At 49.0% G+C, this 72,089-nt stretch overlaps 2 protein-coding genes across 3 annotated transcripts; one reads left to right on the top strand and one right to left on the bottom strand.

Annotated features, from left to right (window-relative positions):
- The first annotated feature begins 26,651 nt into the window (after positions 1–26,651).
- LOC123125178 (uncharacterized) lies at positions 26,652–32,107 on the top strand. Of its 2 annotated transcripts, XM_044545707.1 has the most exons (5): positions 26,652–26,940; positions 27,355–27,458; positions 30,272–31,105; positions 31,206–31,349; positions 31,462–32,107. In XM_044545707.1, exons 2-5 carry the CDS (start codon positions 27,432–27,434, stop codon positions 31,843–31,845), a joined length of 1,389 nt encoding a protein of 462 aa, XP_044401642.1. In that variant the 5' UTR covers positions 26,652–26,940; positions 27,355–27,431; the 3' UTR covers positions 31,846–32,107. The 2 variants fall into 2 exon arrangements, with proteins under 2 accessions (XP_044401642.1, XP_044401643.1); XM_044545708.1 differs by lacking the exons at positions 26,652–26,940; positions 27,355–27,458 and having other exon boundaries at positions 30,423–30,618; positions 30,765–31,105.
- Positions 32,108–38,349: 6,242 nt separating this feature from the next.
- On the bottom strand, positions 38,350–40,559 carry LOC123122202 (2-alkenal reductase (NADP(+)-dependent)). Its single transcript, XM_044542346.1, has 5 exons — positions 40,263–40,559; positions 39,649–39,826; positions 39,296–39,462; positions 39,088–39,170; positions 38,350–38,976 (listed from the first exon to the last, which is right to left on the bottom strand). The coding sequence occupies exons 1-5, from the start codon at positions 40,485–40,487 to the stop codon at positions 38,598–38,600; spliced, it is 1,032 nt and encodes a 343-aa protein (XP_044398281.1). The 5' UTR covers positions 40,488–40,559; the 3' UTR covers positions 38,350–38,597.
- Positions 40,560–72,089: the final 31,530 nt, after the last annotated feature.

Consider the following 72,089-nt stretch of genomic DNA (forward strand, 5'->3'; position numbering starts at 1 on the left):
TAAGTCATGAAGAAAGCAATAACAACATACTAAACGATCGAGTGCTAAGCTAACGGAATGGGTCAAGTCAATCACATCATTCTCCTAATGATGTGATCCCGTTAATCAAATGACAACTCATGTCTATGGCTAGGAAACATAACCATCTTTGATCAACGAGCTAGTCAAGTAGAGGCATACTAGTGACACTCTGTTTGTCTATGTATTCACACATGTATCATGTTTCCGGTTAATACAATTCTAGCATGAATAATAAATATTTATCATGATATAAAGAAATAAATAATAACTTTATTATTGCCTCTAGGGCATATTTCCTTCAGTCTCCCACTTGCACTAGAGTCAATAATCTAGTTCACATTGCCATGTGATTTAACATCAATAGTTCACATCACCATGTGATTAACACCCATAGTTCACATCGTCATGTGACCAACACCCAAAGGGTTTACTAGAGTCAGTAATCTAGTTCACACCGCTATGTGATTAACACCCAAAGAGTACTAAGGTGTGATCATGTTTTTCTTGTGAGATAATTTTAGTCAACGGGTCTGTCACATTCAGATTCGTAAGTATTTTGCAAATTTCTATGTCTACAATGCTCTGCACGGAGCTACTCTAGCTAATTGCTCCCACTTTCAATATGTATCTAGACCGAGACTTAGAGTCATCTAGATTAGTGTCAAAACTTGCATCGACGTAACCCTTTACGACGAGCCTTTTGTCACTTCCATAATCGAGAAACATATCCTTATTCCAGTAAGGATAATTTTGACCGCTGTCCAGTGATCTACTCCTAGATCACTATTGTACTCCCTTGCCAAAATCAGTGTAGGGTATACAATAGATCTGGTACACAGCATGGCATACTTTATAGAACCTATGGCCGAGGCATAGGGAATGACTTTCATTGTTTTTCTATCTTCTGCCGTGGTCGGGTTTTGAGTCTTACTCAATTTCACACCTTGTAACACAGGCAAGAAACTCTTTCTTTGACTGTTCCATTTTGAACCACTTCAAAATCTTGTTAAGGTATGTACTCATTGAAAAAACTTATCAAGCATCTTGATCTATCTCTATAGATCTTGATGCTCAATATGTAAGCAGCTTCACCAAGGTCTTTGTTTGAAAAACTCCTTTCAAACACTCCTTTATGCTTTGCAGAATAATTCTACATTATTTCCGATCAACAATATGTCATTCACATATACTTATCAGAAATGCTGTAGTGCTCCCACTCACTTTCTTGTAAATACAGGCTTCACCGCAAGTCTGTATAAAACTATATCCTTTGATCAACTTATCAAAGCATATATTCCTACTCCGAGATGCTTGCACCAGTCCATAGATAGATCGCTGGAGCTTGCATATTTTGTTAGCACCTTTAGGATTGACAAAACCTTCTGGTTGCATCATATACAACTCTTCTTTAATAAATCCATTAAGGAATGCAGTTTTGTTTATCCATTTGCCAGATTTCATAAAATGCGGCAATTGCTAACATGATTCGGACAGACTTAAGCATAGATACGAGTGAGAAACTCTCATCGTAATCAACACCTTAAACTTGTCGAAAACCTTTTGCGACAATTCTAGCTTTGTAGATAGTAACACTACTATCAGTGTCCGTCTTCCTCTTGAAGATCCATTTAATCTCAATGGCTCGCCGATCATTGGTCAGTCAATCAAAGTCCATACTTTGTTCTCATACATGGATCTCATCTCAGATTTCATGGCCTCAAGCCATTTTGCGGAATCTGGGCTCACCATCGCTTCTTCATAGTTCGTAGGTTCGTCATGGTCTAGTAACATAACCTCCAGAACAGGATTACCGTACCACTCTGTGCGGATCTTACTCTGGTTGACCTACGAGGTTCAGTAATAACTTGATCTGAAGTTCCATGATCATCATCATTAACTTTCTCACTAATTGGTATAGGCATCACAAAAACTGGTTTCTGCGATGAACTACTTTCCAATAAGGGAGCAGGTACAATTACCTCATCAAGTTCTACTTTCCTCCCACTCACTTCTTTCGAGAGAAACTCCTCCTCTAGAAAGGATCCATACTTAGCAACGAATGTCTTGCCTTCGGATCTGTGATAGAAGGTGTACCCAACTGTCTCCTTTGGGTATCCTATGAAGACACATTTCTCCGATTTGGGTTTGAGCTTATCAGGATGAAACTTTTTCACATAAGCATCGCAACCCCAAACTTTAAGAAACGACAACTTTGGTTTCTTGCCAAACCACAGTTCATAAGATGTCGTCTCAACGGATTTAGATGGTACCCTATTTAACGTGAATGTAGCTGTCTCTAATGCATAACCCCAAAACTATAGTGGTAAATCGGTAAGAAACATCATAGATTGCACTATATCCAATAAAGTACGGTTATGATGTTCGGACACACCATTATGCTGTGGTGTTCCACGCGGCATGAGTTTGTGAAACTATTCCACATTGTTTTAACTGAAGACCAAACTCGTAACTCAAATATTTGTCTCCGCGATCAGATCGTAGAAACTTTATTTTCTTGTCACGATGATTTTCCACTTCACTCTGAAATTCTTTGAACTTTTCAAATGTTTCAGACTTATGTTTCATCAAGTAGATATACCCATATCTGCTCAAATCATCTGTGAAGGTCAGAAAAATAACGGTACCCGCCGCGAGCCTCAACACTCATCGAATCGCATACATCAGTATGTATTATTTCCAATAAGTCAGTTGCTCACTCCATTGTTCCGGAGAACGGAGTCTTAGTCATCTTGCCCATAAGGCATGGTTCGCAAGCATCAAGTGATTCATAATAAAGTGATTCCAAAATCCCATCAGCATGGAGTTTCTTCATGCGCTTTACACCAATATGACCTAAACGCCAGTGCCACAAATAAGTTGCACTATCATTATTAACTTTGCATCTTTTGGCTTCAATATTATGAATATGTGTATCTCTATGATCGAGATCCAACGAACCATTTTCATTGGGTGTGTAACCGTATAAGGTTTTATTCATGTAAACAAAACAACAATTATTCTCTAACTTAAATGAATAACCGTATTGCAATAAACATGATCAAATCATATTCATGCTCAACGCAAACACCAAATAACACTTATTTAGGTTCAACACTAATCCCGAAAGTATAGGGAGTGTGTGATGATGATCATATCAATCTTGGAACCACTTCCAATACACATCGTCACTTCATCCTTAACTAGTTTCTGTTCATTATGCAACTCCCGTTTTGAGTTACTACTCTTTAGCAACTGAACCAGTATCAAATACCGAGGGGTTGCTATGAACACTAGTAAAATACACATCAACAATCTGTATATCAAATATACCTTTGTTCACTTTGCCATCCTTCTTATCCACCAAATACTTGGGGCAGTTCTGCTTCCAGTGACCAGTCCCTTTGCAGTAGAAGCACTTAGTCTCAGGCTTAGGTCCAGACTTGGGCTTCTTCACTTGAGCAGCAACTTGCTTGCCGTTCTTCTTGAAGTTCCCCTTCTATCCCTTTGCCCTTTTCTTGAAACTAGTGGTCTTGTTAACCATCAACACTTGATGCTCTTCTTTGATTTCTACCTTCGTCGATTTCAGCATCGCGAAGAGCTCGGGAATTACTTTCGTCATCCCTTGCATACTATAGTTCATCACGAAGTTCTACTAACTTGGCGATGGTGACTAGAGAATTCTGTCAATCACTATTTTATCTGGAAGATTAACTCCCACTTGATTCAAGCGATTGTAGTACCCAGACAATCTGAGCACATGCTCACTGCTTGAGCTATTCTCCTCCATCTTTTAGCTATAGAACTTGTTGGAGACTTCATATCTCTCAACTCGGGTATTTGCTTGAAATATTAACTTCAACTCCTAGAACATCTCATATGGTCCATGACGTTCAAAACGTCTTTGAAGTCCCGATTATAAGCCGTTAAGCATGGTGCACTAAACTATCAAGTAGTCATCATATTGAGTTAGCCAAACGTTCATAACGTCTGCATCTGCTCCTGCAATAGGTCTGTCACCTAGCGGTGCATCAAGGACATAATTCTTCTGTGCAGCAATGAGGATAATCCTCAGATCACGGATCCAATCCGCATCTTTGCTACTAACATCTTTCAACATAATTTTCTCTAGGAACATATCAAAAAATAAACACAGGGAAGCAACAACGCGAGCTATTGATCTACAACATAATTTGCAAAAATACTATCAGGACTAAGTTCATGATAAATTCAAGTTCAATTAATCATATTACTTAAGAACTCCCACTTAGATAGACATCCCTCTGATCCTCTAAGTGATCACGTGATCCATATCAACTAAACCATGTCCGATCATCACGTGAGATGGAGTAGTTTCAATGGTGAACATCACTATGTTGATCATATCTACTATATGATTCACGCCCGACCTTTCGGTCTCCGTGTTCCGAGGCCATATATGTTATATGCTAGGCTCGTCAAGTTTAACCTGAGTATTCCGCATGTGCAACTGTTTTGCACCCGTTGTATTTGAACGTAGAGCCTATCACACCCGATCATCACGTGGTGTCTCAGCACGAAGAACTTTCACAACGGTGCATACTCAGGGAGAACACTTATACTTTGATAATTTAGTGAGGGATCATCTTATAATGCTACCGTCAATCAAAGCAAGATAAGATGCATAAAAGATAAACATCACATGCAATCAATATAAGTGATATGATATGGCCATCATCATCTTGTGCTTGTGATCTCCATCTCCGAAGCACCGTCATGATCACCATTGTCACCGGCGCGACACCTTGATCTCCATCGTAGCATCGTTGTCGTCTCGCCAATCTTATGCTTCTACGACTATCGCTACCGCTTAGTGATAAAGTAAAGCATTACAGGGCGATTGCATTGCATACAATAAAGCGACAACCATATGGCTCCTGCCAGTTGCCGATAACTCGGTTACAAAACATGATCATCTCATACAATAAATTTAGCATCATGCTTTGACCATATCACATCACAACATGCCCTGCAAAAACAAGTTAGACGTCCTCTACTTTGTTGTTGCAAGTTCTACGTGGCTGCTACGGGCTGAGCAAGAACCGTTCTTACCTACGCATCAAAACCACAATGATAGTTTGTCAAGTTGGTGTTGTTTTAACCTTTGCAAGGACCGGGCGTAGCCACACTCGATTCAACTAAAGTGAGAGAGACAGACACCCGCCAGTCACCTTTAAGCAACGAGTGCTCGCAACGGTGAAACCGGTCTCGCGTAAGCGTACGCGTAATGTTGGTCCGGGCCGCTTCATCTCACAATACCGCTGAACCAAAGTATGACATGCTGGTAAGCAGTATGACTTATATCGCCCACAACTCACTTGTGTTCTACTCGTGCATAACATCAACGCATAAAACCAGGCTCGGATGCCACTGTTGGGGAACGTAGTAATTTCAAAAAATTTCCTACGCACACGCAAGATCATGGTGATGCATAGCAACGAGAGGGGAAGTGTTGTCCACGTACCCTCGTAGACCGAAAGCGGAAGCGTTAACACAACGCGGTTGATGTAGTCGTACGTCTTCACGATCCGACCGATCAAGTACCGAACGTAAGGCACCTCCGAGTTCAGCACACGTTCAGCTCGATGACGTCCCTCGAACTCCGATCCAGCCAAGTGTTGAGGGAGAGTTTCGTCAGCACGATGGCGTGGTGACGATGATGATGTTCTACCGACGCAGGGCTTCGCCTAAGCACCGCTACGATATTATCGAGGTGTAATATGCTGGAGGGGGGCACCGCACACGGCTAAGAGATCAATAGATCAATTGTTGTGTCTATGGGGTGCCCCCTGCCCCCGTATATAAAGGAGCAAGGGGGGAGGCGGCCGGCCTAGGAGGAGGGCGCGCCAAGGGGGGAGTCCTACTCCCACCGGGAGTAGGACTCCTCCTTTCCTTGTTGAAGTAGGAGAAGGGAAGGGAGAAGGAGAAGGAAGGAAGGGGGCGCCCCCCTCCCTAGTCCAATTCGGACTAGTCCATGGGGAGGGGTGCGGCCACGCTTTTGGGTCTTTCTCTCCTTTCCCGTATGGCCCATTAAGGCCCAATACGAATTCCCGTAACTCTCCGGTACTCCGAAAAATACCCGAATCACTCGGAACCTTTCCGATGTCCGAATATAGTCGTCCAATATATCGATCTTTACGTCTCGACCATTTCGAGACTCCTCGTCATGTCCCCGATCTCATCCGGGACTCTGAACTCCTTCGGTACATCAAAACTCATAAACTCATAATAAAACTGTCATCGTAACGTTAAGCGTGCGGACCCTACGGGTTCAATAACTATGTAGACATGACCGAGACACGTCTCCGGTCAATAACAAATAGCGGGACCTGGATGCCCATATTGGCTCCCACATATTCTACGAAGATCTTTATCGGTCAAACCGCATAACAACATACGTTGTTCCCTTTGTCATCGGTATGTTACTTGCCCGAGATTCGATCGTCGGTATCTTAATACCTAGTTCAATCTCGTTACCGGCAAGTCTCTTTACTCGTTCCGTAATACATCATCTCGCAACAAACTCTTTAGTTGCAATGCTTGCAAGGCTTAAGTGATGTGCATTACCGAGAGGGCCCAGAGATACCTCTCCGACAATCGGAGTGACAAATCCTAATCTCGAAATACGCCAACCCAACAAGTACCTTCAGATACACCTGTAGAGCACCTTTATAATCACCTAGTTACGTTGTGACGTTTGGTAGCACACAAAGTGTTCCGCCGGTAAACAGGAGTTGCATAATCTCATAGTCATAGGAACATGTATAAGTCATGAAGAAAGCAATAGCAACATACTAAACGATCGAGTGCTAAGCTAACGGAATGGGTCAAGTCAATCACATCATTCTCCTAATGATGTGACCCCGTTAATCAAATGACAACTCATGTCTATGGCTACGAAACATAACCATCTTTGATCAACGAGCTAGTCAAGTAGAGGCATACTAGTGACACTCTGTTTGTCTATGTATTCACACATGTATCATGTTTCTGTTAATACAATTCTAGGATGAATAATAAATATTTATCATGATATAAGGAAATAAATAATAACTTTATTATTGCCTCTAGGGCATATTTCCTTCAGCGACGCGTATGGTGACGACGATGATGGAGTGTGGAGCTGGGTCGCTGCTTGTCCTTCTGATGTCGGCGGCCCGGTTCGCAAACGAGTGTGTGTATGCTCGTTTCTCATTGTGACAGAGAAGTTGGAGCTGCATGCGGCGGGTGCTAGGCTTGATCGGTGTGAGGCGTGCAACTTCTGCAATGAAGCACATCAGAAAAATCGGAACTGTCGGCGTGTGTCGTTCGCTCGAAGGGGTCTTGACGGGTCGTCTGCGACGAAGTTGGAGTCGCTTGCTCGGGGAGAGGTGATGACGATGACAATGCATGCAGCCTCGACAGTGCCCTCTTCTTGATGGTGTGTGTGATCTTGTCGGTGTCAGGGTACCTTTCTTGTGGGCGTGTTGTAACGATTTTCGCCCGGGTTTCCGTTAATTAACCGGACAACTCTATTCTACTCCCTCCGTCCCATAATATAAGACATTTTTTACTCTAGTGTAGTGTCAAAAAAGTCTTATATTATGGCAGAGAGGGAGTACCTTTGTAATGAATCAGGTCCTAAAGGACCGCGTTTAAAAAAGGGAAACGTTGGCGATCAGCGCGCCGGCCGAAGATTACGCCGGACTCATGCTGACTGTTCGATTAAACAAAATCGAACAGACCATGCGCGACGCAACCCGTGCAAGGCTTCTCCACGCGTCCTTGCTGGCCCACGTACCATGGGCCCCACGCACACACGCGCGACGGTGGGGAACAGATAAGATTTCACTGTGGCTGCCTTCTCTCGTTCATCTTATCTTCTTTATCTCTCCAACTACTCTCTATCTTGCTCGTTTCCAGTGGTCGCCGCCGATGTGGCGAGCTCGTCGCCATGGCCGCTGGCGACTCGATGCGCCTCGTGTGGATCGACGGCGCGGGATGCACCCCCTCTCCATGGCCGCTCGCAGCCACGGGCGCACTCGTCGCCTTGTCCGCCTCCGCCAGCAGCTGGATGTGTGCCCACTCCATGGCCGCCGCAGCCAGGGTGCGCCAGTCGCCATGGCCAAGCTGCAACTGGCCACGGCGGCGGCGAGTTCGTGCTGGAACCGAGGGAGTTTGCTGGAACCAGGTATCTTTTTGCTGGATCCACCTTTTTATTTTGCTACAACCCCTTTCATTTTTTGCTACCATCCCCATTCGATTTTTATGAACATCTTTGTTTTTTGCTGGAACCGGTGCCCTGATTTGCTACAACCAGCTGTTGTATGTGCTACAAGGTTGATGCCTTGCCAGAGGAAGCTACATCCAGCGGTGAAGAGTGCTGCATGTTGGGGAACGTAGCAGAAATTCAAAATTTTCTACGCATCACCAAGATCAATCTATGGAGTACTCTAGCAACGAGGGGAAGGGGAGTGGATCTACATACCCTTGTAGATCGCGATGCGGAAGCGTTGCAAGAACGCGGATGAAGGAGTCGTACTCGTAGCGATTCAGATCGCGGTTGATTCCGATCTAAGCACCGAAGAACGGTGCCTCCGCGTTCAACACACGTGCAGCCCGGTGACGTCTCCCACACCTTGATCCAGCAAGGATAGAGGGAGAGGTTGGGGAAGACTCCATCCAGCAGCAGCACGACGGCGTGGTGGTGGTGGAGGAGCGTGGCAATCCCGCAGGGCTTCGCCAAGCACCGCGGGAGAGGAGGAGGAGGGAGAGGGGTAGGGCTGCGCCGAAAGAGAGACGTTCTCATGTGTCTTGGGCAGCCCAAACCTCAACTATATATAGGGGGAGGGGGCTGCGCCCCCCTCTAGGGTTCCCACCCCAAGAGGAGGCGGCCAGCCCTAGATCCCATCCAAGGGGGGCGGCCAAGGGGAGGAGAGGGGGGGGGGCGCCACTAGGGTGGGCCTCAAGGCCCATCTGGACCTAGGGTTTGCCCCCTCCCACTCTCCCATGTGCTTGGTGTTGGAAATATGCCCTAGAGGCAATAATAAATGGTTATTATTATATTTCTTTGTTCATGGTAATTGTCTATTATTCATGCTATAATTGTATTGTCCGGAAATCGTAATACATGTGTGAATACATAGACCACAACCTGTCCCTAGTAAGCCTCTAGTTGACTAGCTCGTTGATCAACAGATAGTCATGGTTTCCTGACTATGGACATTGGATGTCATTGATAATGGGATCACATCATTAGGAGAATGATGTGATGGACAAGACCCAACTTAAGCATAGCATAAAAGATCGTGTAGTTTCGTTTGCTAGAGCTTTTCCAATGTCAAGTATCTTTTCCTTAGACCATGAGATCGTGCAACTCCCGGATACCGTAGGAGTGCTTTGGGTGTGCCAAACGTCACAACGTAACTGGGTGACTATAAAGGTGCATTACGGGTATCTCCGAAAGTGTCTGTTGGGTTGGCACGGATCGAGACTGGGATTTGTCACTCCGTGTGACGGAGAGGTATCTTTGGGCCCACTCGGTAATGCATCATCATAATGAGCTCAATGTGACTAAGGCGTTAGTCACGGGATCATGCATTGCGGTACGAGTAAAGATACTTGCCGGTAACGAGATTGAACAAGGTATTGGGATACCGACGATCGAATCTCGGGCAAGTAACATACCGATTGACAAAGGGAATTGCATACGGATTGATTGAATCCTCGACACCGTGGTTCATCCGATGAGATCATCGTGGAACATGTGGGAGCCAACATGGGTATCCAGATCCCGCTGTTGGTTATTGACCGGAGAGGCGTCTCGGTCATGTCTGCATGTCTCCCGAACCCGTAGGGTCTACACACTTAAGGTCCGGTGACGCTAGGGTTGTAGAGATATATGTATGCGGAAACCCGAAAGTTGTTCGGAGTCCCGGATGAGATCCCGGACGTCACGAGGAGTTCCGGAATGGTCCGGAGGTAAAGATTTATATATGGGAAGTCTTATTTTGGTCGCCGGAAAAGTTTCGCACTTTATCGGTATTGTACCGGGAGTGCCGAAAGGGGTCCGGGGGTCCACCAAGGGGGTCCACCAGCCCCGGGGGGCCACATGGGCTGTAAGGGGTGCGCCTTGGCCTATATGGGCCATGGGCACCAGCCCCAAGAGGCCCATGCGCAAGAGATAAGAAAAAAGGGAGAGTCCTAAAGGGGGAAGGCACCTCCGAGGTGCCTTGGGGGGGAAGGACTCCCCCCTGGCCGCACCCTTCCTTGGAGGAAGGGGCAAGGCTGCGCCCCTCCCCCTCTCCCTTGGCCCTATATATAGTGGGGGGAAGGGAGGGCAGCAAGATCTAAGCCCTGGCGCCTCCCTCTCCCTCCCGTGACACATCTCCCTCCTCCCGCAGCGCTTGGCGAAGCCCTGTTGGAATCCCGCTACATCCACCACCACGCCGTCGTGCTGTTGGATCTCCATCAACCTCTCCTTCCCCCTTGCTGGATCAAGAAGGAGGAGACGTCGCTGCACCGTACGTGTGTTGAACGCGGAGGTGCCGTACGTTCGGCACTCGATCATCGGTGATTTGGATCACGGCGAGTACGACTCCGTCATCCACGTTCATTGGAACGCTTCCGCTCGCGATCTACAAGGGTATGTAGATGCACTCCCTTCCCCTCGTTGCTAGTAGACTCCATAGATGCATCTTGGTGAGCGTAGGAAAATTTTAAATTATGCTACGATTCCCAACAGTGGCATCATGAGCCAGGTCTATGCGTAGTTACTATGCACGAGTAGAACACAAAGTAGTTGTGGGCGTTGAGTTTGCCAATTCTTCTTGCAGCTACTAGTCTTTTCTTGTTTCGGCGGCATTGTAGGATGAAGCGGCCCGGACCGACCTTACACGTACTCTTACGTGAGACAGGTTCCACCGACTGACATGCACTAGTTGCATAAGGTGGCTAGCGGGTGTCTGTCTCTCCTACTTTAGTCGGAACAGATTCGATGAAAAGGGTCCTTATGAAGGGTAAATAGAAATAGGCAAATCACGTTGTGGTCATATGTAGGTAAGAAACGTTCTTGCTAGAAACCTAGAAACCACGTAAAAACTTGCAACAACAATTAGAGGACGTCTAACTTGTTTTTGCAGCAAGTGCTATGTGATGTGATATGGCCAGAAGATGTGATGAATGATATATGTGATGTATGAGATTGATCATATTCTTGTAATAGGAATCACGACTTGCATGTCGATGAGAATGACAACCGGCAGGAGCCATAGGAGTTGTCTTTATTATTTTGTATGACCTGCGTGTCATTGAATAACGCCATGTAAATTACTTTACTTTGTTGCTAAACGAGTTAGCCATAGAAGTAGAAGTAATCATTGGCGTGACGACTTCATGAAGACACAATGATGGAGATCATGATGATGGAGATCATGGTGTCATGCCGGTGACAAAGATGATCATGGTGCCCCGAAGATGGAGATCAAAGGAGCATAATGATATTGGCCATATCATGTCACTATTTGATTGCATGTGATGTTTATCATGTTTTAGCATCTTATTTGCTTAGAACGACGGTAGTAAGTAGGATGATCCCTTATAATAATTTCAAGAAAGTGTTCACCCTAACTGTGCACCGTTGCGAAGGTTCGTCGTTTCGAAGCACCACGTGATGATCGGGTGTGATAGATTCTTACGTTCGAATACAACGGGTGTTGACGAGCCTAGCATGTACAGACATGGCCTCGGAACACACGCAATACACTTAGGTTGACTTGACGAGCCTAGCATGTACAGACATGGCCTCGGAACACGGAGGACCGAAAGGTCGAGCATGAGTCGTATAGAAGATACGATCAACATGGAGATGTTCACCGATCTTGACTAGTCCGTCTCACGTGATGATCGGACACGGCCTAGTTGAACTCGGATCATGTTTCACTTAGATGACTAGAGGGATGTCTATCTGAGTGGGAGTTCATAATCAGATGAACTTCATTATCGTGAACATAGTCAAAAAGGTATTTGCAAATTATGTCATAGCTTGCGCTTTAGTTCTACTGGTTAAGATATGTTCCTAGAGAAAATTTAGTTGAAAATTGGTAGTAGCAATTATGCGGACTGGGTCCGTAAACTGAGGATTGTCCTCATTGCTGCGCAGAAGGCTTATGTCCTTAATGCACCGCTCGGTGTGCTGAACCTCAGCGTCGTCTGTAGATGTTACGAAACATCTGACATACACATTTTGATGACTACGTGATAGTTCAGTGCGGTTTAGAATTGTGGCACAAAAGACGTTTTGAAACATTGCAGAACATGTGAGATGTTCCGAAGACTGAAATTGGGATTTCAGACTAGTGCCCACGTCAAGAGGTATGAGACCTCTGACAAGTTTCTTAAGCCTACAAACTAAGGGAGAAAAGCTCAATCGTTGAGCGTGTGCTCAGATAGTCTGAGTGCCACAATCGCTTGAATCGAGTGGGAGTTAATCTCCCAGATGAGATAGTGATAGTTCTCCATAGTCACTGCCACCAAGCTAGTAGAGCTTCATGATGAACTATAACATATCAAGGATAATCATGATGATCCTTGAGCTATTCGCGATGTTTGACACCGCGAGAGTAGAAATCAAGAAGGAGCATCAATTGTTGATGGTTAGTAAAACCACTAGTTTAAGAAGGGCAAGGGCAAAAAGGGATACTTCATGAAACAGCAAGTCGTTTGCTGCTATAGTGAAGAATCCCAAGGTTGAACCCAAACCCGAGACTAAGTGCTTCTGTAATGAGAGGAACGGTCACTGAAGCAGTACTACCCTAGATATTTGGTAGATGAGAAGGCAGGCAAGGTCGACAGAAGTATATTGGATATACATTATATGAATGTGTACTTTACTAGTACTCCTAGCAGCATCAGGGTATTAGATACCGGTTCGGTTGCTAAGTGTTAGTAACTCAAAATAAAAGCTGCGGAATAAACGGAGACTAGCAAAAGGGGAGATGAGGATATGTGTTGGAAGTGTTTCCAAAGTTGATGTGATTAAGCATCACATGCTCCCTCGGCCGTCGAGGTTTGGTGTTTGCGTTGAGCATGATTGGATTATGTTTATCGCAATAAGGTTATTCATTTAAGGAGAATAATGGTTACTCTGTTTATTTGAATAATACCTTCAATGGTCTTGCACCTAAAATGAATCTCGATCGCAGTGATACACATGTTCGTGCCAAAAGATATAAGATAGTAATGATAGTACCACATACTTGTGGCACTGCCACTTGAGTCATAATGGTATAAAACGCATGAAGAAGCTCCATATAGATGGATCTTTGGACTCACTCGTTTTTGAAAAGATTGAGACATGCGAACCACGTCTATTGGTTATATGCATGAAGAAACTCCATACAGATGGATCGTTTGGACTCACCTGATTATGAATCACTTGAGACATGCAAATCATACCACATGGGCAAAATGACTGAAAGTCCTCGTTTTCAGTGAGATGGAACAAGAGAGCAACTTATTGGAAGTAATACATTTTGATGTACGCAGTCCAATGAGTGCTGAGGCATGTAGTGGATATCGTTATGTTCTTACTTCACAGATGATTTGAGTAGATGCTGAGTGTATTTACTTGATGAAACACTAGTCTGAATTATTGAAAGGTTCAAGTAATTTCAGAGTGAAGTTGAAGATCGTCATGACAAGAGGATAAAATGTCTGTGATATGATCATAGAGATGAGTATCTGAGATACGAGTTTGGCACACAATTGAGACATTGTGGAAAGTATTTCACAATTAATACCGCCTGGAACACCATAGTGTGATGGTGTGTCCGAACATCATAACTGCACCCTATTGGATATGGTGCACACCATGATGTTTCTTATCAAATTACCACTATCGTTTATGGGTTAGGCATTAGAGACAACCGCATTCACTTTAAAAGGGGCACCACGCAATTCCGTTGAGACGACACCGTTTATAGAAACCTAAGTTGTCGTTTCTTAAAAGTTTGGGGCTGCGATGCTTATGTGAAAAAGTTTCAGGTTGATAAGCTCGAACCCAAAGCGGATAAATGCATCTTCATAGAATACCCAAAAAAAACAGTTGGGTATACCTCCTATTTCAGATCTGGAAGCAAAAGTAATTGCTTCTAGAAACGAGTCCTTTCTCGAGGAAAAGTTTCTCTCGAAAGAATTGAGTGGGAGGATGGTGGAGACTTGATAAGGTTATTGAACCGTCGCTTCAACTAGTGTGTAGCAGGGCACAGGAAGTTGTTCCTGTGGCACCTACACCAATTGAAGTGGAAGCTTATGATAGTGATCATGAAACTTCGGATCAAGTCACTACCAAACCTCGCAGGACGACGAGGATGCGCACTACTTCAGAGTAATGCGTGATCCTGTTTTGGAAGTCATGTTGCTAGACAACAATGAACCTACGAGCTATGGAGAAGCAATGGTGGGCCCATATTCCGACGAATGGCTCGAGGCCATGAAATCCGAGATAGAATCCATGTATCAGAACAAAGCATGGACTTTGGTGAGCTTGCCCCGATGATCGGCAAGCCATTGAGATAAATGGATCTTTAAGAAGAAGACGGACATGGACGGTAATGTTACCGTCTATGAAGCTCGACTTGTGGCAAAGAGTATTTTCACAAGTTCAAGGAGTTGACTACGATGAGTTTTTCTCATCCGTAGCGATGCTTAGGTCCGTCGGAATCATGTTAGCATTAGCTACATTTATGAAATCTGGCAGATGGATGTCAAAACAAGTTTCCTTACCAGTTTTCGTAAGGAAAGGTTGTATGTGATACAATCAGAAAGGTTTTGTCGATCCTAAGGATGCTAAAAGGTATGCTAGCTCCAGCGATCCTTCCATGGATTAGAGCAAGCATCTCGGAGTCAGAATATATGCTTTGATGGGGTGATCAAAGTTTTTGGGTTTATACAAAGTTTGTTAGAAACTTGTATTTACAATAAAGTGAGTGGGAGCGCTACAACATTTCTGATAAGTATATGTGAATGACATATTGTTGATCCGAAATGATGTAAAATTTCTGGAAAGCATAAAGGGTTGTTTGAAAGGAGTTTTTCAAAGGAAGACCTGGATAAAGCTGCTTACATATTGGGCATCAATATCCATATAGATAGATCAAGACGCCTGATGATACTTTCAAAAGACAGCACACCTTGACATGATTTTGAAAGAGTTCAAAATAGATCAGCAAAGAAGGAGTTCTTGGCTGTGTTACAAGGTGTGAGTATTGAGTAAGACTCAAGACCTGACCACAGCGGAAGATAGAGAAAGGACGAAGGTCGTCCCCTATGCTTTAGACATAGGCTCTATAGTATGCTATGCTGTGTACCGCACATGTAGTGTGCCTTGAGTTGGTCAAGAGGGTACAATGGTGATCCGGGAAAGGATCTCATGACAGCGGTCGAACTTATCCTTAGTACCTAGTGGATTAAGGAATTTTCTCGATCATGGAGGTGGAAAGGAGTTTGTCGTAAAGGGTTACGTCGATGCGAACTTTGACACTAATCCGGATGACTCTGAGTAGTAAACCGGATTCGTATAGTAGAGAAATTATTTGAAATGGCTCCAAATAGCGCGTGGTAGCATCCACAAGATGACATAAATATTCGTAAAGCACACGGTTCTGAAAGGTTCAGACCCGTTGACTAATAACCTCTCTCACAAGCATAACATGACCTAACCAGAACACATTGAGTGATAATCACATAGTGATGTGAACTAGATTGTTGACTCTACTAAACTCTTTAGATGTTGGTCACATGGTGATGTGACCAGTGAATGTTAATCACATGGTGATGTGAACTAGATTATTGACTCTAGTGCAAGTGGGAGACTGTTGGAAATATGCCCTAGAGGCAATAATAAATGGTTATTATTATATTTCTTTGTTCATGGTAATTGTCTATTATTCATGCTATAATTGTATTGTCCGGAAATCGTAATACATGTGTGAATACATAGACCACAACCTGTCCCTAGTAAGCCTCTAGTTGACTAGCTCGTTGATCAACAGATAGTCATGGTTTCCTGACTATGGACATTGGATGTCATTGATAACGGGATCACATCATTAGGAGAATGATGTGATGGACAAGACCCAACTTAAGCATAGCATAAAAGATCGTGTAGTTTCGTTTGCTAGAGCTTTTCCAATGTCAAGTATCTTTTCCTTAGACCATGAGATCGTGCAACTCCCGGATACCGTAGGAGTGCTTTGGGTGTGCCAAACGTCACAACGTAACTGGGTGACTATAAAGGTGCATTACGGGTATCTCCGAAAGTGTCTGTTGGGTTGGCACGGATCGAGACTGGGATTTGTCACTCCGTGTGACGGAGAGGTATCTTTGGGCCCACTCGGTAATGCATCATCATAATGAGCTCAATGTGACTAAGGCGTTAGTCACGGGATCATGCATTGCGGTACGAGTAAAGATACTTGCCGGTAACGAGATTGAACAAGGTATTGGGATACCGACGATCGAATCTCGGGCAAGTAACATACCGATTGACAAAGGGAATTGCATACGGATTGATTGAATCCTCGACACCGTGGTTCATCCAATGAGATCATCGTGGAACATGTGGGAGCCAACATGGGTATCCAGATCCCGCTGTTGGTTATTGACCGGAGAGGCGTCTCGGTCATGTCTGCATGTCTCCCGAACCCGTAGGGTCTACACACTTAAGGTCCGGTGACGCTAGGGTTGTAGAGATATATGTATGCGGAAACCCGAAAGTTGTTCGGAGTCCCGGATGAGATCCCGGACGTCACGAGGAGTTCCGGAATGGTCCGGAGGTAAAGATTTATATATGGGAAGTCTTATTTTGGTCGCCGGAAAAGTTTCGCACTTTATCGGTATTGTACCGGGAGTGCCGAAAGGGGTCCGGGGGTCCACCAAGGGGGTCCACCAGCCCCGGGGGGCCACATGGGCTGTAAGGGGTGCGCCTTGGCCTATATGGGCCATGGGCACCAGCCCCAAGAGGCCCATGCGCAAGAGATAAGAAAAAAGGGAGAGTCCTAAAGGGGGAAGGCACCTCCGAGGTGCCTTGGGGGGGGGGAAGGACTCCCCCCTGGCCGCACCCTTCCTTGGAGGAAGGGGCAAGGCTGCGCCCCTCCCCCTCTCCCTTGGCCCTATATATAGTGGGGGGAAGGGAGGGCAGCAAGATCTAAGCCCTGACGCCTCCCTCTCCCTCCCGTGACACATCTCCCTCCTCCCGCAGCGCTTGGCGAAGCCCTGTTGGAATCCCGCTACATCCACCACCACGCCGTCGTGCTGTTGGATCTCCATCAACCTCTCCTTCCCCCTTGCTGGATCAAGAAGGAGGAGACGTCGCTGCACCGTACGTGTGTTGAACGCGGAGGTGCCGTACGTTCGGCACTCGATCATCGGTGATTTGGATCACGGCGAGTACGACTCCGTCATCCACGTTCATTGGAACGCTTCCGCTCGCGATCTACAAGGGTATGTAGATGCACTCCCTTCCCCTCGTTGCTAGTAGACTCCATAGATGCATCTTGGTGAGCGTAGGAAAATTTTAAATTATGCTACGATTCCCAACACTTGGGCCTTGGTGGGGGGGCGCACCAGCCCACCTGGGGCTGGTCCCCTCCCACACTTGGCCCACGCAGCCTTCTGGGGCTGGTGGCCCCACTTGGTGGACCCCCGGGACCCTCCCGGTGGTCCCGGTACATTACCGATATCACCCGAAACTTTTCCGGTGACCAAAACAGGACTTCCCATATATAAATCTTTACCTTCGGACCATTCCGGAACTCCTCGTGACGTCCGGGATGTCATCCGGGACTCCGAACAACATTCGGTAACCACGTACATACTTTCCCTATAACCCTAGCGTCATCGAACCTTAAGTGTGTAGACCCTACGGGTTCGGGAACCATGCAGACATGACCGAGACGTTCTCCGGTCAATAACCAACAGCGGGATCTGGATACCCATGTTGGCTCCCACATGTTCCACGATGATCTCATCGGATGAACCACGATGTCGGGGATTCAATCAATCCCGTATACAATTCCCTTTGTCTACCGGTATGTTACTTGCCCGAGATTCGATCGTCGGTATCCCTATACCTTGTTCAATCTCGTTACCGGCAAGTCTCTTTACTCGTTCCGTAACTCACATCATCCCGTGATCAACTCCTTGGTCACATTGTGCACATTATGATGATGTCCTACCGAGTGGGCCCAGAGATACCTCTCCGTTTACACGGAGTGACAAATCCCAGTCTCGATTCGTGCCAACCCAACATACACTTTCGGAGATACCCGTAGTGCACCTTTATAGCCACCCAGTTACGTTGTGACGTTTGGCACACCCAAAGCATTCCTACGGCATCCAGGAGTTGCACAATCTCATGGTCTAAGGAAATGATACTTGACATTAGAAAAGCTCTGAGCAAACGAACTACACGATCTTGTGCTAGGCTTAGGATTGGGTCTTGTCCATCACATCATTCTCCTAATGATGTGATCTCGTTATCAACGACATCCAATGTCCATGGTCAGGAAACCGTAACCATCTATTGATCAACGAGCTAGTCAACTAGAGGCTTACTAGGGACATGGTGTTGTCTATGTATCCACACATGTATCTGAGTTTCCTATCAATACAATTCTAGCATGGATAATAAACGATTATCATGAACAAGGAAATATAATAATAACCAATTTATTATTGCCTCTAGGGCATATTTCCAACAGTCTCCCACTTGCACTAGAGTCAATAATCTAGTTCACATCACCATGTGATTAACACTCATAGGTCACATCACCATGTGACCAACATCCAAAGAGTTTACTAGAGTCAACAATCTAGTTCACATCACTATGTGATTAACACTCAATGAGTTCTGGTTTGATCATGTTATGCTTGTGAGAGAGGTTATTAGTCGATGGGTCTGAACCTTTCAGATCCGTGTGTGCTTTACGAATATCTATGTCATCTTGTGGATGCTACCATGCGCTATTTGGAGCCATTTCAAATAACTGCTCTACTATACGAATCCGGTCTACTACTCAGAGCCATCCGGATTAGTGTCAAAGTTCGCATCGACGTAACCCTTTACGACGAACTCCTTTTTCACCTCCATAATCGAGAAAATTCCTTAGTCCACTAGATACTAAGGATAAGTTCGACCGCTGTCATGTGATCCATTCCCGGATCACTATTGTACCCCTTGACCAACTCATGGTAAGGCACACTACATGTGCGGTACACAGCATAGCATACTATAGAGCCTACATCTAAAGCATAGGGGACGACCTTCGTCCTTTCTCTCTCTTCTGCTGTGGTCAGGTCTTGAGTCTTACTCAATACTCACACCATGTAACACAGCCAAGAACTCCTTCTTTGCTGATCTATTTTGAACTCTTTCAAAATCATGTCAAGGTGTGCGTTCTTTGAGAGTATCATCAGGCGTCTTGATCTATCTCTATAGATCTTGATGCCCAATATGTAAGCAGCTTTATCCAGGTCTTCCTTTGAAAAACTCCTTTCAAACAACCCTTGATGCTTTCCAGAAATTTTACATCATTTCGGATCAACAATATGTCATTCACATATACTTATCAGAAATGTTGTAGCGCTCCCACTCACTTTATTGTAAATACAAGTTTCTAACAAACTTTGTATAAACCCAAAAACTTTGATCACTCCATCAAAGCATATATTCTAACTCCGAGATGCTTGCTCTAGTCCTTGGAAGGATCGCTGGAGCTAGCATACCTTTTAGCATCCTTAGGATCGACAAAACCCTTCTGATTGTATCACATACAACCTTTCCTTACGAAAACTGGTAAGGAAACTTGTTTTGACATCCATCTGCCAGATTTCATAAATGCAGCTAATGCTAACATGATTCCGACGGACTCAAGCATCGCTACGGATGAGAAAAATCTCATTGTAGTCAACTCCTTGAACTTGTGGAAATATTCTTCAGCCACAAGTCGAGCTTCATAGACGATACCGTCCACGTCCGTCTTCTTCTTAAAGATCCATTTATCTCGGATTTCATGGGTTCTAACCATTTGTCGGAATATGGGCCCACCATCGCTTCTCTATAGCTCATAGGTTCATCGTTGTCCAACAACATGACTTCCAAGACAGGATCACGTACTACTCTGAAGTATTACGCATCCTCGTCGTCCTACGAGGTTTGGTAGTGACTTGATCCGAAGTTTCATGATCACTATCATAAGCTTTCACTTCAATTGGTGCAGGTGCCACAGGAACAACTTCCTGTGCCTGCTACACACTAGTTGAAGTGACGGTTCAATAACCTTATCAAGTCTTCACCATCCTCCCACTCAATTCTTTCAAGAGAAACTTTTCCTCGAGAAAGGACTCGTTTCTAGAAGCAATTACTTTTGCTTCCAGATCTGAAATAGGAGGTATACCCAACTGTTTGGGTATTCTCATGAAGATGTATTTATCCACTTTGGGTTCGAGCTTATCAGCCTGAAACTTTTTCACATAAGCTTCGCAGCCCCAAACTTTTAAGAAACGACAACTTAGGTTTCTCTAAACGGTGTCGTCTCAACGGAATTGCGTGGTGCCCCTTTTAAAGTGAATGCGGTTGTCTCTAATGCCTAACCCATAAACGATAGTGGTAATTTGATAAGAGACATCATGGCATGCACTATATCCAATAGGGTGCAGTTATGATGTTCGGAGACACCATCACACTGTGGTGTTCCAGGCGGTATTAATTGTGAAACACTTTCCGCAATGTCTTAATTGTGGGCCAAACTCGTAACTCAGATATCTCTACGATCATATCACAGACATTTTATCCTCTTGTCACGACGATCTTCAGCTTCACTCTGAAATTACTTGAACCTTTCAATAATTCAGGCTTGTGTTTCATCAAGTAAATACACTCAGCATCTACTCAAATCATCTGTGAAGCAAGAACATAACGATATCCACTGCATGCCTCAGCACTCATTGGACTGCATACATCAAAATGTATTACTTCCAATAAGTTGCTCTCTTGTTCCATCTTACTGAAAACGAGGCCTTTCAGTCATCTTGCCCATGTGGTATGATTTGCATATCTCAAGTGATTCAAAATCAAGTGAGTCCAAACGATCCATCTGCATGGAGTTTCTTCATGCATATATACCAATAGACATGGTTCGCATGTCTCAATCTTTTCAAAAATGACTGAGTCCAAAGATCCATCTACATGGAGCTTCTTCACGCGTTCTATACCAATATGACTCAAGTGGCAGTGCCACAAGTATGTGGTACTATCATTACTATCTTATATCTTTTGGCATGAACATGTGTATCACTATGATCGAGATTCATTTTAGGTGCAAGACCATTGAAGGTATTATTCAAATAAACAGAGTAACCATTATTTTCCTTAAATGAATAACCGTATTGTGATAAGCATAATCCAATCATGCTCAACGCAAACACCAAATCTCGATGGTAGAGGGAGCATGCGATGCTTGATCACATCAACCTTGGAAACACTTTCAACACACATTGTCATCTCACCTTTAGCTAGTCTCCATTTATTCCGCAGCTTTTATTTCGTGTTACTAACACTTAGCAACCGAACCGGTATCTAAAACCCTGGTGCTGCTAGGAGTACTAGTAAAGTACTCATTCATATAATGTATATCCAATATACTTCTGTCGACCTTGCCTGCCTTCTCATCTACCAAGTATCTAGGGTAGTACTGCTTCAGTGACCGTTCTCATCACAGAAGCACTTAGTCTCGGGTTTGGGTTCAACCTTGGGATTCTTCACTAGAGCAGCAAACGACTTGCTGTTTCATGAAGTATCCCTTTTGCCCTTGCCCTTCTTAAACTAGTGGTTTTACTAACCATCAACAATTGATGCTCCTTCTTGATTTCTACTCTTGCGGTGTCAAACATCGCAAATAGCTCAAGGATCACCATAACTATCCCTGATATGTTATAGTTCATCACGAAGCTCTACTAGCTTGGTGGCGGTGACTATGGAGAACCATCACTATCTAATCTGGGAGACTAACTCCCACTCGATTCAAGCGATTGTGATACTCAGACAATCTGAGCACATGCTCAACGATTGAGCTTTTCTCCCTTAGTCTGCAGGCTTAAGAAACTTGTCAGAGGTCTCATACCTCTTGACGTGGGCACTAGTCTGAAATCCCAATTTCAGTCTTCAGAACATCTCATATGTTCTGCGACGTTTCAAAACCGTCTTTGGTGCCACAATTCTAAACCGTTAGCAATACGCACTGAACTATCACATAGTCATCAAAACGTGTATGTCAGATGTTTCGTAACATCTACAGACGACGCTGAGGTTCAGCATACCGAGCGGTGCATTAAGGACATAAGCCTTCTGTGCAGCAATGAGGACAATCCTCAGTTTACGGACCCAGTCCGCATAATTGCTACTACCAACTTTCAACTAAATTTTCTCTAGGAACATATCTTAACCAGTAGAACTAAAGCGCAAGCTATGACATAATTTGCAAAGACCTTTTGACTATGTTCATGATAATGAAGTTCATCTGTTTATTGAACTCCCACTCAGATAGACATCCCTCTAGTCATCTAAGTCATACATGATCCGAGTCAAACTAGGCCGTGTCCGATCATCACGTGAGATGGACTAGTCATCATCGGTGAACATCTCCATGTTGATCGTATCTACTATACGACTCATGTTCGATCTTTCGATCTCTTGTGTTCCGAGGCCATGTCTGTACATGCTAGGCTCGTCAAGTCAACCTAAGTGTTTCGCATGTGTTCCGAGGCCATGTCTGTACATGCTAGGCCCGTCAACACCCGTTGTATTCAAACGTTAGAATCTATCACACCCGATCATCACGTGGTGCTTCAAAACAACGAACCTTCGCAACGGTGCACAGTTAGGGGGAACACGTCTCTTGAAATTTTAGTGAGGGATCATCTTACTTACTACCGTCGTTCTAAGCAAATAAGATGCATAACATGATAAACATCACATGCAATCAAATAGTGACATGATATGGCCAATATCATTTTGCTCCTTTGATCTCCATCTTCGGGGCACCATGATCATCTTCGTCACCGGCATGACACCATGATCTCCATCATCATGATCTCCATCATTGTGTCTTTATGAGGTTGTCACGCCAACGATTACTTCTACTTCTATGGCTAACGCGCTTAGCAATAAAGTAAAGTAATTTACATGGCATTATTCAATGACACGCAGGTCATACAAAAATAAAGACAACTCCTATGGCTCCTGCCGGTTGTCATACTCATCGACATGCAAGTCGTGATTCCTATTACAAGAATATGATCAATCTCATACATCACATATATCATTCATCACATCTTCTGGCCATATCACATCACATAGCACATGCTGCAAAAACAAGTTAGACGTCCTCTAATTGTTGTTGCAAGTTTTTACGTGGCTTGTATAGGTTTCTAGCAAGAACGTTTCTTACCTACGTAAAACCACAACGTGATATGCCAATTTCTATTTACCCTTCATAAGGACCCTTTTCATCGAATCCGTTCCGACTAAAGTGGGAGAGACAGACACCCGCTAGCCACCTTATGCAACTAGTGCATGTCAGTCGGTGGAACCTGTCTCACGTAAGAGTACGTGTAAGGTCGGTCCGGGCCGCTTCATCCCACAATGCCACCGAAACAAGATAAGACTAGTAGCGGCAAGAAGAATTGGCAACATCGACGCCCATAACTACTTTGTGTTCTACTCGTGCATAGAAACTACGCATAGACCTAGCTCATGATGCCACTGTTGGGGAACGTAGCAGAAATTCAAAATTTTCTACGCATCACCAAGATCAATCTATGGAGTACTCTAGCAACGAGGGGAAGGGGAGTGGATCTACATACCCTTGTAGATCGCGATGCGGAAGCGTTGCAAGAACGCGGATGAAGGAGTCGTACTCGTAGCGATTCAGATCGTGGTTGATTCCGATCTAAGCACCGAAGAACGGTGCCTCCGCGTTCAACACACGTGCAGCCCGGTGACGTCTCCCACGCCTTGATCCAGCAAGGATAGAGGGAGAGGTTGGGGAAGACTCCATCCAGCAGCAGCACGACGGCGTGGTGGTGGTGGAGGAGCGTGGCAATCCCGCAGGGCTTCGCCAAGCACCGCGGGAGAGGAGGAGGAAGGAGAGGGGTAGGGCTGCGCCGAAAGAGAGACGTTCTCATGTGTCTTGGGCAGCCCAAACCTCAACTATATATAGGGGGGAGGGGGCTGCGCCCCCCTCTAGGGTTCCCACCCCAAGAGGAGGCGGCCAGCCCTAGATCCCATCCAAGGGGGGCGGCCAAGGGGAGGAGAGGGGGGGGGCGCCACTAGGGTGGGCCTCAAGGCCCATCTGGACCTAGGGTTTGCCCCCTCCCACTCTCCCATGCGCTTGGGCCTTGGTGGGGGGGGGGGCGCACCAGCCCACCTGGGGCTGGTCCCCTCCCACACTTGGCCCACGCAGCCTTCTGGGGCTGGTGGCCCCACTTGGTGGACCCCCGGGACCCTCCCGGTGGTCCCGGTACATTACCGATATCACCCGAAACTTTTCCGGTGACCAAAACAGGACTTCCCATATATAAATCTTTACCTCCGGACCATTCCGGAACTCCTCGTGACGTCCGGGATGTCATCCGGGACTCCGAACAACATTCGGTAACCACGTACATACTTTCCCTATAACCCTAGCGTCATCGAACCTTAAGTGTGTAGACCCTACGGTTTCGGGAACCATGCAGACATGACCGAGACGTTCTCCGGTCAATAACCAACAGCGGGATCTGGATACCCATGTTGGCTCCCACATGTTCCACGATGATCTCATCGGATGAACCACGATGTCGGGGATTCAATCAATCCCGTATACAATTCCCTTTGTCTACCGGTATGTTACTTGCCCGAGATTCGATCGTTGGTATCCCTATACCTTGTTCAATCTCGTTACCGGCAAGTCTCTTTACTCGTTCCGTAACTCACATCATCCCGTGATCAACTCCTTGGTCACATTGTGCACATTATGATGATGTCCTACCGAGTGGGCCCAGAGATACCTCTCCGTTTACACGGAGTGACAAATCCCAGTCTCGATTCGTGCCAACTCAACAGACACTTTCGGAGATACCCGTAGTGCACCTTTATAGCCACCTAGTTACGTTGTGACGTTTGGCACACCCAAAGCTTTCCTACGGCATCCGGGAGTTGCACAATCTCATGGTCTAAGGAAATGATACTTGACATTAGAAAAGCTCTGAGCAAACGAACTACACGATCTTGTGCTAGGCTTAGGATTGGGTCTTGTCCATCACAGATCCTGTTATCAACGACATCCAATGTCCATGGTCTGGAAACCATAACCATCTATTGATCAACGAGCTAGTCAACTAGAGGCTTACTAGGGACATGGTGTTGTCTATGTATCCACACATGTATCTGAGTTTCCTATCAATACAATTCTAGCATGGATAATAAACGATTATCATGAACAAGGAAATATAATAATAACCAATTTATTATTGCCTCTAGGGCATATTTCCAACACTGCATCCAACACCGTTCGATGTCGGGAGCTGCAAGCGTGCACGTCGGAGCTGCGACCGGCTACTAGGGGAGCTGCAAGAGGGGAGGCCATTTTTTGCGGATGTGTTTTCGTTTTGCCGAACCAATTTTGTTTTTGCTGGAACCGATGTATTTTTTGCTAGAATCGATGTATTTTTTTGCTTCAACGATTGCAGAGCTCTCAAATGCTCATGTCGTTTTTGCTGGAACCTAAGTTTGTTTGTGCTGGAAGCGTTTTTGATTTTGCTTCAACCGACCACTGGAGTTTGACCCGCGGAGAAGACTTTTGCTGGAAGATATTTGCTGCTTCCGATTTTTGTTGCTTGGCACTCTGACCCCGGCGAGCGGGAGACACAGAGATGCTACAACTAGCCACCCGAGCGCTATAATAACTGGAAGCTGAATCTAGCAAATTGTTCTGCTACCATCATCTTTTTTTAACTGAAAACAGCTCCAACTTTTTGCTTCCATCATGTTCTGTTTTTGTTGGATCCAGCTATATTTTTGCTTCCACCATAACGACGACTGGCAGCTACACTGCGGCCGGCACTGATGACGGCAACCGACAGGGAGGGCAGCAACATGCGAGGGCGCCGGGCGGTGCTTCAAGGCCGGGCGCATAGCTCATCCATGGAGGTGCGATGGAATTTTTCTGTAAAAGAAGAGGCCTGACGAAAGAAGATGAGGAATCGTACGGCTACGCGTTATTCTATCGGACGATGCTGATACAACCGGCCCAAAGTTGGACCGGTGCGCCGGCGCCTAGTAGTGCCCTTTAAAAAAAGATGTCAGTTTCGGCCGGTCGGCTGAAAAAAATTATTAACCCCCTTAATTTTTTATTAACCTTTCGTTATACGTAAAACGTAGCTTTGCCATAACTGAGCGATCAAACTAAATCCATATGTGAATTTTCAGTGACAGCCCATGTGTTTTACCCGTAGGGAGAAGCCAAACCATCGTCTGCTCACAAGGTTTGGGAGGACCCACTTGCAGCGGCCAACCGCCTCGCGTTCTTCCTGGACTCGTGGTCGTGGCAGGGATTTCATCCACCTCGCGCTTTCTGGATTCAAAGTCGAGGTTTAGATTCGGGCTCTTCTTTTTCCGGTGAAAAACAAATCGCGCCATCGACACAGGCGGTGGGGGAGAGAGGGAAACGGATTTCGTGTCTGCCTCGGCCAAGGGCGGCGTCGTCGGCGTCGGCGTGGGCCTCGAATCGCTCATGGGGCTTCCGGCGCTGCAGCGGATCATCTCCATGCAACGGGAGCGGCGCCGCCGGCAAACGCGAGCCCGTGGTAAGCCGCCGCCGCCGCCGCCTCTCTCTCAGCTCCCTCGCCCCCATCCGCGGATATTCTGTACGTGCGTGCCCTCGTATGCTGTCCCCCTTCCGAGAAGGGGATGGTCTTATTCAATGTTGCTCCACGGCTGGCAATGCCAGATTCCGTTCGCGTTTGGGCGTGAATTCTTGCTTTGGTGGATAGCAAGATTATTCCCTCGTTTAGTTCGTATGCCTGTTTACTTTCGAACAGATAAAATTTGGGTTCTCAGCAGCAACAAATTGAAGGATATTACTGAAATCAATAGCATTGTTGACCAAAATTGAATGGGAGGAACATAGTGGATTTCGCCATGTGCCTCCGTGTGTTTGAGTTTGCTGATTTCTTCTGTCAATGCGCAAGCTGTCTATGACTATGCATCGTGCGTTGCAGGCGGATCAATTGCTCCGGTGCCTAAATGAAAGTCACCAGCCCTCCAGCAAGATGGTACTTCTGAAGGTGGCAAAAGAATGAAATATCTGCCGAGTCTTCCGGAGGTATGTGATAAGATGCTGATGACAGAAGAACTATGCTGCAAGTATATTATCAACGTCGAACCTTTTGTTCTTTTGTACGTTTAATTTATAGTGATGAAACATAAATCTGCTGGCAAGTAACATGCTTAGAACATTCCTTCTCTTTGCGTATATTCTTCTTTTGTAGAAAAAGGTGAAAAGCTACATACGAGATTCCTGTACTGTCCTTTGGATTTTTCTAAAACCCTAAAACACATGATCATAGCCACATATGAGTGAACATAGAACCATGGCAAGTATGCATGTTTAAAGCAACTCCAACGCGCCGACCCAAATGGACAGCGCTTTTGTCCGCTTTTTGTCCGTTTGGGTCGGCCGTTTGCTCGGCGTCCGCTCTCTTTTTGATTTGGGTCGGCAATGCGCCCAATGCGCCGACCCATATTTGCCGGCGTGGCCGGCTGGCCGCCCTTTTTTCAACAAATATGCACACATATTTCATTGTTTCACAAGAAAACATATAAAAAATAGCATAGTTTCACAACCAAATAAAACATAGTTTCAAAACCAAATAATGCAAGCATAGTTTTACAAGCCGAATAAAAATTAAATTGTCTCAAATACATGTGAAAATAAGATACATCTATTGGTTGCCAACATTAGCCCACATATGCTCAACCAAATCATTTTGCAGCTGCATGTGAGTTTCCCAATCATGCATTTCATGATGAAATTGGGTGAACTGTTCAAACGTTGCCGCTCCTCCATGCTCAGGCACAACATTCTCACCCTGAAACTCAAACCCTTGATTGTACATACGTTCTGGACGCTCATCTTCTACGATCATATTGTGCATGATCACACAAGCAGTCATCACCTCCCATAGCTTCTTGGTGCTCCAAGTCCTAGCAGGATACCGAACGATGCCCCATCGAGATTGCAAAACACCAAAGGCACGCCCGACGTCCTTCCTAGCACTCTCTTGCTCTTGGGTAAATCTTTTCCTCTTCTCTCCGACAGGGTTGGGGATTGTCTTCACAATAGTGGTCCACTGAGGATAGATACTGTCACCTAGGTAGTATCCTTTGTCGTAGTTGTGGCCGTTGATGGTAACATTCACCGGCGGGCTGTTGCCTTCGGCAAGCCTTGCAAACACCGGCGAGCGTTGAAGCACGTTGATATCATTGTGTGATCCGGCCATGCCGAAGAAAGAGTGCCAAATCCAGAGATCTTGTGAGGCCACGACCTCAAGTATGACAGTGCAAGCCCTGACATGGCCCTTATACTGCCCTTGCCAAGCAGAAGGGCAGTTCTTCCACTCCCAGTGCATGCAGTCTATGCTGCCCAACATCCCTGGGAAGCCCCTGCTGGCATTCAGCGCCAACAAGTGGGCTCTATCTTGAGTAGTCGGCTCTCTCAAGTGCTCAGTGCCAAACACAACAATCACAGCCTTGCAGAACTTGTACATGGAGTCTAGGCATGTAGAATCGCTCATACGGGCGTACTCATCAATGAGATCACCGGGCACTCCGTATGCAAGCATCCGGACGGCTGCAGTGCATTTCCGATAAGATGAGAAGCCAATCTTTCCAAGGGCATCCTCTTTGCACTCGAAATAGTCATCGTATCCGACTACCCCCTCTCTAATACGGTTGAAAAGATTCCTACTCATACGAAAACGCCGCTGGAAATTTCTGATGTTTGAACAACGGGTTGGTTGTGTCAAAGTAGTCCTTCCAAACAAGGAAATGCCCGCTCTCTCGGTTGCGATTCAACGCCGGAAGGTGCCCCGGGATCGAGCCACGGAACAACGGCCGTTGGCTATTAAGGTGGTGATGGACCAACACGGCAGCCAAGATCATCTCCTCATCGTCGGACAAGGAATCGTCGGAGTCGCAAAGGAAATTGTGGAAAAAGAAATCGTCGGCGGAGTCCATTTTGTACCTTGGCAAACTGTCGAACAGTTTTCGGGCGTCGACGAAGGAGCTGGCCGGCGAAGAGACGCGCGCCGCCCTTGGACCAGGTGGCTGGCTGGAGGCGTCCGATGAGCCTGCCGGCGTCCGACGAGCGTCCCGGCGTCAGGACGAAGGAGCTGGCCGGGGCGGCGACGCGACTTCCTGCTCGTGGTGGCGTCGGGAGGTGGGGGTGGGAAGCTTCGGTGCCCCGGCGGCGAGACGGTGTTGGCGGCGACTTGGGAGGTGGCGGCGTTGGGGGGAGGTGTGTCGGCACAGGCTGCTGGCAGAGGCACCAGAAATGGGTGGCGGTGGCGACGCGACTGAGGAGGGCGAGGGTTTGCTGTCGATATGGGGTGGGAGAGGAGGGCCAATATGCCACCGACTAGCGGGCCAGGGGAGGAGTAGGCGGGCGCCGCGCGCGTCCATTCCGTGTCCGCGCCGACGCAAATGAGGCTCAAAATTGGGCCGGGAATGGGTCGGCAGGCGGACGAAAAGCGGACGCGCGTTCGTTTGGGTCAGCGCGTTGGGCCGACTTTTCTATCCGCGCCGACCCAAACGGACGCACGTAGACGAAATGGGTCGGCGCGTTGGAGTTGCTCTTAGGATAGCATAAATTGGAAAACGATCCATTTCACAAAAGGCATAAGTGGGATACTTTGCTGCACTGTTGAAGTACTTTGTTGTAAACTAGTCTCAATGATTTTCTTTTTGTATGTCAATTCTACAAAAAGGACAATAGTTTCACTCTGTATTGCATTGCACATTGTGCAACCAACTAGGGTACAATGTACATCAAATGGTCGTATTGTTTTTCTTTCCCCAATTGAAATAATCATTTGCTTATGTTCTATTTCTGTCTCCGCATGTGTGCATGACATGCAGGACATCTGGTGGCATATACATTCACTAATGCCAATGCGAGATGCTGCTCGAGCTGCCTGCGTTTCTCGTACCTTTATGCATTCCTGGAGACGCCGTACCAGCCTCACCTTCAGTAAAAAAACACTAGGCATTGGTGAAGATGTGTGTGAAAAGGATGGTAAAGCAAGAGATCTCACCTACAAAGTTGACAGAATTTGGATAGAACACCCAGGCATTGGTGTGAAGGAAGTCAGAATTGAGTTCTATGATAACACGACCAGGGTCTGTTTTCTTGATCGCTGGCTTCAGATTGCCGTCACACCTGGGATTGAAGAACTCATTGTTATTCCTTCTGTGGGCCATAAAAGGTACAACTTCCCATGGTCACTTTTATCTGAAGGAAGTGGAAACTCGATTCGGTGTCTGTTCCTTTCCAGGTGTGTGTTCTGTCCAACAGTCGGACTTGGCTTGAGAAGTTTGACTCAAATTACGCTGTGTTATGTCCATATTACAGGAAATGAGCTAGCCTGCCTTCTGGACAATTCTTTTGCTTTGCAGCAGTTGGGACTCAGCCATTGCAGCAAGATAATTAGACTGAAGATACCTTCCCTGCTGCAGCGGCTCATCACCCTTGAAGTGTCTGCATGTAAGAGGCTGCAGACAATAGAGATTGAAGCTCAATGTTTATCCAAATTTTGGTTTAGTGGTGAGCGGCTAGTACAACTCTCGTTTGGAGAAGCATTGCAATTGAAGACCCTAGACATGCACTGTCATGGTGCTGTCTGTGAGGCTCGTGCCAATCTTCCGTCCACCTTGCCAAATCTTGAAACACTTTCTGTATTTTCATATTTTGAGGTATACTACGAATTTTCTGGTGACAATGGACTACTGAAATGGGTATTATGATATTACAGTAGCCATGCACTTGCATTTTTAATCTGAGTTATTTATGCAGACGGTCAATACACCGATGGTCGGTAGCAAATTTCCATTCCTCAAGCACTTGACTGTTAAACTTGCTGCGGCCCCAGCCTATGATTATTGTTCTCTGATATCATTTTTTGATGCTTCTCCTTCATTGGAGACGTTCTTCTTGAATGTAAGTTTGTTCACCCTGCAAAGATATCTTCCTTTCCAGATCCTGCGCTTCAAATAGATCACTTAATTATGGTGGAACCTTCAATTCATATGTCTTTGCTTGTCATCTTTAGGGGTTCGAGGGAAGCATGCAACATCCATCCATTTTGGCAGATCCTTCAGGTCGGAGGCAGATGCCGAAGCACCGCCATGACAAGCTCAAGAATGTGACTATTGCTGGTTTCTCCTCTGCAAAGAGCTTGGTTGATTTAACCTGTCATATTCTTGAGAGTTCAGAGTCACTTGAGAGTCTTACATTGGACACCACGGAAGGATATGATTACCTTAGGTGTTCTGTCAACAGATCTGGCAAATGCTTCCGCATGCGCAGGGGTGCCATCTTGGAAGCTCGTCGTGGGCTCTTGGCTATCAAGACATACATTGAGGGAATTGTTCCGCCGAAAGTGAAGTTCACTGTTGTGAAGCCTTGCAGCCAGTGCCATGTTGTTCAGCTTTAGATGCCAGGTTATCCGACGATATAGTCATACAGTGTCCTAGTATATGTTAATTTCTAAATGTTGAACGCTTTAGGTGAAGGTGAAACCAATAGACTCCCACTTTTTGAAGGGCTTGATGAGGGTCAAGGATTGCTTTCTCGAATCTGCTGGGTGTTTTCAAATATGAAGTGAGACACAAGTGCGGTTTTGGGAGAACTGGTATGAGCATGATTACTCTGTTTAGTTTGATATCATCTGTCGTAAAGGATTGCTTTCCTTGAATCCCTTCTCATAGCTTGTCACATTTTTTTTACTGCATATTTTTGTTTTTTGGTTACAGTGGGTACTCTGAAGTCTTGTTGTTCTATTATTATGCACATTATGTTGTTGCCCAATGTTTTCAAGTCAGTTTGGCTGTGTAGAAACGATATTAGTTCAAGTTCATAGTCTTGTGAGGATATATTTTGCTCATGTATCAGTTGGCCACGATGGAAGGTTGATGCTTGATTCGTTGCCCTACATGGCCTATTCGTCTATGTTCATATGCAGAAGACATTTGTACATGTATCCTCTCTGGTAACCTAGAGAAAGAACACTACCTGCCTCTCTGCCTTACCAAAATATGCATCTTGTGTTCAAAGCTATGAAACATACATGGTGTGTGCCACAACGTCATGCACATAGCTACAAGTCGCATGCTTTTAGAATAAAAAAAATTGAAACTGCACACTAAACAAAGATAGAAGGGCCATATGCCGTTATAGACCGATGAACGGGGGCGATGATACTGAACAAAACAGGACTGCCCGATAGACATAAATTTGACGGCGATCAAGACGAACCGAAAACTGATTGACATGAAAATCTCACCGCAACCTTGTATATATCATCGCATATCATATCATCTCTCTCTCTCTCTCTCTCTCTCTCTCTCTCTCTCTCTCTCTCCAATGGATTAACATGTGCAAAAGACAAACTAAAAATTACTAAGATTACCACACAAGTCACAGACCCTCGTCATCATCTCGTGCTTGCTGTCTACTTACATCATCATCACCAAAACACAAGCTTAATTTCACTCGCCATTGAAACCACCAAAGTGAACCCAACTTCTCACTTAAACTTTACCGATCCATAATCTGATGCAGAGGTACAGTAGCGTGGTACAAACTAACATCAGAAGGGGGAGCGAAGGCAAGAATCCGACAGGTGCTCCCATGCATACCCGACGGCGGCCTCCTCCTTCCCCACGTCGTCGAGGTCGTTGTGCTTCGGCACGGATGCGCTTCTGGGTGTTGCAGGCGCGGCGCAGGCGGCCAAACTGCGAATCCGGGGCGGCGGTGCCGAGGAATGCCGGCTTGAACGGGTTCATCCCGGCGTTGGCGAACAAGATCGCGGGGTCGTAGACGGGCACCTCGCGGCTCGACGGCCATGGCGTGTGCGACTGCGACTGCGACTTGGACTCGAAGAAGTTGATGAAATCCTCCCGGACCCGGGCGGCTGTCCAAACCGGCGGCACATCCATCGGAAGGCCAGCGGTGGCGGCGAAGGCGACTCGTAGATGCTCGGAAGGAGGAGAGGTGGATGGCGGTGGTAGGCAAAACCCTAGTTTTCTTTTCTCTTTCTTGACCTTATATATAAAAAAAACAAAAACACTAATGCCCACACGTGTGGGCGTTAGCCAACTCGCCCACACGCCTCGATCGCCATCCAATGCCTTTTGCACGAATCTTGGCACGAGAGGGCTGATTTTGTGTGTCACGTAGAACAACTCGCGTGTGTGGCGTGTGAGGGAGTTCGCCCGCACGCTGTTTTCCCTCCGAGGTCAGCGGTTGCGACTCGGGGCGTGCGGTGGAACTGCCGTTGCGCCCGCACGCCCCGCACGACTTCTGTACCCCATCTTCCACGACTGCTCATTTTCCAACTCTCCCACACCCAAGTTGTCATTCGCCATGTATTTTGCAGGTTACATGGCAACTGCCCTATTCGTGATTGTAAGCAGATGACAACTCTTTTTTTACCCGAACATGTTATTGTTGCCACGTCTATTTTGTAGCGCTATATGGCAACTGTCTAGTGTTAGTAGGTGGCAACTCCTAAAGATACCACCGTAGCCCACATGCCCGTCTCCTCTCCCACACACCAAAAGCTATCAGTTGCCATGTGTTTTTGCAGGGTACATGGCAACTGCCCTAGTGTGCTTGTAAGCAGATGGCAACTCTCTCTTTACCCGGACATGTTTTTTGCCATGTTTTGTAGTGCTACATGGCAACTGTCTAGTGTTAGTAGGTGGCAACTACTAAAGTTTTTCAAATCATGGCAACCGTAGTAGACAAGACCATACATGGCAACAGCTGCAGTTGCCCAAAAATGGCATCCGACACTTGACCTGAGATGGCAACTGCAGTTGAGCAACCATGGCAACTGTAGTTGTCCGACATGGCAACTGTAGTTCAGCGACATGGCAACTGTAGTTCAGCGACATGGCAACTGCAGTTACACGTACATGGAAGAGGGTCCGGACCATGGCAATCGCGACGGGACGCGTGGTTACTGCCACGCGGGGCGTGTGGCTCGCAGGCGGGGAGGGCGACGGTCGAGACGGGTCGTGCAGGCCGCGTGGTTGCTCGCCCGGACGTGCTCATGCGGGCGATCGTGCCGCACACCGAACATGAGGGCTGTGGCGGGGTGCGCCCGGACGTGCTCGTGCGGGCGGGCCTGTGTCGATGCCACACGGAGCGTGCGGCAGATACCCCCTAGATACCACACGTGTGGCAATTATCGGCGTCCAAAAAAACTAGTAGTAGTTGAAAATGGAAGCTGAGGAAACGCATACGTAGTCTCGGATTCTGGAGACGGCGGGACGTACGCATCTTCTTCATATTTTTTTTCTTGTGAAAACTAAAAGCCAGCAAGAGAAGCAGGGCAGAGAGAGGGGAGAGGAAAGCAGATTCATGGGGCTGCAGGTGCTCCACCGGCTCAGAGCATCTCCAGCCGTTGGCCCCCTAGGGGGCGCCTAAAATCGCCGCCTGGGGGTGACACGGCGAAAAAAAAGGGCCTGGAGGCGAGTTGGCCCTCAGCCGCCGCCCCCAGGGCCGGCCCCAAGTGCGGGGAAAAAAATTGTGTAGCAAATTTACGCAAAGTTCGGCTAAAACACGCCAAATTTCGGCAAACTTGGGCTTATATTTGCGGATTTAAGTAGAGTAGTCGCCATTACATATAAAAACTAATAAAAAAACTTGCTGAAGGCCGAGAAGTCGCCGTCGTCGCCGCCATCGTCGGCTTTCTCCTCCTTGACTCGGGCGCCCCTGCTGGACCCCTCCCCAGCTGGTGGCGGCGGCGGCGCGTCGTCGTCGTCGTCGCTGTCGTCGATGATGACGACTCCTCCTTTGTCGTGGCCTCGGCGGCGCTGCTCGAAGCGCCGCAGGGCGGCGCTGGCGCTCCGTCGCCATCTTGATGGAGTCCTGGCGTGCCCATTCAAGGGCCGCGTCGTCGTCGAGCTCGACCTCGCCGTGCTCCGTCTTCACCGGCGCCAGCCCCGGCTCCATCTTCACCGGCGCGAGCCCCGGCTCCGTCTTTGGCTTGACGAAGCGCGGAGGAGGAGCCGGCGAGGAGGCGTGCCGGCCGCCCTCATTGATGACAATGCCGGGCTCGGCCTTGACGCCGAGCAGCGTCGGAATACCGGAGGAGTGGGAGGAGGAGCGGGAGGAGGAAGAGGAGGAGGACGCGCCGAACCTCCTTGGCGCCCATTGCCCGTCACGTCGGCGGTGCGCCGGGGCGGCCGCCCTCGCCGGGGGGTACGCCAACGGCGGGTTGTTGCCGCCCTCGAGGTGCGCCAGCACGCCCTCAAGTGTGCGGCCGGGGGCGCCCCACCACAGGTGGCGCCCCTCGCTGTTCTTCACGCCGCCGACCACCGGCGCCCCGTTGGTGGACGCCAGCCGCCGCTGCTGGCGGCGCTCGAAGTACGCCGCCCAAGCCGCGTGGTTGTCGGCGGCGTACTGGGGGAGGGAGAGCTCGGCGTCGGTGAGGGAGGCGCGCACGATCTCGACCTCGTCGGCGAAGTAGGATGGTTTGGCCACGGCGTCGGGCAACGGGGGAATGGGCACTCCCCCATTGCTGAGCCGGCGCGCATGTCCGGCGGCGCCGGGATGTTCGCCTGGAACAGGAGCCAGGACTCCTGTTCGCGGAGCAAACGGCGGCCGAAGCCGTTGGCCGCCGCCTCGTCTCCGGGGAAACGCTCGGCCATCGGGGAGATGGAGTGGCTGGGGAGAAGAGATCGGCGGCGGCGCTCGGGAGATGGAGTGGCTGGGGGAGAAGAGATCGGCGGCGGCGCTCGGGAGAGGGAGGGCTGGGGGAGAAGAGCTCGGCGGCGGCGCTCGGGAGAGGTGAAGAAGTGGCACTCATCACAGGCGAGCGAGGCCATATATAGCCGCGCCGCGTCCGTGTGTACGCGTCCGAGGGAGGGAAGGCGTCGGCGCGCCGCCCCGTGAACGCGCCGCCCGTGAGGAATCAATGGCAAAGCTGACCGGCGGCAGTCTTGCCATTGATTCCCCGCGGAAAACCGAGGCGTCGGGAGAAGACGAGGCGGACGGTGTCGCTGACGCGGCTGGCCCGCGACGCTTTCGCGCCAAAAACGATTCGCCCGGCGCCCCCAGCGCGCCGGGTTCGGGTTGGGTCCGCCGGCGCCAATTTCGGCGTGAGCCGGCGAAAAAAGGGTCCCTGAAGGCGTGACTGGGCCGATTTTTTGGCGCCGGCGGCCGAAAAATCGTCTGGGGGGCCTTGTTGGGGGCGCGGCTGGAGATGCTCTCATGTCCACGCAGCGGGATCGGCGTCGCCATCGCCGGCGAATTCAACACCATGGTGCGGTAGCCCGCCCGGCCCCTCCGCCTCTGCCCTACCACCTACGTCATGTTCCGCACTCGGTCTGTATTCTGAATTTCTGATCCAATTTATTTGGGCATCAAACTACTTTCGTGGTTAACAAAAAGGGAAAAATCGATGTCGGGGACATTTCTTTCTTCTGAAGATAAATAGCCGAATACTGTTGTACTGCTTCTTTTTTCTGGAGGCCAATGCCGTGTTAAGCTGGTGTGTAGTCGATTATGGACTAGCGTGCCATGCTCTGTCTATTCGAGACAAGTCACGGTTATGGACTTCTCACTTCAGTGTTTAAATTCCTTTGAACCTGAAGGCTCTCTTCGATAGCTACCCCCCACCCCCCACCTACCAGGCCACCACAAGTCATGGTCATTGATTTCTACGTGAAGATTGGACGGTGCAGATGAAGCACTTGTGCTCCTTTTGTAATTCAAAATTTGTGTGCGTTATAATGCATCACCTAAACTGGCGCCCTTTGCTGGGCTGCGGCCAGAGTGCACGATGAGTACCATCAACTCCCCTTTTAATACGCAGGCAGAGACGCGGTGGCACGCCGCGCCTGTGTAGAAGCCCTTGTGGTGCTTTCTATTCTTTTTTAGAATTTCTAGTACCTCATTCCTAGTTGTTGAGCTAATGTCCCGCTATTTGCATACTGAACAAAATACAGATGTTTATAAATGTCATCTATGCCTAGCTCGATCCAGTCAATTGGTAAAGTATTTTTGTTTTGTTTATTTATTATCGATTATTATTCAGTTGACATATGACTGCACGTGTGATAGAAGGAAGAATGTTGTGAAAAAGCTCAAGGATAGACTTCAACTAACTCCAAAATTTATTTTATGTGGTGTATTTGAATGTTGCAGTTCTAAATTTATTTATCAAATTACCATGAAACCTGTAAAGGTTCATGCATTTAATCATAACAAAACTTGGATCATTCTTTAGTTCGCAACACAAAACAGAACAGAGGCAAAGGGAACGTACCGTCGTTACCTGCAGGAACCCAATTCCCTTCTTGGTGCTCTCACCCGCCACCAACATGATGTGTGCCTGCGAGTAGAACAGAAGAAGTGCAAATAAGAAACATCAGCTTCACGCCTAGCAGCATGAACCACGGGACCACCAGGGGTTAGAAGAAGGCATGCCTGCATGAGGAGCTTCATGCAGTCGAGCGGCGAGATGACCATATTGGCAACGGCGGCCGCCGTCCGCACCAGCCACCAAGAGCGTGACACTACTAGGATCCAGTTCTAGGGCATGCTTCAGCAGCTGTGCTGTCGGCCGCATCTTGCCCTTCTTCCCAAAGACCACCTGAGCGATTGCTAAGAGAAGATGAGTCTATTCTCACCATAGCATTTGTGCATATGGTGCTTGCCCAAGGAGTTGCTCAATCCATGGATGTCATTCAAATGAGGATGACATGAATCAATCGAGTATAATTAATCAATGCCAAATAGAGCTGACACATTCAACATTAAAGTTTCCCAAAGTCAATAGAAAGAAAAGACCAAACCAATAAGTTATTGTGTAGCTCTTACCTTTTTCAAGGCCAAGAATAAAAAATGGGTGCTTAACCAAAACACGGCAAGATGATAGAAATGGACATGTGGCAGCCCAAGAGAGCATACGCCCTGGCACTTGAAATGCACCAAATCGAAGCTAGCTAGCCACTTTTATTCTTGTATATATATACTAGTAAAGATTATTAATTCATTCCAGCTTCCTGGTTCACCTAAGTAGAATTCTGCTTTCTCCAAACACTGGCTCAAAGCATGCTGAATCCAGCAAACCGGACTAAGTACCTCTCTCTCTCTATATATATATTATCTGAATTCTGGTCTCTGAACGCACATCAGTGCTTCTCAATCCAAGAGGACTCCTGGTATGCGACGTCACTCCCGTGCGACGACCACCAGCTGCTTTCCGATGTTGCGCCCGTAGAAGAGCCCGATGAGGGCCGTCGGGAAGCTCTCGATCCCCTCGGCGACATCCTCCACGTAGGTGATCTTCCCTTCCTTGAGGTAGCCGGCCATCTCCTCTTCGAACTTTCTGTAGCTGCCGTAGTGATCCGTCACGATGAACCCCTCCATGCGGATGCGCTTGGTGATGATGCAGAAAAGGTTGCGCACGCCCTCGCTCTGCTCCAGGTTGTACTGCGAGATCAACCCGCACACCGACACCCGCCCGTGCAACCTCATGTTAAGAAGCACCGCGTCCAGCATCGCGCCACCCACGTTCTCGAAGTAGATGTCAATGCCCTCTGGGAAGCACCTGAAAGCAAGTATCATGGCATGCAGAACTCTTTATTAACTGGCCCTGTTCATTGGAAGTTAGACGAATCGCAAGAGTATATGGTAGCTAGGGAAGGGGCCTGCAATTAACCTCTTCAGTGTGGCGTCCAGGTCCTGCTCCTTCTTGTAGTTGAAGGCATCATCAAACCCAAACTTTGTTTTTAGGAGGTTGACCTGAGGAGAATGCAAATTTATCTCATCAAAAATAGAAAGCTTTGCCAACGGTAGTGACAAAATTAAATCAGTATGAACAAAGGTACTCATTGTCTGGGGATGTGCCCAAATGAGTAGGCACAAACCTTCTCATCAGAACCGGCACTACCAACCACATAGCAGCCAGAGATCTTGGCAAGTTGCCCGACAAGCTGTCCAACGGCGCCTGACGCTGCCGACACAAAGACATACTCGCCCTTCTTTGGCTTGGCCACGTCAAAAAATCCAACATAGGCAGTAAGGCCAGGCATGCCTGAATTATGAAGTTTCTAGCAGTTAGAGAAAATACTAACCAGTATATCAGCCAAGGTTGCATTTGATTGATTCTATAGCAGACTAAGGTCTACGAAGAAATTAAACCATAACTTTCCGGTTTCAGAATAACAAATAAATTACCATAATGACCTGGTTAACTTGTGACGAATAAAAGTGAACTCACCAAGAACTCCTGTGTAGTATGACAGCGGCAATTCAGGATGGTTGATCTTGAAATGTGACTGCAGGTCCGTGATCAAAGTGTACTCTTCACATCCTGTCATTCCCCACACCAGATCACCGGGCTTGTAATCCTGGTGCCCGGATTCCACCACCTTGCTTACGCCCAAAGTGGTTAAAACCTGGTAGGATCGATTCAAGGAGGCAGCAAAATGTCATGCCTTGAAGTGGGGAAAAATTCAGATCAGAAAAAGAAAAGGCTGAATCCATGTACAGAACTGCCGAGCAGATTACTGCCGGCTGTCCCTTGTTCCGTGAAACAGTAACAGAGTGGCTATTGCAAGTTCTGCTCATGCGAACCACATGCTACCGATTCAACAACTGAGCCATGCATGAACCATACTATAGTATAAGCTGAAGAAACAGCCGCCACTATACTGTAGAACAGTAGTTATCTGCAAGAGTTACTCGGATATCCTAAAACTGAATCCAAGAACGCAAACTGATGCATCTACACAACTGGTAAACCAACTGTAGATCTGTGCTGCCAAGGAGACTGAATTCCGATGCGGGACCAAGTTTGATGCTAGGTTAAAACGAATTGAAGGACGGCAGTACCTCCCCCTGGACGAAGTCCGGCACGTGGCTGGGCTCGTCGTTCCCGGACATCCGGCTGCGCAGGTAGGGGTCGCAGGAGAGGTAGAGGTTCTTGACCACCACGGCGTTCGACCCGGGCGGCACGGCCAGGCGCGCCGTCGCGGGGACGAGCTCCATGTCGTCCTCGGCGGGGAACCCCGTCACGTAGCGCTTCAGGATCACCCTCTTGTTGCTCACCTCCGCCATTGCTTCCTTCCTCGGACGCGCCGATGAGCTGGTGATCTGCACTAGTCTACCAGATACGGAGTACTCTGAAAGTGAGGGAGCAGCCGCGCGCGCTTTTAATGCGTGAGGCGCGGGGAGGACCGGACCGGACCGCACCGGAGATTTGTCAGCGGGCCGGACTTGTGAGGCGTACGTCGTGCGTTGGACGACACTAGAGCGTGCCGCGCGTCTCGCCGCGCCGCTCTTCGTCTCTTCTCTTTCTATTTTGTACGCGGTCTAATTTGGCGGCCTCCCGCGGTCTAATGTGGCTGGCTCCCGGTGCGTTCTATCTGGATCATCTGACCTGAGCTTGTTGTCACGTTGTTCCACGTCGCAGTATTGGTGTCCACCGGTGGTGTTCGTGCGAGCCACATCGCAGTCACGTGTGTTAATGCGTGCGGCGTGGAGAAGAGGGGGCCATAGTGTGACGCGCGTCTTGCCGCATCGTTCTTCATTCATGAGTTAACTTTCGTCTTTCTATTTTGTACTCGATCTACCGTGTCTGGTTCACGGTGCGTTTCACCTGGACCATCTGATATACGATTGTTGTGATGTTGTGACACGTCAAAGCATTGGTGTCCACCGATGGTGTTCATGTGAGCCTTGTATAGACATTAAGATTATCTTCAACCAAAGGTAGAGTAGTTTTACCTGAGTATATGCTCCTTTGCACAAAATCGAACAAGAGAAAGGAGATAAATATAGAGGGTTCCAATGCTCAGGCCTCAATCCATACCTTATCAAACTACTCACACATGAATATCAGATCATGAGTAGAAAACATTGAAGAACACATCTTGAAGATTGATTGATTGTAAATCGTACAATGGATGAATTGTGTGATGCACGATTACAAATATGAACTAGACGAGGAAGCACTATAGTGGTGATGGTGGCTATGGAGATGGCGGCGGCTAGGGATGAAGATGATGGTGATGTGGCTGCTGTCGACGCTCCGTTCTGGCCTCCTGTTGACATTTCGAGATGGTCCCCTTTATGAAAGTTGCTCAGGCGGACGATCTGCCTCGGTTTCCATGCCATATGGGCGCTCATACAAGCGCGTATGGAACGCTGTCTTTTGCTCTGTTTCCGCAGGAACCCCTCTTGTGGATTCCTTCGTCCTCCATTCTCCTTCCTTTCCATTTCCACATGTGAGTTCTTCCCTTTTTAGCCCATTTCCTATCGAAACACATCAAAGAGAGGATAGTGGAGTCCCTTGCATTCATTAGTCATCGGAGCGAATATCTCTTTTTAAATAAAATATTTCGGTTTAAACAAAGGTGAATGAGTGTAAAAATATCACTCGTCAATGGTCTCATCGGTAAGTGATCGGGCAAGCTGACCAGGGGTTGAATTTCGGCGCTACGGGCTCCAATGCGTAAACATCACGTAGTGCTCGCTTCCTCTCCTTAGGGATCTGAGTAACATAAATCATGTTTACATCCTTTACTTTGGGAGGGAACTGTTTTGGCCTCCATTGTTTGGTCTTGGGGGTTCATCCTCATCCTCACTACGAGGCTGGCCCTTGCCTGGGTTATCGACTGCGATCTTGCCGGCCTACTTTATAACCCAGCAGTTCCTGGTTGAGTGATTTGCAGGTTTTTCTGAGGTGCCATTAATTTGGCAAGGCGCCAAGGCCTATCGAGGATCTCCAATGTCGATGTGCCGTCTTTGTTCTCTTTAAAGGGTTTCTTCTTCTGGCCGCTACGTTGTCTGCTAAAACCGGTGTTCACAGTCACCTCGTCAGTGTCACTGCTGTTGCCTTTATGCCGACGCTTGTTGTCCTTGTTGCGTCTCTGCTTCCCGTTCTCATCGCACACTTTGGAGATGCCAGGGTCGCCGACATGGCTAGCGTTGCGGGCCAACCAGCTGTCTTCTCCTATGCAGAACCGTATCATGCAAGCGGTGAGAGCCGCCATGGTTATTGGCTTATCTTATCGGAGTTGTCGCGCCAGCCATTCATCGTGAACATTGTGCTTGAAAGCAGCAATTGCTTCTGCATCCAGACAGTCAATGATTATATTTTTCTTGGTCAAGAACCGATTCCAAAATTTCCTAGCAGACTTGCCAGGTTGTTGTTTGATGTGACTCAGGTTGTCAGTATCCGAAGGCCGAACGTAGGGCCTGTGGAAGTTGGCTCTCCTCCGAGCCGCCGATAGAGTTCTCGGGCAAGCTATTGAGCCAATGCCTCACTTGTCCTTTAAGCTTCAACGGTAGGTATTTGATGGCGTGGAGGCCATCTCCTCGAGCCATATGGATGTGGAGAAGGAAATTTTTGATCCACACAGCTGGGTTAGTTGTTCCGTTGTATTGCTCGATGTTGACGGGTTTAAACCCCTTAGGGAACTGATGTTGCCTGACCTCGTCTGTGAAACACATCGGGTGTGCCGATCCTTGGACCCGAGCTATAGCTTGTCGGACGTTTGTTGTTGTCCGAGCATGGGTATCGTCTCGGGTCTTGTCATGCTTGTCAAGCCATGCCTGATATCCGACGTGTCCAACAAGTGTGCGGTCTCTCGGCCCGTAAATGTATCATGATGGAGCAGGCCGCGCGGTCAATTTGCCGCGCAAATCATATGGTGGAGCAGACGGGATCGGATTTCTGTCTTCATGGTGAGGAATTGCAGGGGGGGTCTCGAAGCCCGCCCCTAGGTCTATTCCGCCCCAAGGAGGGCGGTCCAGCTAATCAGCTTGATTATGCTGATAGGGCAGGTTGTCTTCCACTTCGCCATCGAATGCTGGAAGTAGATATCATCGTGGGTAGGATTTGTTTTGGTCCGCGCGTCTTTGCTCGATATCTTGCTCGGTTGCTAGGACCTCCACCAACTTGTCATTGAGTGTATCCTGATCGGCTTTAAGCTTCTCATGCCCCTTCTTGATGCTGTGGGCAGAAGCAATGAGCATCCGACGCAAAGCTTCTAAAGCGAGGAAATCCTCGAGGACGACGAACTCGTCCGGACCCAGGCTAACATCCTCTTCCGATTCAGGCATATAGTTGCTATCATCGGGATCATCGAGGTTCTCGGAGTCCTCCATTCCTGTGGTGTCATCGGCCTGATCGGGCATGGGGTCGTCGCCATTGGCTAGGCCATTGGCGCCGTCGCCAGTGTCCTGGTCTCTGGCACCATCTGAGATGGTATTATAGGAGTGCCATTGCCCATATTGTTGTTACCGGCTCTCCTCTGCCGGTGTGTTTACCACGCTTTCGTCAGCATCTGGAGGCATCCTTTTCTCCTCCTTTTACTCATCGTTCTTGTGTGTGTCCACCATGTAGACGTTGTAGGTGGAGGTAGTCGTCCAGTTGCCGGTGTTGGATCTGGGAGCGCCAGGTAGATCACCAAAATATTCATCCATGTCGGTTGCCTCATCGGAGGCGTAGTCGAGTATGTCGGTTAAATCTTCGACCGTAGTGACTAGGTGGGTGGGATATTAATTTCCCTACCATCGACTTTACATCCGATCTTGTCGTAGACCGAGGTCTAGTCATCCGAGATCCCAAGACTCTGGATTCGATCCAACATCTCGTTCAAAAGTGTGAGGTCTGTCGGGCCCATCTCTTGACTGTGGGCATGGCTAACCTGCAGCGTTCTTGACGAGGCGTAAGACACGTCTTTGGAGCGGGTATTTGCCAGGGCAAGGGCCTGGTCTAGTTCCAAAAAGGTTGGATCCGAACTCAAAGTTGGCTCCGAGGTGTGACCTGATCCGAGATCCAGATCTAGGGTCGAATCCAAGGTCAAGGCCAGGGTGCTAGTGGGGGTCCTCCAGTTGTGCTGGCATCCAGCCGGAGAAGGCGAGGTCACCACGAGAGTCCATAGTGCATTCCAGACTTCCAAATCTGATGATCTGATGTCGAGCGACGCCGAGGTGACCGGTCAGACCAACACGAAGGACAAAACTGCCGAAAATGAAAAGTTCCCCGGGGACGAAAATGCCCCCGCAACCGATGTCACCGTTGATCTGAAGGTGAGCCATCGATACTCTTTTACTACACAATGGGACCTATATGGGCCACCAATGTCGGGGCTAAAACCGGCAGATCTCGGGTAGGGGTCCCGAGCTGGTGGTCTAGGAACAATGGTAATAGGGGAGAAACTGGAGACGATGTTTACCTAGGTTTGGGCCCTCTTGAAGAGGTAAAACCCTACGTCCTCCTTGATTATATTCATGTGATGGAGTACAAGGTACAAGATCTACCTCGAGATTGTATGATTGTGTTCTAAACCCTAAGGCTGGTAATCGTGCCTCTAAAGACTAAAGTCCACGGCTTATATATGCACCGGGGGTACCTAGGTTACACACATGGTCGGTTGCCATCAGGCTGGTTATTGAGCTATCCTTGGATTGCACGCTGTGGCACCGCGGCTCAGAGCAACCGGTTTACCATGCATTGGCAGCCCAGAGACCATGTCTTCTGGTAACACACAACATCTTGGTACAGAAAACAACCGCTTAATTGATGCTAGCGGATCAAAGTTTATATTACAACAGGTAGCGAGGCCAAGCGGCACACACGGTGCGGCTGAACAAGATTTACATTATTTAGTGAACATAAAGGGCCTCGATCATAACAACTACGCGGCAGCGGAACAACGTCGTAGCGGAACTCCATAGCACAGGGACACCGATGTGGACACAATCTAGACTCGGACAGCACTCCTTTCCAACGAGACTTTCCTGAAATCTGGCATGACACGCCAGGTCAGTACATTGAATGTACTTGCAAGCTGACAACAGACATAAACATAATGACAAACAATATCATGATAATTAACCAATTATTAATAATGCAACAATATAACCAACATGTTGTGATCATGCTCTTGTGAGAAAAATCCCTCGGACTGGCTTACCAACGGTGATCGCTCTTGGATCATACACGTGTCAACCTCAAGATCTTAACTAGGGATATCTCGTGATCTTTCCGGCGACCACAACCACGACCAAATTTTGGTCTCAAACGGTGATCCTTCCGGCGACCACAACCACGACCAACACTTGGTCTTAAACAACAAGATGACCTTCCCGCCATCATCACCGGTGCAAAGTTCATGACTTAGTGTGCAAGATTTATTAAACGTTGACCCATGGTGTGACCTACTTTCGAGCGTGTCCATAACCGTGGACTCGGCTATCGATAGATTAATATACTCTGCAGAGGTAGCGCACTGTACCCACACCACGGAACCCATGGCCTCGCACTCCCATTCGGGTGGACCAACGGCATTCCGACGAAACCCCTCCATTGCCATGACACTCTCCCGACCACTCCGACTCACTTCCCACTGGGCTAGTCCTGGGTGGCCCCGTGTCTACCAAAGACACAACGACCACCGTCGTGGCCAAAACATAAACTGTCCCACACAGGGACACGGTACCAAAAATCTCAACAACGGTCACACAAGGTTATGTCTGCTTACCGGGCCAGGGTACCGCACGCCCATAACCTTCCCTCGTTGGAGGCACCGACCAGAGGCATGACAACGGACCGAATAAAGGCCTTCCCATAAAGGCAAATGTGGTTGCACTGGGAAAAACTCGATTCAGTAGCACCATGACCCGGTCAACGATATATCGAAGTTGAGTTATTATCAGGTTCATCTTAAAATGAAAATAACCGGTGTCATAGTATGCCATGAAATGCAACACTAACATATGCATCATATATCAATGGAAATGATTGAGTCAACTATATCCACACTAAGAATAAACATCAACAACTCATGACACTTCTCTGGTTAGGATTAAACCTTACTTTAAACAGAATCTTTTCTAGCAAATTTATCATTTTCTCATGCAAGAAAATAACTCCATATAATTACTTATATCCATAACTATATTACTCTTTCATAACAAAATTAAATTCTAGTTTCTTTACCAACTTAGTTAGCTTTAAACTTTCTGTAAATCAAGCATATTAACTTAAACAAGCAACTACAGAATATAAATAACATAATAGTGATTTAAATGCAAGGATTAAATCATTCTTTCAAAGTAGGAAAATCAGAAATATTGTAATGGCACCATGTAAATGTTGCTGTGGCTTGCCTTAGTGCAGATGAGGTTCACAAACCTCCTGGTGATCCTCAAGACAAGCCTCACCCTCTGAAAATATTTATAAACACAAAAAGAAAACATCAAGAACCCTTCTAAAATTCACCAGCAAATCTAGACAGCAGGGAAAAATCCCATTTTTGGTGAGCTGCTAGATTTCTTTACAAAGAACACAATGCAAAAAGAATCAATTCATTTGGACTTATGGTTAAAGAGTTTTGGCTGTTTGAAGCTCTCTGAAAAAATATGAAATCTGAATTTAAATAAAAATAGACTGGGGGGGGAGGGGTGATGTTGAAGGCGTAAAGCCTCGGGGCGCCACCACTCATACCGTTTCGCGCGCGTACTGAGTGGCTGACTAACGGGCCCTGCTAGTCAGGTGAGGGGGAGAGGGAGAAGGAAACAGAGGACGGCGCGGCTTCGCAGGAGCACACGCCGGCGACGAGGGCTTCTTGGCCAAAACAAGAGGGGGGAATCGAGAGAGGAGACGGAGGCGCACCTGCCCGTACCCGTAGAGTAGCTAGGGGTGGTCGGACGGCGTCGGAATCAACCTCTCAAGCGGAGGCAGAGGGCGGAGGTCGCCGAAGACGAAGATGACGGCGAACAGAGGCGACTCCAGGGGCTCCAACCAGGCGGAACGGCACCACCGGAGAGCGGCGGAGGCCCTGGAAGGGTTGCCTAGGCCTGGGAGGGGCCGGAGCTACGGAGACGACCCGAGGGATATCGCCGGCGAGCTCGAGCTCGGAGACGGCGACCCGCGGCCTGCCTGGCAGGGCTACGGCTATCTATGAGGTTGTGAAGTGTGTGGGAGTCGTGGATCGTGCTCGAGGAGGCTGGGGAGGGCTCCATTTATAGCCGAGCGTCGAGGGGGTTTCGGGCTCCGTCGGTGGACACCTGGACACGGCGCCTGGCGAGGAACGACATCAGTGAGAGGGGGAGAAGGCGACGCAGCTCACGCGGTGACTGTGGGCGAACGGGGATGAGCACAGGGGCACTGGGGTGACGACGAGCACAGTGCACACCGCACTGTTACGTTGGCCGGACCGCACCCATGCTCGCTGCGGCGAGCTCCGGCGTCGGCGAGCGCCAGGAGGGAGTTAAGAGAGCTTGGACGAAGATTGTGGCGAAGTTTGGCAAGCTTAGGCAGTCGGGGCAGCGAGCACGCGAGCAACAGAAGCTCGAGCGCGACGCAGAGCGCGTCGACACGTAGGTTGGCATCATGTACACGCATGGTCACCGCATGAACTCTGCCCTCAGGCCGACCTAAGTCCAAATTTCATGTCTGGCTTGTTGTTCGTGGTAGTTTTGAAGATTACCACGCTTTGGTTTGGACCCAGACGCAGTAGGATAGATTTCCACTGCCAAGTAAGTTTCTGATCAGTAACTTTGAGAGCTTACTGAGGTCAAACGGCTGGGAGTTGGGAGATGGGCTTTGGAGGTTAGCAATCATCTACTAAGGTGATGATGCACAAGAAAAATCAGCCACAATGGAGCAAGTAAAATGGTAGTTGCTGTAGAAACCACCATTTCTGTCCAGAACAGAAAATATTTTCTGTAGCAAAAATATTCCAAAAAGTGATGAAATATTTTTGCTCAGGAAGGTGCCCTAGGGTTCAAAGAATATTTGTGAATTTTCTCAGATTTTTGTGGGCAAGAAAAATTGGGGTTGCTTTGGAGCACATTGAGCTAGCTAGGGTTTAAGAGAGGGAAATGAATATTTTTCATTTAAGAAAAATATTCCAAATATTATTTTGAGGTGAACCAGAGTGGGAATGATAGTTAGAGAGGGAAATGGGACACTTGGGTGAAAGCCAAGGGGTACCCAAGTGTTTAAGTCCATATGAAAAGATTCAAAACTCCAAATTTCAAATTCAAACCAACTGAAAATCAGGCAAAGAAAAGAGGGCAAAAACCAGGCTGTCACAAACCTCCCCCACTTAGAATGAATCTCGTCCTCGAGATTCGGTTGCTTGGGAAAACCATTCTGGATAATGTGCCTTTAGAAATTCTTCCCGTTCCCACGTTGATTCTGACTCTGTGTGATGCTCCCACTGAACCTTGTAGAACTTCCTTACTTTACTACGAGTGACCCTTTCGATCTGATCCAAATTTTTAACTGGCCTCTCTTCATATGTTAAGTCCCTTGCCAACTCTATTTCAGTCATAGTAGTCTTTTTCTCAGGCGGCGATATGCATCGCCTCAACTGTGAAACATGAAACACGTTGTGCACGTCCGACAATTCAGGGGGTAGTTCCAACTGATATGCAACAGTACCCACTCGTGACATAACTGGAAATGGACCAATAAATCTGGGTGCCAACTTTCCATGAGTCTAGAATCTCTTGATTCCTTTCATAGGAGTGACTCGGAGGTACACGTGTTCTCCGGGTTCAGAACTGATCCATCGGTGGTTTGCATCATAATAACTCTTCTGTCGAGATTTGGCCAATTGCAACTGTCTCTGATTTCCTTAATTTTTTTCTTAGCTTCCATCATGAGATCTGTTCCGAAGATACGGCTATCTCCAGTTTGAGACCAATTTAAAGGAGTGCGGCACTTACGGCCATATAAAGCCTCATATGGTGGCATCTTTAGACTGGTCTGGAAGCTATTGTTGTAAGAGAACTCGGCATACGACAAGCAGTCTTCCCATTTAGGTCCTTGGGCCAAAGCACAGGCTCGCAGCATATCTTCGAGTATTGGTTTACCCGCTCTGTCTGTCCATCAGTCTGAGGATGATAAGCGGTACTATATTTCAGCACTGTCCCCAAGGCTTGATGGAGACGTGACCAAAAAGCGGAGGTAAAAAGTGAACCTCGGTCAGAAGTGATGGTCCGGGGTACTCCATGCAGACTGACTATTCTGGATACATACAGCTGTGCAAGTTGATCCGCTCGATATGTGGTTCTGATCGGGATAAAGTGAGCAACCTTGGTTAAGGTGTCCACTATGACCCAGATTGCATCATTGCCTCACTGAGTCTTGGGTAGTCCTGTGATGAAATCCATGGAGATATCATCCCATTTCCATTGTGAAACTGACAACGGTTGGAGAAGTCCGGCTGGCTTCTGATGCTCCGCCTTCACCTTGTTGCATATGTCGCAACATGCCACAAAATAGGCAATGTCTTTCTTCATTCCATCCCACCAGAATATTTGTCGAAGGTCTTCATACATTTTCGTACCTCCAGGGTGAATGGAATACGAAGATTCGTGTGCTTCTGACAGGATTTTCTGCTTTAAATCCAATTGATTGGGCACACACATCCTTCCACGGAAGCGGAGGGTACAAAATTGATCCTTCGAGAAATCTGAAGTCTGTCCTGTGACCATATTCTTGGCACGTTTCTGCAGGACGGTGTCAGCTGGTTGGGCCTTGCGGATCTCTTCCTCAAGTGTGGGGGCAACCTCCAAAATATTAGCAAGGCCAGCATCAACTATGACCAGGTTGAGCTGAGCAATCTCCTCTTGAAGTTCAGGAGGGAAGGATTTCAATATGACATTTAGGCTGACAGGCTTTCGACTGAGTGCATGGGCAACCACGTTGGCCTTACCCGGGTGGTAATTTATTCCAAGATCATAATCCTTGACTAACTCAAGCCATCTTCGTTGACGGAGATTTAAATTTGGCTGAGTAAATATATACTTGAGACTTTTGTGATCGGTAAAAGTTTGGCACCTCTTCCCGATGAGATAGTGTCTCCAAATTTTTAGAGCATGAACCACCGCGGCCAATTCCAAATCATGAGTAGGATAATTTCCCTCGTGGGGTCGTAGCTGTCGCGAAGCATAGGCTACTACCTTGCCGTCTTGCATAAGTACGCATCCAAGTCCTTGTCTGGAGGCGTCACAGTACACATCAAAACTGCGGTAGATATCAGGAAGAGTCAACACAGGTGCAGTCGTCAGCCGTATCTTTAGCTCATTGAAACTTTTCTCATAGTCCTCAGTCCATTCAAACTTCTTATCCTTTTTGAGCAGATCCGTCATGGGTTTAGCAATCTTGGAAAACCCTTCAATGAAACGGCGGTAGTAACTGGCTAATCCAAGAAAACTCCGGATCTGAGAGACGGTTGTGGGTGGCAACCAATCGAGCACATCCTTTACTTTGCTCGGGTCCACGGCTATACCTTCGGCAGATAGCACATGTCCAAGAAATCAAACTTGCTTGAGCCAAAACTCACACTTACTGAATTTGGCGTATAGCTGATGGCCGCGGAGTCGTTGTAGCACTGCTCGGAGGTGTTCTTTGTGATCTTCTTCACTTCTTGAGTAAATAAGTATGTCATCAATGAAGACTACCATGAACTTATCGAGGAAGTCCATGAATACTTTGTTCATCTATGCATGAAGAAGGCAGGGGCGTTGGTGAGACCAAAGGACATAACTGTATATTCATAAAGACCGTATCGAGTGGTGAATGCGGTCTTAGGAATATCTTCCTTTTTAATCTTGAGCTGATGATATCCTGTCCGTAAATCAATCTTGGAGAATACCTTGGCCCCACTGAGCTGATCAAACAAGTCATCAATCCTTGGCAGCAGATATTTGTTTTTGATTGTGAAATAATTCAGCTGATGGTAATCCACACACATGCGGAGGCTGCCATCCTTTTTGTCCACGAAGATAGCAGGTGATCCCCATGGTGAAGAGCTGGGACGGATATATCCTTTCTGGAGCATTCCATCAAGCTGTTTCTTTAGCTCCACTAATTCTGATGAGGGCATCCGGTAATACTTCTTGTATAACGGTGCAGTTCCGGGCACAAGATCTATTGCAAACTCAAGCTCTCGATCTGGTTGCATGCCTGGTAGCTCTTCTGGAAATACATCAGGAAACTCACTGACCACAGGAATTAATTCCAATTCAGCCACACCGGTGAAGGCCATTTCTTTCTTGGGTATGCTTCTGCGAGCATAGAATTTGGTAGTCTGCCCCTTCTGACTGGTCAAAGTAACTTCTCGGGTCGCGCAATTTATGCATACTTGATATTGAGTCAGCCAATTCATACCCAAGATAACATCCAACTTAGCAGACTCAATGATTATCAAAGAAGTTGGAAAACAGACTCCGTTGATATTGATTTCCAGATTACGGCAGACCAGATTGCTCTTGATTAAGGATCCCGGGGTTTGTACCAGCATATTCTTGCCCAAAAGCGAACAAGGAAATTTGTTTTGGGCAACAAAACTCCGAGAAATAAAAGAGTGGGAAGCCCCAGAGTCAAATAAAATTACTGCAGGTATGTTATTAACAGAAAACATACCAATGACGACTTCGGGGTTCTCTTGGGCTTCATCGGCGGAGAGGTGATGAACGTGCCCAGTGATGTTTTGCTGGTTCGGGCATGATTCCATAAAGTTGACTTGTGGCCTGAATAGAGCATTCGCCTTGCTGTTCTTGGGACACTGTCTGGCATAATGTCCGGTTTGCCCACAACTGAAGCAAGAATTGTTGCGCTGGCGCTCCTCGTGCACTGGGTTGGTCACGACATTCTTGACTTGGGTGGTGGTCTTGTTAACATTCTGTTGCCAATTGGGCTTGTATTCCACCTGAGTCTGCTGCCAGGTACGAGCCTTTTGCACGGGTTGCCCATCCTTCTTTGGCTCAAACTTGCGCTTGTGGTCGTTGTTAGCAGGCCTATTATCCGATACAAGCTTGTGCTCCCTTTCAGCAATGAAAGCCTTGTTCACCAGAGTTTGGAAATCTGGGAAATCAAACATACTGAGAGTACACCGGAGTTGCGGGTTTAATCCACCAAGAAATCTGTCAATCTTTCTTTCTTCAGTGGCCACGTCATATAGGGAGTAACGTGACAGATGATTGAATTTTTGCAAATATTCACCCACAGACTGATTTCCTTGGAGGAGCGCGAGAAATTCACGCTGCTTAGTCTTCATAATTCCAGTAGGGATATGATATTTCCGGAACTGATCCTTGAATTTTGACCAGGTGATTTGTTCATCAGCAGGCCACATGGCTTTTATATTTTCCCACCATATGGCAGCAGCGCCTTCAAGATAATGAGTTGCAAAGGGAACTTTATCATCTTCTTCAGTACGAGCAATCTCAAGTTTCCTCTCAATGGTTCGCAACCAATCGTCTGCATCCAAGGGGTCAATAACCTGACTGAAACTGGGAGGCTTGGTCCTTTGAAAATCTGACAGCTTGGAGTGATGACTGTTCTGATTTCCATTCTGCCCAACCATAGCTTGCACACTTCTTAAAATTTCAATCAGATCATTATTCAGTCTTTCCTCAAACATACGCAGAATTTGTTCGGTGGAGGGCGGATTTGGCGGTGGAGGCGGTGGTGGAACGTACGGCTTGGGGGAGTGTCCTGCCTGTCGTGCGGAACGACGAACAGGGGTACCCTCGCGGACGTTGCTACTGCTGCCTCCCCGCGGCATCCTATTGTGATTTTCCCAAGACAACGCAACCGAGATGAGAAACATTCAAAATAAATTGGGGAAAAGCCAGCAACAAAAGCCCGAGAAAAACCGAAATGACGAAGAAAATACGGCGAATAAAATAGAGTTCCAACATAATTATACATAGACTCATACATGAAAGATAAACAACATGCCAGGTTCAACTACTCTCAGACATGAAACGAAACCTCATGACTCGTACGACTACACCCGTACACCATCTTGGCGACTGCAAATACTCAGAAGCTCTACTGCTCTGCTGGCGCTGCGGGGTCCTCTCCTGAAGCGGACTCGGATCCTGAACTGACGAGGTTAATTGAGACCTTCGGGTTAAAGGTAACATGACGATGCTGCCTAGAGGGCTCTCCCTTAGGGGCAGGTGTAGGGTGAAGCATCAGGGCTACAGGAGTAGTGAGAAGTGAAACCCACTCAGCAAGGGCACTGAGAGGATTCACGGTCGCGGCGCCCGAGCTACTCGGAGGAGTAACCGGTGAAACAGGGGAACTAGAACTGGCTGGAATATAAGGAGTAAATCCCAGGGAGGATGGAGTAGTGGCAGATCTAGTAGAGACTAAAGTAGAGGCTAAAGCAGTACGGGCACGAGTCAGCTCTCGAGCCAGCTCGTGGATCATAAGATAGCTAGCGGTGATATAACGAGCAAGATGGCTAGCAACACTATCAGACTCCGGAGCAATGATAGGGAAACGGACACGACCATTGTCATGCAGAGAAGGATAGTAGTAGAAACCTGGGTGGTTCTGCATTCGGACCTCGTTGTAACGAAGCTCGACAAGGACCTCGAATGCAGCAAATTGGACAGCCTGAGAAGCGGTAGAGGCGTAACCGCTCCGAGAGGTACGAGTGTAAGTGCAGGAATCGGAACTGGTGCGAGAGTAACCACTGCGTGATACTCATACACTGAGTCAGCTAGACACTCCTGGTACACACACGATAGACTTGATCGTCATTGAGGGGGTACAGCTGACGCCACACGCTACGAAGGAGATGTGGCGACGTGAACGGCATCAGCTGCCACTGGCACGGATATGGCACCGGAGCCATCCACACTCACAACCATTAGTAGGTTAGCATAAAAATAAAACAAGTGCATGCAATGAAACAACTAGCTACAAATGCTACCGGCACTCAACTTAAACTCGTATCTAACGTCCAGTTTACACGTCGTAGTCTAGTGGGGCCTACAGTCAGCGCGGCTCTGATACCAAGCGTTGTGGCACCCCGGCTCAGAGCAACCGGTTTACCATGCATTGCTAGCCCAGAGACCATGTCTTCTGGCAACACACACCATCTTGGTACAGAAAACAACCGCTTTATTGATGCTAGCGGATCAAAGTTTATATTACAATAGGTAGCGAGGCCAAGCGGCAAACACGGTGCGGCTGAACAAGATGTACATTATTTAGTGAACATAAAGGGCCTCGATCATAACTGTCGGCGTTCTGGGAACGGGGGTCCCCAGACTTGCCTGCCTGCTGCCCACGGCGTGGCTGTGCTAGCAGGCCTGTACGGCCCATCTTCATCAACGAGGCATTCAAGACCCTCGCAAGGGGCCAAGCCTCTCAAGGCAGATGACACAAGACCTCCTCGGGAGCAGCCTCACTAGGCTGCTTCGCGAGGAGCGGAAAAATCAAGACAGGGCAAACCTCGCGAGGCTCTCGTGACGTGAGCCATGACGATCAAGATCAGGCGGGCGCCAGCGCGCGCAGCGTCCTTGTTTCCTCTTTGGTGCTAAGGAGGCAAGCGCAGGCGCGGAGTACCGAGGCATCAAGCAAAGGTTTCCATATCAGTGCAACGAGACCAAGACCAGCAGGACGGCAGGACGGAGGTCACCATGGAGCCCAAGACGGCGTCATCACCAGAGCCTTTCGCAGGAGAAGATCGCTTTTGTCAGGATAAGCTGTACTAGCTGTCCCCTTTCAAATTGGCCGTTATTGGCTCCCTTCCCGCTCAATATTTGGGAAGAGGACCAGGGCCTATATAAGTAGAACTAGCCAACACAGTAGAGGCATGAGATAACCCATTGTGAGGCATCTCACGCACACAAGTTCGCCAAGCACAAGAACACCTCCACCTCAGGAGGCTGTTCTTCCCCTTGTACTGTTCATCATCAGCCCAAGAGGCAATCCATCACCACCACACTAGAGTAGGGTATTACACCACAACGGTGGCCCGAACCAGTATAAATCTTGTGTCTTTGTGCTGTGAGTTCGTCGAGTTCGTCCGCGAGATCTTAGCGAGCTAGGGCGTAGATCGGTAGGGAGGAAATCTCCGCACGCACCCCAGTGTTCGAACCTTGAGGGTTTTTCCGGAACCCATGATCCGCCATTTGGCGTGCCAGGTAGGGGTGCGCCGAAGCTTCCTTTCCGTCGTCTCACGTCTAGTCGCTCCGTCGCCTCCATGGCGGACGCTCGCCGCGCTCGTGCTGAGCGCCGGGCTGCCCTAGCCACCCACGTCGCTCAGACGGCTCCCATCGGTGGGCGACCTCGTTGTTCCCCATCTCCTGCCGCCAACGCCGCCACCGGCCCAGCGGGGAACGAGTAGCAAGCGTCCTCGCTGCACCCCTCGGTGCAGCGGGACGGCCGCACCGCCACTCCATCGCTGACCCCGGCCGGTTCCTCGTCCCATGCTCATCGCGCTCCCATGGACGCACGGGCCGCGTTCCTCATGGCGCACGAGCTCCCGCGCTACCGCCCGGTCGACGACCTCTACAAGGACTGGCTCGACCGCATCGCCAAGCTCATCCGCACCGCAGGGGGCTCCCCTGCGCCGTCCCTCTCTCCGCCTCACCCTTCGCCGGCTACAGGCGACGTAGCTCATGGAGCACCTCCACCACCTCTGCCCCAAGACGGCGCTCTGGCGCCAAGGCGTGCGGCCCCACGACGCGACCCGCCGCGTCTCGCGCCCGCGCGCGAAGAAAGAAGCTGTCAAGAAGTCCCTCGTCGCACCGCCGTCGGCAGGACCACGCGCTGCTTGCTGTGGCGGCACATGGGCGTCAAGACCAAGCTCCACCTCCAAGACGGGCCCCGGTGACCACGGCCGGCTGCCGCGCCTTCACCCCTGAGCTACGTAGCGTCGCCTGGCCTGGCAAGTTCAAGCCGGATCTGCCTCCTCGCTATGACGACACCCTCGACCCCGCGGAGTTCTTGCAGCTCTACGAGCTGAGCATCGAGGCGGCCAACGGTGACGAGAAAGTCATCGCGAACTGGTTCCCTATGTCACTCAAAGACGGCGCCCGTTCGTGGCTCCTGAACCTGCCTCCAAGCTTGATCTCCTCCTGGGACGAGATGCGCGACCGTCGTCACCAACTTCCAGGGCACTCGCGACCGCCCGCCGGTCGCGGGTGACCTGCGCCGCGTCAAGTAACAACCAGGGAGACCCTCCAGAAGTTCATCCAGTTCTTCAACAACATTCGTCTCAAGATCCCCAAGGTGACGGATGAAGCCATCATCTCCGCATTCTCTATTGGCGTCCGCGATATCAAGATGAAGGAAGAGCTTGCTATCCACGAGGAGCTGTGCACATCTCAGGAGCTGTTCAACCTGGCGACCAAGTGCGCAAGAGCTAAGGAAGGGCGCCTCTCCCTCCTCGAGCTGCCGGCTGCAGACCCGGAGGAGAAGAAAGCCAAGGCCAAGGACGTGAAGCGCAAGGGAGCAGCCGTGCTCACAGCGGAGCCGGACACCAAGCGAGGCAGAGACCAGCCCGAGTCATCCAAGAGCAGCCGACCATTCTGCGCCTTCCACAACCTGAATACCCACAACACCAGCGACTATCAAGAGCTCAGAGCCATTCGTGAAGGATGCTTCGGTCGACGCCCCGAGCGCAGTGACCGGGGCTACGGCCGGGGAGGAGGACGTGGAGGCGGGCGCTGGGACGACCGTGGCCCGCGCCAGGAGTGGCGCGACCAGCCTCGTGAGGACCGTTGGCAGGATCATCCTCGCGAGGGTGCCTGGAGGGACCAGCCTCGTGAGGATCGTCCTCAGGGCAACGCCGGTCTTCCCCCGCTGCCGCCACCGCCAAGAAGGAATGACGACCACCATCAGGATGAGGGGGCTGGGGGCTTCCAGGAGCCACGCGCTATCGCCTGCATCTTGGGCGGAGCCCAGGCCCCAGCCTCGCAGCACATCTTCAAACAGTTTGCTCGTGAAGTGAATGCAGTCCTCCCCAAGCTGGAGGCAACGCGCCCGCTCAGGTAGTCCCAGTGCGCCATCACCTTCAACTCGGCAGATCAGCTCAAGTGCGCATCCACCACTGGCGCCCTCCCGATGCTTTGTTCACCAGTCATCAGCAACATGCAAGTTACCAAGACCCTCATTGACGGCGGCGCAGGGCTCAATGTCCTGCCCGTCGACACGTTAAACAACCTCCAAGTGCCATATGACCAGCTTCAGCCTACCAAGCCTTTCTCAGGAGTGACCGACGGTTCCACCACACCGATAGGGCAGGTCCGCCTCCCTGTCACCTTCGGGGAATGCAAGAACTACCGCACCGAGCTCATCGACTTCGACGTCGCGCACATCCGTCTGCCATACAACGCCATCCTAGGGTATCCAGCCCTGGCCAAGTTCATGGCGGTAACACACCACGGCTACAACGTCCTCAAGATGTTGGGAAGCGGCGGAATTATCACGGTTCCATGCGAAGAAAGAGACGTGGTGTGCTCCCTCGAGCGTGCCTTTCAAGCTGCAACAATCGACAACCCCGGCAGCCAGGGCGATGGCTCTCCGGAGGCCATCCCCAAGAAGAAGAAGAAGCAGCTGCGCCGTGCCGGACCTCAGGAGGGTGGCGTCGCGGCTGGAACCTCGTCAGGATCAGCGCCCGCTCCAGGGGCGCCTCCCTCCGTCGCATAGGAAGGCACGCCCAGCGGCCTCCTTAGGCAGGGCTCGGGGGCTCTCTTCTGGAGGGCCTCAGACCTTGCCAACATCACGAGGGAGGCGCTCGGGCACCACTTGGAGGCGTGCTTCAAGGCACGTTTCCCTCAGGAGGACACAGGGCAAGGAGCGCCCACCGCTCAGGAGTTCATCACCAAGGCCACTCAGGAACTGCAGGATGCAAGGGCCATGCGCGGCGACCGCCGCTCACGAGGCGCAGCTCCCCATCCAGGCGAGGATGCCGGGCTGCGTGTCTGCATCGATGTCCCAGGGCTTAACAGGGCCGCTTCTCAGGGGTTTTTCTGGCCTTCGCGCGTGGACCGTTGCGAGGGTCCGCCACACAGCTACGTTCGCATGCCTTTCGGCCTGCCGAGCGTGTCATCAGCTTATCAGCGCAACCTGCGGCGTGTCCTGGCGGCCCAGGAGGCCAGGCACCACGCCGTCCTAGCAGAGATGGAGATGGTCCTCAGGGAACCACCTGAGCCCCCAGAGCCTCCTGAGGCTCAGGGCCTCGATGGCTCGTGAGGAGCAATCCCTTCACCGCGTACCTTCAGCTGCCCCGACAACCCTTCATCAACAGAACCAGGTGACATTTTCCAAGTTCATTCAGCTGGGAGCGCCCCTCGGGCTGCATCATTCCCAGGCCGCGTGGGTCCGTCCCTGTGGCATGTATCACTTTTGCGTATGTCTTTAGCTTACCTTGCTGGGGGCGTCCCTGGGGCTGCATCATCCCCAAGCCTCTCGGGCCTGACCCAGTGGCATGTATCTTTCTACATTTACCAAAGCTGATCTGCCTTTCATGCGTAATCTACCTGTGATTATCATCAACTCGATTGCCACCTGCCACGGGTCCACTCCTCTCTCATGCAATTCGCTTGCGAGTTAAAAGGGGGGCTCCTAAGCATCGCTACTCAGGAGCTCTTACTGGCTCTCCAGCCCTCACCCCCTGGCCTTGACCATGGCATCGCGACCTGGCATACTAGCGGCGGCTGAGCTCGCTCGAGGGCCGGGATCTGAGGACGTAGAGCACTTGTACCTAACCGTCTCGCAAGAACATACAACTATCAAAGACCCAAGACCAGGCGCAACCCACCTTGAGGTAGGGCCTCGTGAGTCCCGCGCTGGCTCACAAGTGCCCATATACACCTCGTCTAGCCCTACCGTGCAAGCCACGTGTCAGGGCGGGGCTGTACACGCCCAGGGGGCTCTCCTCAGAGGGAGCCCCCCTCCCACGCACAAGTGGAAGCACCATGCTCTGTGCTGGCCGTCAACACTGCCGAGGAGCGGCTATGCCCGTGCACAAGCGGAAGCACTATGCTCCGCGCTGGTGATAAACAACTGCGGGCGGCTTCACGGTCGTATCAACCTCAGGGAGCCCAGAGCTCAACGTCCGGCATCACCGCAACGCCTCCCCTCGGGAGAGCCGCGCGAGGGGGCTGGGCACGGGGGCTGCGCTCAGGTCACGCCCAAGCGTACGCCACCCAACCAGGTCCCCCGGACCTGGGGGCTGCGCTCGGGTCACACCCAAGCGCACGCCACCCAACCAGGTCTCCCGGACCTGGTCGTCGCACGCCCCTCCCGAGGCCTCGGCGAGGGCAGGTATGGAGATTGTTTGCACGTCAAGGGGGACTCCTGAGCATCGCGACTCAGGAGCCTAACTGGTCACGTAGCCCCTCACTCCTTGGTCCGTCCTGGTCTCCGATCGGCCCAACGGCGGTTGAGGTATGCGCGGGGCCGGGCTCTGCCAACGTAGAACATTAACCTATCCTTGCGCATTCTTCCTATAAGCTGTTTGCGCGTCAAGGGGGACTCCTGAGCATCGCGACTCAGGAGCCTAACTGGTCACGTAGCCCCTCACTCCTTGGTCCGTCCTGGTCTCCGGTCGGCCCAATGGCGGTTGAGGTATGCGCGGGGCCGGGCTCTGCCGACGCAGAACACAAAGCAGATAGGAAGAAAATCGCAAAATCTCAAAGCAAATATTACAAGACATATTGTTCTCACAATATCAAACGCAAGTTTAACGCCTCCACGAGGCGTGATGCATGATTGCAGGAATAAAACAGGAAAGGAGCAGCAGGTCACCCCTGAACACCATCGATGCCCGTGGGCGGCACGCCTCCCGTGGTAGTGTCGCCCCCGGTCAAGGGCGCGGAAGCAAAGCCGCAGAACTTCTTCAGCAAGGCCTCCACCTAACCTTGCACGGCTGCGGCGGCAGCTGTGCAGTGTTCATCAGCCACAGGCTCCAGCAGCTCGTCAAGATGAGCACTGGGGTCGTGAAGGTGCAGGTGGCTGAAGACGCGAGTCAACGCGGCTGAAGAAAGAACACGAGCCTCCGCCTCTTCCATGGGACCGACGCCCTCCACAACTTCCTCGAGCGCCTTCACCAAGAAGGGAAGCAGCTGGGCAGGGCCGTCCTCATCGGTGGCCAACAGCCTCTCTAGGCCGTTCTCGTAGAGCGTCTTTAGTGCCGCGCGAGACCTCTCCTCAAGATTAGCGAAGGTCGCCCTGTCCTCAGCCTGGACCTTCATCTTGGCGTCAAGATCGGCCTCCTTCGCCTTCGCCTCCCGCTCCAGCTCCTCCAGCCGACTGCGCTCAGCAGCCTGCGCCTTCTCCAGCTCCTCCAACTCAGCGTCACGGTTCTTGATGGCGTCCTCCCGGGCCCTCATCTCCTCCTCCTTCACCTGGCGGCCGCGTGCTTCTTCCGCGTGTTGGTCGCGCAGACGCTTCAGCTCGTCCTCCAGCTCTTGGCAGCGGCCGCGGGTGGCCTCGGCGTCCTTCAGTGCCGTGTCACGATCAGCCGCGGCTTTGACGGCGCTCTGCTTCTCCTTCTCGGAGGACGCCGCGGCCTGACTCAGCGTCGCTCGAACCGCCGAGTTAGAGTGAAGCCAGCCGGAGGCCAGTTCCAGGCGCCCGACTACCAGGCACAGGTCCGCGCCCAAAAGATCTTCCCGCAGCTGAGCCATCTCTGAAAGAACACGCTCCAGGGTGGTGGAGGAAGCAGAAGAACCTAGGGCCAGGAGCACGGCAGAAGGAGGGGATGACGTCGTTACTTGGGCATGGGAGATCAAGGGCTCCAGAGCCTTTGGGATCTCATCAGCCGAGCCAGGTGCCGGCACTTCCGGAGCCAGCGGGGCCACGGGGGCTGACTCCTCCCGATGATGTCTCCCTTGGCCTCGCGAGGGCGACCGGGCTGGGGAGGTGCGAGTGCTGCCTCCTCCTTTCTCCGCCGAGGGGGGGCGCGGCCGTCGTGTCCTCCTTCCGTTTCTTCGCCGAAGGCACCGGCCTGATCAACCAAGGGTGAGCGTCAGGAAATAGCAGTTTAAGAAGAAGCAAGGCGAAGCTCGAAACACTTACTGATCCACCGCGGCGTATTCCACCCTCCGCTTGGGAAGCTTGAAGCCTGAAAGCCTCGAAGCCTGAGGTGTGGGCGCGCGGACTCCGGGAGCAGAAGACGGCGCAGCAGAAGGGCCGGAGGCAGCTCCGGGCAGCGTCAAGACAGAGGCAGCATCCCGAGGTATCAGTGACGACCTGCTCTTTGTCGGGATGACGGGCAGTTCTCCCTCCTCCTGGCGGGCATCGACCTCGGCGTCGTCAGGAAGGGCGTGGAGGATTTCAGCTTTGCTCAAGGGGGAGTTTTCCCCCATCTCCTCGGGGGTCGCCCCCGAGTTCTCCTCCTCTTCTTTCCCCCCCGCGGGACTCGTCAGAAGATAGCTCCACTGGCTTCGGCGCCGCGGGGGCTCCGGAGAGTGCGGGCGGCACCAGCCTGCGCGCGTCAAAGGTCGGCCTGGAGGCCACGATTGGCTCCCAGTCCTTGCGGAGGAACAAGGGAGTGAAGGCGCTCGGCGGGTACTCCTGGTTGTCCCCATCCAGGCGGCGCAGGACAGCAATTAGTTCATCATCAGGCAAGGCCCCCGGCCTCAGGCGGGTCTCGTCTTCTTCATCTCCAAGTTTCCACAAGGGGCGCGCACGCGCCTGGAGTGGGGCGACGCGCAACATCAGGAATTCCCTCAGGAGCATGGCCCCTGTGACCTTCGCCGCCTTCGTGTTGCCCGGCTTCAGGTCGGTCTGCATCTGCGCCAACACCGACGACGCCCGCTCGTCAGCGAGCTCTGCACGAGGCCACCCCTTGTTAGACTGGGGTGCCTCCGTCAGCAATGCCAAGCACGAATGGACGCACTTGGCGTCCATCATGACCCATTTGGCCCGGATGTTGTCAACCCTCTTCCCGGTGTTCGAGATCGAGTTGGCCTTGCCGGATGTGATGAAATTGGCGCACCCGGAGACGTGACCATTGCTGGCGCGAAGAAAGAGGAAGTGGCGCAAAAGAGCCACGGACGGCATCACGCCCAGGTACGCCTCGCAATAGTAGGCGAAGATGGACAAGAGGAGGATAGAGTTGGGATGGAGATGCAGCGCCTGCAGCCCGAAGTGGTCGAGGACCTCAAAGAAGAAATTAGAAAAGGGGGGAACCAACCCGGCAGTGATGCTGCTCGTGAAGAAGGGGAAGAAGGTGCTTCCCTCAGGCTCCGGCACGTTGGAGGCAAGCCGGAGCTCCGCCTTCCCCCCCTCGTTGCTCTCGCCCGCCGCCAGGAAGCGCGTGGAGGCAAGGCTCTTCTCCGAGACGCTGGGCGCATCGAGAGCAGGAGCGTACCAAGACGGCGCCGAGGAGGGCTTGACCTTGCGCGGCGCCATAGGTCACAGATGCGGAGAAAAATTGGAGCAGATCTGGAGATATCGGTAGCGAGGAGCAAGAAAGGGGATCTGAGGCAAGGCGAAAGGGAACAATGAAGGCAAGCGCTATCCGCGCCAGTCTTTTGTCAAGTCGATCAGTTGCTGAGGCAGCGTGGGGAAGCGGAGGCGCCCACGTCCAATCAACCGCCATGCATCGACCAAGGCCGCAGGCTTTTGGGGCCCGCGGTGCTCTGCGCTTGACCTTTGGCTTCGCCTTGAAGCCAAGCCCGAGCGCACCTTGCGCCCAGGGGCTACTGTCGGCGTTCTGGGAATGGGGGTCCCCAGACTTGCCTGCCTGCGGCCCATGGCGTGGCTGTGCTAGCAGGCCTGTACGGCCCATCTTCATCAACGAGGCATTCAAGACCCTCGCGAGGCGGACGACACAAGACCTCCTCGGGAGCGGCCTCACTAGGCTGCCTCGCGAGGAGCGGAGAAATCAAGGCAGGGCAAACCTTGTGAGGCTCTCGTGACGTGAGCTATGACGATCAAGATCAGGTGGGCGCCAGCGCGCGCAGCGTCTTTGTTTCCTCTTTGGTGCTAAGAAGGTAAGCGCAGGCGCGGAGTACCGAGGCATCAAGCAAAGGTTTCCATATCAGTGCAACAAGACCAAACCAGCATGACGGCAGGACTGAGGTCACCATGGAGCCCAAGACGGCGTCATCACGAGAGCCTTTCCCACGCGAAGACCGCTTTTATCAGGATAAGCTGTACTAGCTGTCCCCTTTCAAATTGGCCGTTGTTGGCTCCCTTCCCGCTCAATATTTGGGAAGAGGACCAGGGCCTAATAAGTAGAACTAGCCAACACAGTAGAGGCATGAGATAACCCATTGCGAGGCATCTCACGCACACAAGTTCGCCAAGCACAAGAACACCTCCACCTCAGGACGCTGTTCTTCCCCTTGTACTGTTCATCATCAGCCCAAGAGGCAATCCACCACCACCATACTGGAGTAGGGTATTACACCACAACGGTGGCCCGAACCAGTATAAATCTTGTGTCTTTGTGCTGTGAGTTCGCCGAGTTCGTCCGCGAGATCTTAGCGAGCTAGGGCGTAGATCGGTAGGGAGGAAATCTCCACGCGCACCCCAGTGTTTGAACCTTGAGGGTTTTGCCGGAACCCGTGATCCGGCAATAACAACTATGCGGCAGCGGAACAACGTCGTAGCGGAACTCCATAGCACAGGGACACCGATTTGGACACAATCTAGACTCGGACAGCACTCCTTTCCAACGAGACTTTCCTGAAATCTAGCATGACACGCCAGGTCAGTACATTGAATGTACTTGCAAGCTCACAACAGACATAAACATATAATGACAAACAATATCATGATAATTAACCAATTATTAATAATGCAACAATATAACCAACATGCTGTGATCATGCTCTTGTGAGAAAAATCCCTCGGACTGGCTTACCAACGGTGATCGCTCTTGGATCACACACGTGTCAACCTCAAGGTCTTAACTAGGGATATCTCGTGATATTTCCGGCGACCACAACCACGACGAAATTTTGGTCCCAAACGGTGATCCTTCCGGCGCCCACAACCACGACCAACACTTGGTATTAAACAACAAGATGACCTTCCCGCCATCATCACCAGTGCAAAGTTCAAGACTTAGTGTGCAAGATTTATTAAACGTTGCGCATGGTGTGACCTACGTGCGTGTCCGTAACCGTGGACTCGGCTATCGATAGATTAATACACTCTGCAGAGGTAGCACACTGTACCCACACCACGGAACCCATGGCCTTGCACTCCCATTCGGGTGGACCAACGGCATTCCGACGAAACCCCTCCATTGCCATGACACTCTCCCGGCCACTCTGACTCACTTCCCACAGGGCTAGTCCTGGGTGGCCCCGTGTCTACCAAAGACACAACGACCACCGTCGTGGCCAAAAACGTAAACTGTCCCACACGGGGACACGGTACCAAAAATCTCAACAACGGGCACACAAGGTTATGTCTGCTTACCGGGCCAGGGTACTGCACGCCCATAACCTTCCCTCGTTGGAGGCACCGACCAAAGGCATGACAACGGACCGAATAAAGGCCTTCCCATAAAGGCAAATGTGGTTGCACTGGGAAAAACTCGATTCAGTGGCACCACGACCCGGTCAACGATATATTCAAGTTGAGTTATTATCAGGTCCAACCTAAAATGAAAATAACCGGTGTCATAGTATGCCATGAAAATGCAACACTAACATATGCATCACATATCAACGGTAATGACTGAGTCAACTATATCCACACTAAGCATAAAAATCAACAACTCATGGCACTTCTCTGGTTAGGATTAAACCTTACTTTAAACAGAATCTTTTCTAACAAATTTATCATTTTCCTCATGCAAGAAAAACAACTCCATATCATTACTTATATCCCAAAACTATATTACTCTTTCATAACAAAATTTAATTCTAGTTTCTTTACCAACTTAGTTAGCTTTAAACTTTCTGTAAATCAAGCATATTAAATTAAACAAGAAACTAACAGAATATAAATAACATAATAGTGATTTAAATGCAAGGATTAAATCATTCATTCAAGTAGGAAAATCACAAATATTGTAATGGCACTATGAAAATGTTGCTGTGGCTTGCCTTAGTGCAGATGAGGTTCACAAACCTCCTGGTGATCCTCAAGACAAGCCTCACCCTCTGAAAATATTTATAAACACAAAAAGAAAACATCAAGAACCCTTCTAAAATTCACCAGAAAATCTAGACAGCAGGGAAAAATCCCATTTTTGGTGAGCTGCTAGATTTCTTTACAAAGAACACAATGCAAAAAGAATCAATTCATTGGTGACATCGAAGGCGTAAAGCCTCGGGGTGCCACCACTCGTACCGCTTCGCGCGCGTACTGACTGGCTGACTAGCGGGCCCCGCTAGTCAGGTGAGGGGGAGAGGGAGAAGGAAACAGAGGACGGCGCGGCTTCGCCGGAGCACACGCCGGCGACGAGGGCTTCTTGGCCAAAACGAGAGGGGGGAATCAAGAGAGGAGACGGAGGCGCACCTGCCTGTACCCGTAGAGTAGCTAGGGGTGGTCGGACGGCGTCGGAATCAACCTCTCAAGCGGAGGCAGAGAGCGGAGGTCGCCGGAGACGAAGACGACGGCGAACAGAGGCGACTCCAGGGGCTCCAACCAGGCGGAACAGCACCACCGGAGAGCGGTGGAGGCCTTGGAAGGGTTGCCCAGGCCTGGGAGGGCCGGAGCTACGGAGACGACCCGAGGGGATCGCCGGCGAGCTCGAGCTTGGGGACGGCGGCCCGCGGCCTGCCCGGCAGGGCTACGGCTATCTATGAGGTTGTGAAGTGTGTGGGAGTCGTGGATCGTGCTCGAGGAGGCTGGGGAGGGCTCCATTTATAGCCGAGCGTCGAGGGGGTTTCGGGCTCCGTCGGTGGACACCTGGACACGGCGCCTGGCGAGGAACGACATCAGTGAGAGGGGGGAAGGCGACGCAGCTCACGCGGTGACTGTGGGCGAACGGGGACGAGCACAGGGGCACTGGGGTGACGACGAGCACAGTGCACACCGCACTGTTACGTTGGCCGGACCGCACCCATGCTCGCTGCGGCGAGCTCCGGCGTCGGCGAGCGCCAGGAGGGAGTTAAGAGAGCTTGGACGAAGATTGTGGCGAAGTTTGGCAAGCTTAGGCAGTCGGGGCAGCGAGCACGCGAGCAACAGAAGCTCGAGCGCGACGCAGAGCGCGTCGACACGTAGGTTGGCATCATGTACACGCATGGTCACCGCATGAACTCTGCCCTCAGGCCGACCTAAGTCCAAATTTCATGTCTGGCTTGTTGTTCGTGGTAGTTTTGAAGATTACCACGCTTTGGTTTGGACCCAGACGCAGTAGGATAGATTTCCACTGCCAAGTAAGTTTCTGATCAGTAACTTTGAGAGCTTACTGAGGTCAAACGGCTGGGAGTTGGGAGATGGGCTTTGGAGGTTAGCAATCATCTACTAAGGTGATGATGCACAAGAAAAATCAGCCACATTGGAGCAAGTAAAATGGTAGTTGCTATAGAAACCACCATTTCTGCCCAGAACAGAAAATATTTTCTGTAGCAAAAATATTCCAAAAAGTGATGAAATATTTTTGCTCAGGAAGGTGCCCTAGGGTTCAAAGAATATTTGTGAATTTTCTCAGATTTTTGTGGGCAAGAAAAATTGGGGTTGCTTTGGAGCACAATGAGCTAGCTAGGGTTTAAGAGGGGGAAATGAATATTTTTCATTTAAGAAAAATATTCCAAATATTATTTCGAGGTGAACCAGAGAGGGAATGATAGTTAGAGAGGGAAATGGGACACTTGGGTGAAAGCCAATGGGTACCCAAGTGTTTAAGTCCATATGAAAAGATTCAAAACTCCAAATTTCAAATTCAACCCAACTGAAAATCAGGCAAAGTAAAGAGGGCAAAAACCAGGCTGTCACACACGCCAAGTCTTTGGAGGTGTCCGTCTTGATTATGCCGAGGTTCAGAGTTTCCAGAGTACTTCCTTGTAATGATCGGTGGGCCGTGAGCTCGACCCATGGACAACAGATCGTATAGGTTGGTACCCCTAATCCAGGACACCGTCAACATTGACTTTTGCCAAATAATGCAAAGTTCATAAGTATGAGAGATTAAGCTTTTTCCTTTCCCATTCCTCAAATGGGGTAATCTCTTTATTCTTCAGGGGAACTCTTTTTAGGACATGACTTGCAGTCATTAAAGCGCGCCCCCACCGTTCTTTTGAAAGCCTTGCTGTGTCTAACATGGCATTAACCAAATCAGTTAGAGTGCGGTTCTTTCATTCGGCAACCCTGTTTGACTGGGGGAAATTGGGAGGCGTGCTCTCATGGATTATACCATGTTCCTCGAAGAATAAATTGAACTCATTGAAAAAATACTCTCCACCACGATCCGATCTAAGTCTTTTGATCTTTCAATCGAATTGATTCTCTGCTTCGGCTTTATAGATTTTAAAGTAGTTTCAACAAATATATCATGCAATATCTAGTAGAGCCATCGATCAGAGTCATAAAGTATCTTTTTCCACCTTTTGTCAACACACCATTCATCTCGCAAAGATTTGAATGTATGAGTTCAAGTGGTGCAAAATTCCTCGCTTCAGCAGTCATATGAGACTTGCAAGGTTGCTTTGCTTGCACACACACTTGGCACTTAGAACCTTTGACAATTGTGAATTTCAGGATTAAACTCAAATGTGCTAGCCGCATCATGCAACCAAAGTTAATATGACAAATTCATGAATGCAAAACATTTGATTCAGTTTCACAAACATGATTAATAACTTTAGTGCAAAAGTCTGAAAGATAAGCAGAACAAGCCTCCGCTCTCATAGCCCTTTCCAACAGATTGTCCACTGATACGTCCATTTTGCATCATGTTTTCTTACTGTTATTTATAATGTTTTTATGCATAATAATGCTTTTTGGAGTAATTATAATGCATTTTCTCTCATAATATGCAAGGTTCACACAAAGAGGGAGAATTCCGGCAGCTGGAAATCTGGATCTGAAAAAGCTACGTCAGGCTACCTATTTTGCACAACTCCAAATGAGCTAAAACTTCATGAGGATTTTTTATGGAATAAATAAGAAATATTGGAGCAAATAACTACCGGATGGGGCCATCGGGTGAGCACAAGACACCAGGGCGCGACAGGCCCCCCAGGCGCGCCCTGGTGGGTTGTGCTCAACCCAGCCCACCTCCGTTGCCCCTCTTCTGGTATATAAGTCATTTTGACCTAGAAAAAATAAGGGAAGGACTTTCGGGACGGAACGCCGCCATCTCGAGACCGACCTTACATGACCATGTTCATGAGACCGGTTCCACCGACAGACATGCAACTAGTTTTGCATAAAGGTGGCTGGCGGGTGTCTGTTTCTCCAACTTTAGTTGAATCGAATTTGACTGCGGCCGGTCCTTGTTGAAGGTTAAAACAACATACTTGATGAAACACCGTTGTGGTTTTATGTGTAGGTAAGAATGGTTCTTGCTAGAAACCCGTAGCAGCCATGTAAAACTTGCAACAACAAAGTAGAGGCCGTCTAACTTGTTTTTGCAGGGTATGTTGTGATGTGATATGGTCAAGACATGATGTGATACACGTTATTGTATGAGATGATCATGTTTTGTAAGATATCAGGCAACCGGCAGGAGCCTTATAGTTGTCTCTTTATTGTATGAAATGCAAACACCATGTAATTGCTTTACTTTATCGCTATGCGTTAGCAATAGTTGTAGAAGCAATAGTTGGCGAGACGACCACGACGCAACGATGGAGATCAAGGTGTTGAGCCGGTGACGATGGAGATCATGATGATGATTTGGAGATGGAGATCAAAAGCACGAGATGATGATGGCCATATCATGTCACATATTTTGATTGCATGTGATGTTTATATTTTATGCATCTTATTTTGCTTAGTACGGTGGTAGCATTATAAGATGATCCCTTCACTAAATTTCAAGGTAAAAGTGTTCTCCCCGAGTATGCACCGTTGTGAAAGTTCGTCGTTTCGAGACACCACATGATGATCGGGTGTGATAGACTCTACGTTCACATACAACAGGTCACTGGTACGCGTCGGTGCTATACAAACGGTTTTTAACCCCTTTCCGCGACGGCATTTGGAATTGTCGCCAAGTGAGTGTGGGCGATAGGGGGGTCCTTCTCACACGACCCAGAAATGGTCGGGGATGGGCCCTCTTGGGACACAGGCTGGGGCCAAATGAGCTCGTGTGCGATCGGGCGAGGCATCAAAACCCAATCATTTCCATTCGTATGTACATCCCACATGGTGAATCCCAGAAAAATATTTCCGTTCGTATGTATATCACACAAAGTCAATCCAAGGAATTCGTTTCCGTTCTTATGTACATCCCACATAGTCAATCCAGGGAAAACGTTTCCGTTCGTATGTACATCCCACACAGTTTTATGTATACGTTCGTGTGTGAAAGGTGTAACTATCACACACGCTCTACCTTGATTAACTATTTTCTTTTATGAACTACATCACACACGATTTGATGTAGAAAACTGTGTGGCACTGGGCTATCCATCACAAGCGCTTTTACTACCAAAACTGTTTGCAAAGTTCCATGACCGTATGTTCTCTTTATACATCGCACATGTTGTTTTCTTTCTAACCATGTGCACATTATTTTATTAGCTCCTGTATATTTTTATTTTTGCCTGTAATTTATTATTCGAATTGGAAATTTTGAAATATGAAACGTGCAATTCAAATTCTCAGCACAATGGTTCAACAACGAATCCATAAATAAAATTGTCAGTACAATATGTTCAGTAATTACAGGATTAGGCAGCAATTAACTATGATGAACCACAATATTTAAATGCGGTAAAGGTGAAGAGACAAGGGTAAATCATTTTGACTGCCGACGGTGTTGAAGAAGCGGAATGCCCATAATGTGCCTTCCTGCATGCCATAGGCACGAACCCGCCTTCAGGAAGACTTCTAGAGCATTATCATGGTAGCATGAATTATATACTTTAACCTTAGTTGCCTCCACTCCGGTCATGTAGTTTGCAAGGTAATCATCAGTAAATAGCTTTGGAAACCACTGAAAAGAGAAAAATATCAGATACTGAGGTCTAATAGAGTAACTTGTTGTGGGCAGGGGGAAAAGGCAACACATTACTTACCATCCTAAAGTTCACTGTTGTCTTGGACAAAGTGTAAATAAAGAGCTTAATTCCAATCACCCGTTCTTTCGCCTAACAATCTTTCTTAGTTTCCTCACTTGACGCTTGTTCATGAATATCTCATTGCCCCATACGCAAAAGGGATCGAAGCGTGGATCAGTACCGCTCATATATGTACCTACAAGCAACCAGTAAATGTTAGAAGCTAAACTGAGATTGCACAAATGATGTAAAATACAACTACCTATGTTCCTAAGTACAAGTATTTTTTTTGAGATTTCAATATGAACTACATACGGAGAATTATAGATATAGTTTAGATTAGAATCTAGATTCACTCATTTTGCTCCTTATGTAGTCTATATTGGAATCTCTAAAAATACTTATATTTAGGAATAGATGGTGTATAAGACATGGGATGCAGCTAACCTCGACGGCAAACAACAGCATCGCCCATTGTAGCCCTGTGTAAGTACATGGAAAGCCAATGTTAACTACAACAGGGTTAACATCCACCAAAAATAGCAAATGGTAACAAAACGACAGCATCTGTAGTGATATATTCATTGGAAAGAGTAGCACAGTAGCAAAGGGACGGATTAAAAAATGGATACAACTGTTAATTGCAACAGGCTTAACAACATCCTAATTCATGTTTTGTAAGTTTGTAGCCATTGAAATACAACTCTTTAAAAATGGATACAACTGTTAATTGCAACAGGTTTAATGGCCATTGAAACCGGTACTGATAAAAATGCAATTGGCAGAGTTAAACATCACAGGGCAGGTGCTGCCAATGGAGATAATGGCCCAGTTGTCTATAAAAAGGTAGGGAAAATAGCTAAAACGTGTTAGGCATGTTTACTACAACATGCTTAATACATCGACCGTACAAGACATAGCCATTAATTGCAACTGGTATTGGTAAGATTGAACTGGTGAGTACATACTTGGTAAGTCCTGAGAGGTAGTTGCTGGGGCACTTCATCTTGGCAAGAGCCCGCCCAAAGTCAGCGGCGGAGGAGGCGAGCTGTTCCTCCGGGTCGAAGCATGGATCAGTTCCACTGACATGTGTACCTACAGGCAACCAGTAAATGGTAGATGTTAAACTGCAATTGCACAAATGATGTGAAATACTGTAAGACATGGGATGAAGCTAACCTCGGCGGCAAACAACAGCATCGACCGTTATGACCCTGCATAAGTACATGGACAGGCATGTTAAGTACAACAGGGTTAGCATCCAGCAAAAATAGCAAATGGGCAACATCTCTAGTATATCTTCATTGCGGAGAGTAGGATGGTAGCAAATGGACAGATTAAAAAATGGATACAACTGTCAATTGCAACAGGCTTAACAACATCCTAAGTCATGTTCTGTAAGTTTGTAGCCATTGAAATACAACTGTTTAAAAATGGATTCAACTGTTAATTGCAACAGGCTTAATAGATATTGAAACCGGTACTGATAAAAATGCAATTGGCATAGTTAAACATCACAAGGCAGGTGCTACCAGAGCAGAGAATGGCCTAGATGGCTATAAAAAGGTTGGGAAAGTAGCTAAAACGTGTTAGGCATGTTTACTAGACCATGCATAATACATCGACCGTACAAAACATAGCCATTAATTGCAACTGGTATTGGTAAGATTGAACTGGTGAGTACATACTTGGTAAGTCCTGAGAGGTAGTTGCTGGGGCACTTCATCTTGGCCAGAGCCCGCCCAAAGTCAGAGACGACGGAGGAAAGCTGTTCCTCTGGGTCGAAGCTTGGATCAGTGC

Source organism: Triticum aestivum, chromosome 5D (genome assembly GCF_018294505.1).
Source record: "Triticum aestivum cultivar Chinese Spring chromosome 5D, IWGSC CS RefSeq v2.1, whole genome shotgun sequence".
In the NCBI taxonomy this organism is placed as follows: Eukaryota; Viridiplantae; Streptophyta; class Magnoliopsida; order Poales; family Poaceae; genus Triticum; species Triticum aestivum.

Bases quoted from the DNA above. Each gene is read 5' to 3' on its own strand.
- LOC123125178 (XM_044545707.1), top strand. From the start codon at position 27,432: ATGAAATATCTGCCGAGTCTTCCGGAG. The intron at 27,459-30,271 runs GTATGTGATAAG...CATGACATGCAG, and splicing joins ATCTGCCGAGTCTTCCGGAG to GACATCTGGTGGCATATACA. The intron at 31,350-31,461 runs GTAAGTTTGTTC...TGTCATCTTTAG, and splicing joins TGGAGACGTTCTTCTTGAAT to GGGTTCGAGGGAAGCATGCA.
- LOC123122202 (XM_044542346.1), bottom strand. From the start codon at position 40,487: ATGGCGGAGGTGAGCAACAAGAGGGTGATCCTGAAGCGCTACGTGACG. The intron at 39,463-39,648 runs GTGAGTTCACTT...TTCATAATTCAG, and splicing joins ATACTACACAGGAGTTCTTG to GCATGCCTGGCCTTACTGCC. The intron at 39,171-39,295 runs GTTTGTGCCTAC...CATTCTCCTCAG, and splicing joins GTGCCGGTTCTGATGAGAAG to GTCAACCTCCTAAAAACAAA.